The sequence below is a fragment of the Ixodes scapularis genome, unplaced genomic scaffold, assembly GCF_016920785.2.
Source record: "Ixodes scapularis isolate PalLabHiFi unplaced genomic scaffold, ASM1692078v2 PGA_scaffold0__279_contigs__length_252992795, whole genome shotgun sequence".
In the NCBI taxonomy this organism is placed as follows: Eukaryota; Metazoa; Arthropoda; class Arachnida; order Ixodida; family Ixodidae; genus Ixodes; species Ixodes scapularis.
Genome location: NW_024609835.1, coordinates 70,590,436 through 70,662,524, shown reverse-complemented (window position 1 = coordinate 70,662,524; position 72,089 = coordinate 70,590,436). Strand labels below are relative to the sequence as shown.

General features: G+C 45.8%; 1 protein-coding gene across 1 annotated transcript; it reads right to left on the bottom strand.

The window, feature by feature from the left end:
* Window positions 1-48,972: 48,972 nt before the first annotated feature.
* On the bottom strand, window positions 48,973-54,968 carry LOC120842007. Its single transcript, XM_040213004.2, has 2 exons — window positions 53,788-54,968; window positions 48,973-49,126 (listed from the first exon to the last, which is right to left on the bottom strand). Exons 1-2 carry the CDS (start codon window positions 54,861-54,863, stop codon window positions 48,973-48,975), a joined length of 1,230 nt encoding a protein of 409 aa, XP_040068938.1. The 5' UTR covers window positions 54,864-54,968.
* Between the last annotated feature and the right edge of the window lie 17,121 nt (window positions 54,969-72,089).

The window sequence follows — 72,089 nt, the reverse complement described above, 5'->3', positions numbered from 1 at the left end:
GTGCGCCGTGACGGCGCACTTTTAATGGTGCTTGATTGTACTTCGGATTGCAGCCTTGGCTGCGAACGGAAATAATGTTAAACGGAGTGTAAAAAATGGTTGAGACACTGTGCGTCGGATAGGAAGTCACTTATACATTAACGACGCCAGCGACTTTGCGGGGCGCGTTGTTTTAACCAGACTTGGGAACTAATTCGTTACAAGTAATACAGATCACTTCTATTCAGTTACTTTTTGGAAGTAATTTTGAAATTGTCACGTTACTTTTTTTTCGCGGAAGTAATTTTATTACGTAATTTCGTTAGAAAATATTGTAACGGATTACTTTAAGCACTCGTTACTTAAAAAAAGAATATGAGCGTAATACAAAGACTTGAGCAGGTAGGAGCATTACCTATTCATACTGCTCCAGTTTCTTTATTACGTTCATATTTCAGCAGCATAAAGATAGCAAAATCAAGCAAATAAAAAACATCGTAAAAAACACGTGATTTTATTTTTTTTTTTTTTTTTTTGTGACGGCTATTAGAATTTTTAGAACCATGCTTGAAATGCCCGTTTGAAAAGAAAGCTTTCGTAGATTGTTTCTTTACTTCCGAATCCCCTAGCGGAGGTAGAAGCGGCTACCGAGCATGCGCACCGCTAGTTTTTGTCTGCAGAATTCCAGGGATCATTTCGGGTCGCAGTAAGCTAGTGGGATGGCGGGTGTGGTCGCAGCTTTCGCTACATTGTCAGCTTACAGGAGAACGGAGAGTACCTATATTGTTTATCTCAAATACAATATTTTATTTTTACGAGGACTGTCATAATGCGGGCGCATGAGAACTGCAAAGTAGTGTTGTTGAACATTTTTGAAAACATCAAGATTGTTTCAATTGATTTCTTTGTAAACGTACGGGAAAAGTACCGTGAAATTTATTTGTAACTTAACGAGTAAAGCAATCAACTACTTTTCTGCGAAACTAATTTGTAGTGTTAATTCATTACGATTGAGGCTCTGTAATTCGTAATTGTAATCCATTACATTTTTCAAGTAACAGACAAAAAGCCTGGTTTTAACCAACTCAAAGGGTCGTGGTGTCGCACGGAAATGACCAGTCGAAAAAAGGCGGGTAGTGCTCGTCTCCTGATTGTTCTGACACAGGTGATACGGGACTACAGTTGGCGTCCTACTTCTGACCGCCCATGCATGGTCATCGTCACAACAGCGACAGCGTCCGCTGTCAACAAACACATCTAGACCGGCCTTCAGCCGACAAGATGGGGTCTCGAAAAACCTACTTCCATATCTCTGGACTCTGATATCGCGACGGCAGATTGGACCGGCGTTCAATTTCATCGGCAGTAGCGTTGAAACCGAGCACAGGGCGAAACTCGAGGCTTTGCGATCTCTATCTTGACACTGCAGGCGACGCCAAATCGTGATAGACACGCAGCTAACGGAAGGACCGCAGATGCCTCTCGCCCACCTCAACACGTGAGCTCGTATTACCGGATGTCGTGTAATCAGGTAAATTCCGCGCTGCCTCATACTTCGCGCTGCGTTGTCGTAGTGAGTCCCGTTGGTAGTATGGCACGCAGCGTGCGCTCATTTTGTTGTTTGGGGGAAGAAAAAGAGTGCACAGGCTTTAATACCTATAAATGCTACCGTCCGGGTTGTTCACGAAGCAGACGTGGACTGTATAGACCTACTCCACTCTGACGTCATACCAGTGCGGCGGCGCTGCTGTCGGCACTGCACATGCGCCGACGCTTCCCCTCTACCGTATCTGGTTTCTGCACACGCGCAATGCACCAACATTGTGTATGAAAACACGGCTTCATTTGTAAATAGTCTGTTGGTGTGCAGAACTTTCCCCCATAAACGTCACGGCGCGATTCATTGAGCGTCACAATTTTCATGAATGTAAATGGTCGCAAGAATATCCCTTAAATTTACGAACTGCACGGCCCACAAAAGAGCCAAAACAATTCCAAGAGTTTTTTTTTCGAGACGGCGAAAAAGAAAAAGACCTTAGCTGAAACTGTAACTAATAATATTTACGTGAAAACAAATCTTAAAATAAATACAATTTAAGGCGTTAAACAGAAACTTGAGTCCAATAACCGCTACATTCCGGTCCCTTTAATGCGAGTAAATAACTTCTAAAGAACGGAGTTACGTTATGTTACGTTAAAAATTCGTGTACATGCAGTTGACCCGGTCTGGCCTTAGCTAGCTGACGAGGTCAATGTGCTTGATTCCTGCCATGACTTGTAAATCTTCTCGGAAACCTTTTCACACTTATCTCAGCAGTAAAGCAAGTAAAAGCAGAAGCATTGACCTGCAATGAAAAAGTAAATACAAAAACCAAAATAAGTCAAACAATAATAGGCAGAATTAACGATATCCGTCTGAACGACATTTCCTGCTGCCACACAACATGTAACTAAGGATGTTTAGATTGATGAGAGATTCTTCACAGGCTTATTGAAAAGCAGTGTTTATACAGTTCTTTTTATGCTTATGAAAGGGAGGCTTCAAAGGGGGCATGAAACGATTTTTCTACTTTTGCTAAATACTACTCCCTAACGTCCATAACCGAATAAAGGTACATTCGTTTTTTTTTTTGTTTTTTTTCTTTTTTCTTTTTCTGAGCAATGGCAGTTGGCAAGTAAATTCGGAAATATATGAGCATCGTTCATCTCCTCAACTCGGAGCCAAAACACGCGGCCACGTGGCCTCATATCTATCCTATGGCATCAACGTTAATCATAGCCACGCGTTGGAGTCGGTAAAGTAGAAAACGCGTGCGTAGCTCTAGGCATTGTTATAGTTCGGCTGTTTTCATCATCGCAGTGGATGGACACGGGCTACTACCCCGAGTGTCCGCAGAGGCATTAATTGTTACGAGCCGAAGTCGAGTGCTCACGTAGTTCTCGTGTCCAATCCATGAACCGTGCTCCACTGTCGTCAGGCGGGTAATTTCTATCCTACAATTACGTCATCACGCTTTCCGAAGGCAAGACGAAGATATAGTCCCCTTTTATACTCGCAATTTCACCGCGATCATGAAGCTTCTGAATCAGTGGCGGTCCGTGCGGGTGTACTTAGGCCGGACTAGTACCAGTCCGCCTTTGTAAAACCAAAAACGTTCCAACCCGATACCGTTCGATGACCCCTCTAAGGAGGTGCTTTAAGAAAATCCAGTGAACCTACCTGCAGGAGATTTATTTCTACCCCGCGCCCAAGAGCAATTTATTAAGACAAAAGCCTTATATGTCTCATCGTTCAGTGGAGCTTCTAGGTAAGTACTGTACCAAAACGAAAGGTACCAATGAAACGGCGCCAAAAATGCTTAGTCAGAGACAGCGCTGTCTTAGGAGATTCGCTATATATCACCGGGACCACAGCCGACGCCACGATTCAAGTGAGCCAATGAAACTGCTTTAAAAGTGCGTCGTCAGAGAGCGCTGTCTTCAGAGGCTCGCTATCACCTTTACGTGACCACTCCGACTAATTAGAGACAATGAAATCAGGAAGGATGAAAATACGAATTAAAAGGAATCAAAGTGAATTAATTAAATCGTGTGTCTGTCTCTAATGCATTGACGCTTGGGCTTTTGACTGGTCTTAGGAATAATATAAGAGACCCAGTGTTTATATTTAAAAAAAAGCATACAGTGTTGACATTGCCGCACGCGAGCTGACCAAGCAACGTTCAATCACAAACTTCTAGAAAATTCATGATTATTCTTACTCGGCGCGTAACTTTTATCATTTCGTCCTTCTTTCTTGTTCCGTCCGGGTTTCTGCTGTCTCGAAGCTTGTTCTTTATTTTGTATGCGTGCAAAAGTTCGCTGATTTAACCGTTATTTTTAGTTTACAATTTTCGAACTCTTTTCCATCCGTGACTATTCTGGTGTAGGTGCCGGGTAACGGCAGCCCATGAAGCCTACCCCTCCGAGGTATCACAGCGCAAGCCCAGTCCCTGGCTCGAGAAGGCCATCCGTGGAGACTACTGAGACCCGGGGAAGCCACCGTGTTCAAGGTTTGCCACCGGAATTAACTCTGCTGTCGGAAGCGACCCACCAGTTGACGAAATCGACGATGAAAAACCGATCGTCGCAGACCCCTGCCGCCGCCCCCATCGTCTTCCTGCCCGTTTTCCTTCGCACAGCTGCTTCATTCCACGGCAAAACCTACGGATACATAAGGACTGGATCGATCAGTTCGAGCTCGTTTTCCAACAAAATGAATGAACACCTGAACACAGCCTTTAGAATGTCTACTTCCGCCTGGAAAGAACGGCCCGGCACTGGCACGAGAACCCTAAGGCCTCGATCAGTTCGTGGAAACAGTTCGAGGAAGAGCTCCGACGCTCGTTCGCAAGCCAGCATCAACGGGAACGTGCTTAAGAGCCTCTTCAGGCGAGGATTCAGGACCCGAATTAGAGCATCGTCAGGAAGTGCTTGGACACAACAGCCGAGCAGTTCCGAAAGTCTCTGAAGCCAAGAAACTGAAGATCCTTATGAGGGGGGTCAAAGAAAACATCTTTGGAGGCCTTGTGCGCAACCCACCTGCGATTGTCGAGGATTTCGTCACGGAGGCGTCGAACATCGAACGCACCCTCCTTGCGAGAGCCAGTCACTACCAGCGACTTCCGGACGTCGCTTGCTCCACGCCGTTTATCTGAGACACCGCCACCAGCATCCCGGGAAACCGCGAGATAATACGCGACGTCGTCCGGGAGAAGCTGAAGAAGGTGCTTCCTACTGCCGAGCGCCGGCCCTCGCTCTCGATCACGGAAGTCGCTTGAGAAGAAGTTAATAGAGCCCTGCAGCCGCAGGCTCCCGTTGACGTGCCAGCCCCGAGGAAGCGGCGCCGACCTACGCCGCAATAGCCTGCCGACCACCGCCCGCTGCTCGTCCGTGTGTGGCACCTCCACGGCATGAGTCTCGAGATGTGTTGTACGGCACGGCGTTCCTGTAACGCTTGCCTTTTAGGAGGAATGAAAGAACGCCGCCGTTCCATTTCGCATCGCTAGAACTGAAACGGGAACTTGTTACATTTTTACTGAAACGAAAAAGGAACGGCGTTCCTTTTTTCGTTCAGTGGGGTAAATGTAACTGTATTTATAAGCGGGAAATTCTAAAAGCATAAAAACATAACCTTTACGAAGAGCAGGATCTCGTTAGCTTTTTGGTCACTTATCTTAGGGTTTATTTTCTGTGGTCCTTGCTTGGTAACAGTCGGGTGCAGGGGAGCTGGTGGACATTAATTCCCTTTTCAGTGCCCGACTCTGCGGTACCAAAATTAAACCTATTAGTGGAGGTAAAGACACAAAAGGAAGGACGTGTTAAACTCAGCTACTTTCTTTGCCTTCACGAACTCTCGTACACCCAGAAATCTAAGGCCGATATCCGCCATCACTGAACTTTCACAAAGAGACATGCAGTTACAACAAAAGCACGTTACAAGATATCGAACGCACCCATGTATCCCGAACACTGGACACTTAAAAGATAACCAAAAATTACCCTTTATTGCTTTTCCCCTTGTCCCTTACCTTCAAGCTGAACAACGAATCAAACCTTCACGAAGAGGGAATTGTAGTTTTCAAGGCTGACTTTCTAAAAGCCCTACACTTTTCTTCACTTGGTCGTCTACCGGGCAACAGCATCGAGACGCAACTGTTGTTAAGTTTGAACAACAACTTTGTTAGTTTGAAACATGTGAGATTGTTGTAAAACCCTCGTGCAACGAGGGGTAACAGTACAATTGGCTTGTCTTAATCGCCCACCACAAACATAAATATGGTTAAAAGGTTAGAATTTTAAAGGTGAAGATATTAACAAATGAAACCCTGTTTCCGCTTGTTTTCTTCTTTTAGCGCTCTTGCATGACGGCATTTAAATTCGCATGTTGTCATTTGATGGTATAGATAGAAAAGCTTTACTTGACCGAACTAAACATGGTAATCATCAAAATAAAAATATAACGTGTATGTAATGATACGTTTCATTTTTTTTTAACTGCAACGAGAAAGAGTTCCTTTTTCACATATGGAACTTGTGACGGGAACGCGTTCCAAAAAAAATCAGAAGGAACAAGGAATGATTGTTCGTTCCTTTTTTTGAGGAACGTGCACACTGGCCTCGAACACCGCAGTACTGCCCACTTCACAAAGAACATGTGCAGTACGTCCGCCCGGAACAACCTGCACTGAGTAAGAACGACGTCGGGAGGACGGCCAACCGACGACCGCTATTATCACTGCGTGGAAGCACACAATGTGTACAGGCGATGCCCCTACCGGCAGCTTTTGCTTCGTGGATTCGCACCGAACGACCCCCGCCTTACACGCGGAGAACAACCGCTGGACATCGAGGAGTATCTACATCGTCCGCCGTCACGAGAACCCGCCTCTCCCCGGGGTTTACGTTCGCCGTCACCTTGACGTCCGGCGTCGCCCCCTTGTTAACTAACGCTGAGAGAGTCTCTCGCCTCTGCGTCGCCGGAAAAACTAGGCGCGGCAAACCCTTGACGTGGAGTTGCCGAAGACGGCCGTCGGAAACATCCTCCGAGAACGTCGGAGGGTCCCCACTCTAGCTACGACAAGCATCGGAATGACGATTCTGCACTGGTGCCCGACAACCTCAACGTTGTCATCAACGCACACGACGCGTTGGCACTCGTTGATACCGGAGCAGATTGCTCTGTTTTGAGGGTAAAGTTCTCTCGCCGTTTTCGGGAAGTCACGATGCCCTTGGACGGCCTGCAAATACCCACCGCCGGAGGACCCCTCATCACGCCTGCTGGGAGGTGCACTGCTCGCGTAGAAATTCACGAAAAGACCTGTCCAGTCAAGTTCGTTGTCTCTTTGGACTGTGCGAGAGACGTTATCCTAGGGCATGTATTTCCTGTGTGAATAAGGTGCCGTGATGGACCTTGGAGCAAACAGGTTGACGCTGCGAAAGCCCGTCCTACCTCCAAAGGGACTTAAAACGACGTCAGCCGCCGTCCAAGTTATTGCGGACCACGTGAACCTGACGCCGCGGTCAAGTGTTGTTGTGCCCGTCCTGACTGATGCAGTCGCCCGTGGGGAAGTTCTTCGGGAAGGCCAATTCCTTTGCCGAGAACCCGTTGGTTCTCGGCAAAGGAATCGGCGTCGCAAGGTGCGTAACAGAGCTGCAGCATGAACGCACTGAGCTCCTCGTGACTAACTTTCGACAGGAGGCGCAGCATCTTACAAATGGTGCCGCTGGAGGCCACGTCGAGGAACTCCGAAACGCTGCCGAAATTGCGGCGATCTCCGATGGGCCCTCGCCATCTCAACCATGCAGTGTGCCACCGCTGCATCTCGACGTTAACCCCAAGCTAAGTGCCACGGAACGACGACAGGTCAGAGACATTCTCGCCGAGTTCAGCGACTGCTTTGCGATGCCGTCGAAAGTGCGCAAACAACAGTTGCGAAACATCGCATCGTTACCAACGACGATTTGCACCCTGAGCATCGGCCGCCGTACCGGGTCTCCCCAAAGGAAAGAGGGGCCATTCATGAACCAGTACAAGAGATGCTCAATGACGACATTCTTCAGCATTCAAGCACCCCGCGGGCCTCCCCGGTCGTACTGCTAAAAAAAAAAAAAAAAAAAGAACGGAACACTTTGATTCTGAGTAGATTACCGGCGGCTCAACGTGGTGACGGAGAAAGAAACTCGTACATCCCCGCATCGACAAAGCACCAGACCGGCTGCGTCAGTCCAGCTATTTCTCGTCGATGGACCTGAAGGGTGGCTACTGACCGATCGAGGTCCACGAACGGAACCAAAAAAAGACTACCTTCGTCACGCCCGATGGGATGTACGAGTTCAAGGTAAGGCCCTTCGGTCTGTGCACGGCGCCAGCAACCTACCAGCGTGTCATGGACAACGTACTGGCAGGCCTCAAATGGTGGAGCTGTCTTGTTTCCGTCGACAACGTCGTGGTGTTTTCCGCCAACTTCGACGAGCACTTGCGACGCCTTCGGGTCGTTCTTCAGGTAATCAAAACCGCCGGATTCACCCTGAAGCCGACGAAGTGCCGGTTTGCCTGAGGCGAACTGCAGTTCTTAGGCCATGTTGTGAGCAACGAGGGTGTTCGCCCTGAACCCTCAGAAGACTCGCGCCGTAGCGGCATTTCCACCGCCCACCGACAAGAAGGCCGTCCGAATGTTCCCGGAATCTTACGTGTATCACAGGCGGTTCGTTCGGGATTTCACCATGCTTCCTGCGCCGCTCACGGACCTCACGAAAGACACCAAGAACTTCGAATGGGGAGAAAAACAACAGGCATTTGTCGAGCTAAAGCGGCGCCTACCTTTTCTTGGCCATTTCGACCAGTCAGCCGAAACAGAAGTTCACACGGACGCCAGCAATACAGAACTCGGCGCGGTACGGGTCCAACGACAAGAAAGTACAGAGCGCGTGATCGCCTACGCTAGCCGGGCGTTGTCGAACACGGACCGAAATTACTCGACGACCGAAAAGCAATGTGTTGTCGTCTGGGCCGTCACAAAATTCTGCTCGTATTTATACGGGAGCCCCTTTCGAGTGGTCACCGACCACCGCTTGCTATGCTGGTTAGCTAGCCTTTAGGACCCATCGGAACGCCTCGCTTGACGGAGCCTACGACTGCAAGACGACGACGTGACCGTGGGCCGAAAGCGCAGTTGCGCCGACTGCCTGTCCAGGGCCCCCATCGAGTCTGCTACCGGCTGCGCCAAAGACGACGATGACGACGATCACTTGGCGCAGTGAGTGTTAACGTCATGAAAGCGCTCCAGTGGGACAATCCTGAACTGCGCGCATTGATCGACCAGTTGGAGGGACAAGAAAGTACAATTCCCTGAGCCTCCTCCCGTGCCCTGCCAACATTTCCCGTTCGGAGAGGCATTGTTTTTTCAAAGAGAACTTTGCGGACAGCAACTCGACGTGGCTACTGGTAATCCCCACTAGTCTCCTAGAAGAGATCTTCCAAGCCTGGCACGACGACCCAACTACAACCTTGGCTGCAGCAGGACTCTCGTAAGGATTCGAGAGAAGTACTACTGGCCCAAGCTCCCGAAGACTGTCCACCTCTATTCCCGATCGCGCCACGAGTGCCAGCGAAAGAAGAGCCTCCCGCAGCTGATCGCGACCCCAACTGCGCCATTCCAGCAAGTTGGAATAGATCTACTTAGCCCTTTCCCGCCGTCGACACAGGAAAACCTTTGGATAATCGTGGCAATTGATTATCTCACCCGGTACGCCGAGACAAAAGCACTCCCGCCGGGAACCTCTGTGGAAATAGCCAAGTGCTTCGTCGATTCCATCGTTCTCCGACATCGCGCTCCCCAAGTCCTCATTACGGACGAGGCTCATCGTTCCTGGCGCAACTGACAGAAGTGATACTCCGCCTGAGCCACACAGACCACCGTCAAACCACAGCGAGATACCCGGAGACCAACGGGCTGACGAAGCAACTAAACAAGACTATCGCCGACATGATCGCGGTGGCACGTGAACGTGGAACACAAGACTTGGGATCAGGTGTTGCCCCACGTCAGGTTTGCGTACAACTCGATGGTTCAGGAGACTACTGAGATTACACCTTTTCAGCTGCTTCACGGCAGAGAGGTGACGACTAGAGCCACTAAATGAGCTGCGTAGCTTACTTAGTGGCACTAGTGACGACGATACTCGACGCCATGTTGCGCCACGACCCAACAAACGATGGCACCGACGTCACCCAGCTGGCCACCCAACGGACAGAGGAGGTACGCCAGCTAGCCCGCCTTCGGGTAAAGGACCAGCAACGTGCCGTCGCTGGCCGGTGCAATCTTAGTCTTCTCGACATGGAGTTCCAGCCCGGAGACATGGTGTGGGTGTGGATGCCCATTCGCCGCCGCGGCCTCGGCGAGAAACTATTAAAACGCTACTTCGGACCATAAAGTTATTATAATGTACGCTAGAGGTTCAACTGGCGCTAGTGTACTGCTGCAAATTGAAGCAGACAGCAACCAGTCGAAAATTGACTTCCGGTAATGAATTTCTATGGGAAAAAGAGAGTGCATTTTCTCGCTGCGCTCGATTATAAGAGCAAATATCACGAATATTTCGTACGTACTAGGCACATTGGGACATTTATCTGTCACGCAGACAAAATAATTGGGTCAGTTACGGCGTTTTTATTTGGTATTCGTGGCATGAAAAAAACGGTGCTAAAACCGCTTCGCACATGTATTTATTTGCACTGTCGGACACAGCGCGAACACAGCGTCGGCGCTTTCCCGCATGGGGGATATACGTGTCAAACGAACGAAGGACATGTGGAAAACCAAAAGAGACGAGCAGGAACTATGCAGTAACACTGGATAAGTAACTCCTTGTGCATGCAGGTGATCAAAATGAATTGAAAGCCACCTAATATAGTCCGATTTGCAATAAATAAGTACTGCTTTATTTTTTCTGCTTATGTGCGAAGATGCATGTTCTGGGTTCAAATCATCAACTGCACGCTCCAATTCTTTGCGAATAGGGAGAAGTCACTGAACAGGTGCCCGATAAAAACTGCCCGACATAGGAAATAATAAAAAGACCCACCTTTCGTAGCACAAACTCTTTATTTTTTTATATTCGAATGTTTTTTTAACCGATCGTAAATATATGCACGAGAAAGTCATTTCATATAGTGACAGGATGGGCATATTAGCAATATATAAGCGCAACCGGAATGCTAGCGAACCTTGAACACACTCTACATTGCTTCTGATTATTAGTTTGCTTAGAATGGTCACTCGTTTTTACATACCTGCCTTGGAACCAAGGTTTGGGCCTGAAATACAGCGAAGCTTAACATCGCTCAGTGGTAAAGAAAAATGCCGTAACTAAAGCAATTTCACTTTTTAAATGTTAATCAAGATGCATAATATTCGGTACAACCCAAATAACAAAAGTTATATATGTTATATTCGGGCGAAGAGACGAAATTCACGCGCTTTTTCCTATACGAATGCACAGGAGCATCGGAAAAGGAGACTGGTTGCTGTTTGCTTCAATTTTCCTCCCGGAAGTCGCATAAACACAAGCGCCAGTTTAACCTCTAGCGTACATTAAAATAACTCTATGCTTCGGACACGATAAGGCCCTTCGCTGCCTTGCGGACTTGAACTACGAGGTACTCCCCGACGGAACCCGAACATCAGGGCCCATTTGCTCGAAGCGCTAACCGCGGCTAAAGTTAGCCCAGTACCTAGGAAAGGGATTCTGAAATCACGTGACTGGCTCGGTAGGGATGCGGGGAAACATGGCAGTTGCCCGGTGAGTGAGCGCCGCTCGCTTTGGAACTAATATGTCGTTGTAGCTGCAATATCGGGCGCATTAGTCAGCAACGAATGGTGCAGGAGGCTTTGCTTTGGCCTTACCTCACTTAAATCGCAAAGCACGAGCAATGACCTCACCGCAATGTTTAGATAGTCTTTCGATTCTGGTCATTTCTAAATTAACCCGGTAATTGTCGGCTTGGCAACGTCTTTGGAAAGCGGATTGCATTGACTCAATCGGCCGGGTATTGATAGCACACAGAAGCAGACAGCGTCTCAATAGTCTCAATAGACCTTTTGTCTAAATTACCCAAGCATCGAGGAGAAAACTGGAAGTGTAAATCTACGGTCCGCGCGCGTTCGCCTTCCTCTTATAAAAGATTCGATGTAAATAATCATAAGGCTTTGACGAACGCGCGTGCAAGGCAAAACTTGTTTTATACCTCGTTTCACCTTATGTGCGAGCGAAGGCAAAGCTGGAAGCGCGAGCGCGAAAGTTCCGTGCGTTCAGGCTTTGCTCGAGCGAGCAAGCTGGGGAGAAACGCAAAAAGCGCTGGTCTCGCGCTTCTAGCTTTGGCTTCGCTCGGAGATAATGTGAAACGAAGTATAGACTTTTTGCTTTAGAACAATTACTGCTGCAGACGCCAGCATGTGCAACGAAGGTAACTACACTTGTAGCACGCACCTCGGTCCTTGGGAAATTTAGAAAAAGGTCTATGGGGACGGTGTCTGCTTTTGTGTGCTATCAATACCCGGCCGATTGAGTCAAGGCAATCCCCTTTCCAAAGACGTTGCCATCCCGACAATCATCGCGTTCATTCAGGCTTAGGAATGGCCAGAATCGAAAGTCTATCTAAAAACTTCGGCGAGGCAATTGCTCATGCTTTGCAATTTAAGCGAGGTAAGGCAAAGCGAAAGCCTCCTGCACCATTCGTTGCTGACTAACGCGCCTTATATTGCAGCTACAACGACATATTAGTTCCAAAGCGAGCGGCGCTCACTCACCGGGGCACCGCCATGTTTCCCCGCGTCCCTACCGAGCCATGCTTATTTCGTCTCACCGCCATTTTTGTATTAGCCATTTTGGTTTGCTTTTTGCTTAAAGGGGGGGATAATGCCGATGCCGCGCGTGGGGTCGAGCAAGCAACGCTCGGTCACGGATTTCAATAGATTATTCATGTTTATTTGTACTAGAAAAGTTACTTCTATTATTTCGTCCGACTTCCTTGTTTTCGAAAGTGCCGGTTCATTCTTACCCCGAATGCTCGACGCTCGTACCTTCTGGGCCAAATTTTCGACATACCGACGCCAACTAGATACCGAGCTTCTCATGATCTTGTCGAGTCACTCTTTCTCTCGCTTGCTGTTACGCCGCAAAAGCGCAGCTCGCTTTAATGCTGTTTTGACGCTCGGTCTTCATTTTGTTTTCTCGTTCAAGTTTGCAGATTGAACCTTTATTTTCAGTTTATATTTTTCAAGCTTTTTTCCATCCGTAAAAATATTAGATAAAAAGAAATCCCTATTTTTCTGTGCAATGTAACAATCTTCGCCCGTGACGTCGCATCCATTCGTATCACTAAATCCCTTACGTGAGGTTACATATCTAGCCGCCACCCCCATGCCACAGCTATAATTCTGCGCCTACTATCTGACCTGACAACTGCCAGTGACTCTACCGGTAGCGTTGAGAGAAGCAAGCATGTTAGTTCAACACTGGTTTCCCAATGCCGGACATCGAGTTGGGAGCGATCGGTAGCGCAAAACAAACGTTGTACTAGTAGCAGACATTATTTTCGTTTGCTCGTTGAAAGACTCGTAAGATTTACGAATAGGCTAAACCAAATTGGGTAACTTTGTTCTTGCGGAGGTGGTTAGACAAACGACCTTCGAGGGATAGAAAGCACCAGACACGTAAGCAAATGAAGAATTGCGTTACGCTCTAATGGAGCTTCGGTCTCATTCTAGAAAAGAAAAACCAAACCTAGCTACCGAAAAGTTCGGCCGCCACCTGCTTCTGAAAGCCCTCAATAGATCGTACTGTCACGAAAACAAAAAAACAAAAAAATATCCGAAGCTAACAGCAGTAAAAAAGAAAGACATTCAAAACGAGAATATTTTCTTTTATTTCCTATACTTGTACTTATTTGTTTCTGTTTGTTATTTCCTTTTTCTTACCCACATCTGCAAAACGTTCCGAAAAAAAAAAAAAAAAAAGAGCCGCAAAGACGTTGATTTTTTTCTTGCTGAATTACAGTTTATCATGTGCTCGTTTTCAATCTACTTTCATTAGACTAAGCAACTGCAACGCTTAAAAATGAAGTAAGCACATGAGAAAGTAATCAAATGCCAAGAAAAAAATATGAATCCAAAAAATAAAAGCGGAATGGCGCGCCAGAGTGCCACAACGCGAGAAAACAATCTTACGACGCCAGGGTTCTCGAATAAGCTCGCGTAGCTGCCGTCGAGGATGGGCCGACTATCGTCGCACAAGCGGCACAAGAAAGTGGTATCTACGTAAAAGTGAACAGTATGGAAGATCTGGTCACAAAAATATTGAACTTTAACACTAGAAAAACTCTAACCAAGAAATATTAAACAAAATTTCAAAAAATCCGACCTTTCGGAGACAGCTCAGCCCCTTGGTCACGGGTGACTGTGGAGGTATCATAGCTCTGCTACGACGCATGGTAATCGGGTCACGTAGGTACTGGGCAGTGGACCTGTAGACCGCTCGACGTTGTCTCGCGTTCTCGGTGTACTCCACGATTCCAACAAAAGGCGTATCCTCCAGTTTCTCTCTGTTCCAAGGACATTGCTATTTTCGAAGGCGATGGCGTGGCCGGTCTTCCCAACGTGCTCTGCCAGTGCGTTGTCCTCTACGTCCTTTTTCCACACGTCGTGACGATGGAGGCGTTAATTTTCCGGGTAGTTCTTGGTTTCCCCAATGTACGCAACGCTACTATCCTTGCAGAGGATTCTGTAGATCAGACCCTGTGCCTTTTCTTTTGGAAGATTTTCCCCGGAGGAAAAAGACACAGGGACTATGCCTTTTGTGCAGAAAGCACGTCCAAAAAGGACACTTTTTCTTCAGTTGACTCCATTTGCTGTCACGAAAGTGGAGGCTTTCTTATGGTTCCGGTCCGCTTTGACGTGTTTTTCTTTTCGCCGGAGGACATGCTGCCCTCCGCTACCTCTCTTGGACTGAGATTTGGAGCGTGCTCATTGCGTGGGTCCGGAGGGGTACACACACGCTCTGCTGGGTGTCGTCAGGTCTCAGCGGTTGTTGTCAGTCCGCAGCCTTTCGAAAACAAGACAAGAGCAGGGGGTGGGGGGTCAGCGAGGGGGAGAGGAGGAGAGCTATGCCATTTGCGTCGTCGAGTTCTGACTGAAAACGGGCCCGTGCGCCAGAACGCTAACTGCTTAAAAACCATGCACACGTTTCCTTTCCTTTTTTTTTTCTGTACACAGCATTATGTGTCTCCTGTCTGCAAAGTCATCAATCCAAAGTAGGGGGTGCGCGATTGAGCAAGGCAAACAAAGAAGATTAACGACCTAATTAAACCTCCTTGCCTCGCTTAATCTCCTCCCTTCCTCCTGCCCCCCCTCCCCCCTCCCCTCCTTGCATATTCGATGGCGGCGAACGGGTTTATGAACATCGATCGAACGTGGCCGAATCGTATTCCAGACTACGTCAGATTCAATGCGCACTGGATTTGATTAAAATGCATATTGGCTCAAAGGGGAAGCCGACTGGATTTAGCCGACAGATTATCACATTGATAGACGTGCTGCGCTGCGAAGTTCTACAGAACAAACGCGTGACTAAAAAATTAAAAATGAAAAGGATGAGTTTACATTGAGATGAGGAGAAACACAACGAACACAAATGGGCGCAGTTGCGCCCATTTGTGTTTGTTGTGTTTCTCCTCATCTCAGTGTAAACTCATCCTTTTCATTTTTAATTTTTTAGTCACGCGTTTGTTCTGAAGAACTTCGCAGCGCAGCACGTCTATCAATGTACAACCAACTAGCCCAAACCCAAGTCCAAGCTTCATTATTGATTATCACATCCACAATTTGATGGAGGTTAACGCACGTTGAATGTGCAGAGTCCGCTGGGCTTGTGAAATTTAATCAAAAAGTTCTTTCGTTTTTTGTGCATAGGCTTCTTTTTAATTTTTTTTTTATATTGACCTGTGATATTGAAAGAACAGATAATATGCAGGCAAGCTGGTGAAATTTCAACGTCTTAAACACGCGGGAGGGACTTAGGAACAAAAAAGTGGACAATACGCTCAGTTTAATTTTTATGTTTTCATTTCCTCGCGGAGATTTGAAAAAAAAAAGTCCAGCAAAATAGAAGTTGCTTTCTACCGACCCAAAAAAAAAAAAAAATTGGGGGGTTTTCAAAGGTACATTTAGAGGCACTTTTTTTTAGAAGTTTCTCGTTGAAGCTTTAAAGAGAGTTGAAATATTGGCAATAAAAGTTGAATTACCTTATCATATGTGTCAAATTTTTAACCCAATAAATGATAACGCGTGACACTAAAACATGTTACGCTGGATAAATGTTGTTGTGTAACAAATATAAAACGCAGTATCACTAGGTCATCTATCTAAGATCAACCCGATAATAAAGATGATGGTGCGGAATAACAACGAACCTTCGTCTTTCTACCGATAACCGACTCGTGCCTTGAAACTTTCAATAAACCGAGCTTCACTTTTATAGTCATGGACAACTTAAAAAGAAAACCGCAAGACGTGACTTATTGTGTCGTCGCATCCCGCTTCGTGATTGGATCTCCGCCGTTTAAATCGACTCAGGCCGCGACCTCATTGACCAAGAAGCGACAAGAAGCAGCCGCCCATGCATTTATTCTACTTTTTTCTCCTTATTCTCAGCCACTCCCGAATCTATCTATACATCAAAATGGCGGAATTTTAAAAATGAAGAAATAAAACACTTAACAGCTTCGCAGAATTACATTTTTCGATATTGCTCATCATTTTTTAACGTGGCCTCAAATTGCGAGAAATAAGTCCCGTTTTTTTTTTTTTTGTAGCTTTCCCTTTCAAGCGTCCTATGGGAATTAAATTTAAGGATAAATACAAATTTAGTGCCGCGTTCCAGTGTAAATTGTATTAATGAATCTGCGTCTGCTCTTTTATTTGCTCGGTGCATTGTCGTTACGAAGCAAATCGATGAAGTTTTGAAGCTTCGGTGAAACTGAAAATTTGTTCGCAAAACACCTTGTTTTGGGCTTTACGCAATGGCGCCATCCCGTGATCGTGCTCGCTGAACTCCACGTGGCAGCGATGATCGAGTACTTATTACTCCTCCGCGAGAAATTCACCGCATGCGGAGTGTGTTTCAATTATATTCATAAAACTATGATGTGCATTTCATTTTTTTTTTTTTTTTTTGACGTGACCTTTTCTGATTTGGGTTACAAGAAGTACTATACTTCGTTTCAGCTTGGGTCCGAGCGCGGCCGATGTTGTGTGCCGAAGGGCCAATCAAACAGAGCAAAGAGCGCAACGTCATGGCGTGCTCTCTGCGCTTGGTAGGACTACATTCTTAGAAAAAAGGGTATCGCAAGTACTCCCTAAGGGGAGGAACGGTCTTGTAACCTATGTTCCTTTAGAAAGGGAGAAACCTTCGTCGCTGAAGCAGGGGAGCAAATAGTTCCTCCGTCGCCTGCACCTCATTATGGCGGCCCTGAATCGAGCAACTCGAGCTCAGTGAGGCTTGACGAGGACACTACGTTTCTTGTACGGGAAAAGAGGAGCAGCAAATGAAAGCGTAGCACGAGTTTTCCGTGACCTGTGTTTATTTCTGAAGCCAGATTCCCCCCGCAGATACAGAAACTTCCGTTCCGAAAGAAGTTACTCAGTCTTCTTGTCGACAGCACTGCGATATTAAACGAAAACAACCGATACACAGTTACTTCGTGCACTTTGCGTCTTACCTTTGCTGTTCCTCGAGTCACGATTTCTTCGTCAACCGCACATCACGGAGAGATGGAAAACCAATCCGCGAAACCAAAAGCGGCTCTCAAAAGAACGAACTCGAAGTCGCTGTTGATCGCGTAGCGTGAAGGAAGGTTAAATCGCTTGCCACCAGATGGCTGTGTCAAGCAGAGTAATTGCAAGTAGCTAGGATAGGTGGCGCTATTTACCGCCCAATTCATGTTCGACCAAAAATATTTTTATTTCCTCGTGCCACCATTACGCAACGGGATCTTCGCGAACCTCTGCTACAGACACACATGTAGACACATTAGGCACGCTACAACATCAGGTGAACAGATATTGAGCGCATACACATACATGACACATGCAAACATCAACACTACGGCACACTAATCCGAACAATACACCCGAGCTCTGCGTTTCCGTCTTTTATACTGGTCGTTTTGAACGTACGGTATTTCTCGGTGACCCCCTAAGCAATAAAAAATATTCCCAGCATGTTAATTTTTTTCCAGCAATCTCACACCTCGGAGAGTATTTTGAAGGGCTCAGGGGGAAGAATCTCTCATTAAAAAGTGAACGCTCGATCATGCCGTAATTACACGAAAGCCAATAAATAAAGCCGCTCCAATGCGGCTTGAAGCCATTAGTTTGTTTCCTTACGTCATAACCTGTATTCCTGTTGTAGCGTTTGTTTTTCTATTTGGCTGCAATTTCCGTCTTGAATTAATCTCTGAAGAGCGGATATTCACTCAGCTGGAAGGGATATTTCACAGGCAAAGAAATCGCTTTTCGATCGACCTGAATGCAGTAAAAGCCGCGACTTGCGGCAGGTTTTGAGTGTACGGAGCTGCGTCGTGGCGAGCTCGAAAACTCCTAGCGCTCATCCCAGCGCGCCACCTAGAGCGCAGTTTCTCGAGGAACAGTAGTATATTCAAACAGCAAAATAAAGGGTAGCTTTTTTTTTTAGATTTTACTTACTACTCTTTTTTAATGCCAAAACTGCACACTGTAAATATACGTTTCCTCCGTCGTAATTGTGTACTGTTCAGTACTTTCCCCAGAGCGCAATAGCTCTCAACGAGGAGACAACTGACAGTCACATTGGCCACTGTGCGATAGGAGCTTACAGTTCAGACCAGCGTTCCAACATGACTATCCGCAAGTCGATAGACTGCACGTGCCTAATCCCTCAAGTGGTCTGAACCTTTTTTAATGTAAAGCGAAATGTCAACCTGCGATACCCCGCCGCCCCCCGCCGCCCCCCCCCCCCCCCCCCCCCCCGGCCCGACCAGCCGCATCAGTGCTCGACAGCTTACGCCATCTCATCTTGTTACACCACTGATACGCGAACACACGGTCACATCGGCGATAACTCCAGTCTTCTGTTCACAACCCACAACACTGCCATCACGATGTTGCTGCTATGTTGCTGACACGCAGAAATACAGAACCACGTTGAACGCCTGTTGGCACTCGGCATCGGAAAACAGAAGCGAACACAGCACGGCAGGCACCCAGGCAGCAGGCAGCAAAACCTGCCTGTCTTGGGCGCAGTTCCTGCGATTTCCATAACGTCGAAAACGTTGACGCAGTTGCGCGTGGTTCCGCTACTATTGTTCGGCGTGGGTCCCGCAATCCCGAGACGGCCATTTTACCCACCCGGAGAACGTAGCGCTGCTGGCACTGCTCCGGAACTTCGCGGTTTCTAGCGGCTTCGTTTGGTCGTTTGATGAAATTAGCGATAAAAACGTTAATGCAACCCAAATGTTCTGCACGTTTGGACTAGAAGACGGAATTACAGGCGGCCTTCGCTGCCGCTGAAGCTCGATCAACTCAGCACCATTTATAAAACAACGTGCGCGACGTGTTCGTAAACCGAAACCGAAAGAGGATGAGTCGGGAGGGCGAAAGCTTTCTCCCGTCTTCCTGAAGAAGGAGAAAAACGTTTCGTTTCACACCGTTTCTCGTGTCCGCTTGGGGGCGCGTCAATAGAAGGGAGGAAGACGCGCCGTTGCTACCTTTTTCCTCCGTTTTTTCTTAGAGTGTATAGACCTTTGTCCGGAAGTGCTCTTTTTAGCTCGACCGCAAGGAGCGAGAGCGAACAATAATCTTGAACCCAGACGCTCACGGGGAGGGGGGGGCTGCGTCGGCCTGCGCCGCCGGTTCACGTTGAGGGCTTCTTCGCTGGTGTGCCGACTGCCGTTTCGCCGGCATTGGCCCTGTTTACCGCGGTATGCGAGTATAGTGCCCGTAATGTGAGAGCCGTGTGTCCATACGCCACTTTGCCGTTGTTGGTTTTCATCTAGCCGAGCCAGCAAACATCTCGCGACGAGTTGACCGCGCCGCGAGTGACGAAGAAGAAGCAAACATGGCGACGGTTTGTGGGATTGCTTTGGTGGCTCCGGTGTTGAGTGTCTTCAACGTCCTTATAAGAAGGTTCCCCTGCCCTTCGAAGTTATTGCAAGCACCACGAAAGATGTGGAATCATCGTCTCAACTACAAATAAGCAGGCTTTCACGAGCAACAACGGTGCCGAGCAGGCGCTCGGCACATTTGTGTCAGGCTCACGCAGCCAGCGGCACAGTTGTGTTGGTTGTGTCGTGAGATGTTCAACAACGCCGAGGTATTTTCATTTATCATTTGGAATGGCTTCAAGAGTGGGAAATTAATCTATTTCGCGGATTGTTAACGCCGAGGCGAGTGCCCTCCGTTGCAGTGTCGTCGTCGCGCAAAGTGCAGAGAAAACCGGGTGGCGATGGCGGCGGTGCTCTTTGATCTTGCGCCGTCGGGTTCATGAAGTCCGGAGTAAACGTACGTACGTGCGTCTGCTGGATGGGTGTTTTGGACTTCCTCAAAACTCTTTCTCACGCGCATTTTCCTTGTGAAGCTTAGTAGCTCATTACACCTCATCGTCGACTGCGCTCATTTGACTACGACGGACGAGCCTGCGTGATGTGAATTTTACTGCCTAAGATCCTTGGTGTGCTGTAACGAGGGCTAATAAAATATCACCGCGAACTTCTGAACAGACGAGTCGAAGTTTCGTCTGCTATCATAACTGATCGCCTGTCACAATATTAATCAGTAGCGTTCCTAGACTCCGCCCCCACAGGCACCGTGCTTCGTTGCCCGATAGTAAGTGTCTCCTGGTACCTGGTAGAATTCCAGCTCCCACTTCAAGTAAGTACCATCCTTTAGAACTGGCAATTAATAGTTTCGAACCCAGACGCTCGCAGTGTGCGTTTGTGTGTGTGTGTGTGGGGGGGGGGGGGGGACGACGCGTGCTAATATACTCGGAGCCCTCGTTTACGCCGCTTCGCAGCGGCAGACAAGGCGCCACATTACAAAAGAAAGCTAATCCGAGCTGTCTATGTAACTAGACCCATTCGCTAGTCATTCGATGAAACGTCGTCTCGTTTTCATTCGCTAAAACTGCGTTCGATCAAGTGAACGCCTCGCACTTATTTCGGCTTGGCAGAGCCGCGCTGCCGCAGAAAGGCAAGCAGATCGCGAAAATCGGTTTCAAACGTGCCACGAGTGTAATGTCGTATACAAGAAGCCAACAATCAAGCATTTGAAAGCTACAAGAAAGCGGTAGCGAAATATTTACTACGCAATGAACCCGGACTGAAACGCGGATGTCAAGGGTCAGCAGACACCGAGAACATCTAAGACAAGAAAGGTTTTCCCTTATTTTCCTTGATCGAGATGGGTTCTCGAATGTTCACGACATCTTGCCTGTTCAAGAACGGGCCGCAGAGGCTTCTGGTGAAGACATCTTTCACGATGTGTCGGTGCATTCGGACAGCCTGCCGCATCCAGCTACCCAAAGCAACGCCGCCAACGCACCCCCCCCTCCCTGCCTGCCAGTTCTTTCCGCGTGGTGGCGCGAGCGTAGATAAACATGGCGGCGCCCCGGAATTGGCGCGGACACTGGTCTATAGCCGACGGAGGAGCACGCACAAAGAAATGACGAATACCGCCTGGTCCTATAAACTGCAGGGAGCAAGCCATGACGCTGTGCCTCTTTCGTTGTTTGATTGGCCCTTCGGCTGATAACATCAGCCGCGCACGGACCGAAGCTGAAACGAAGTATAGCTCTAGGATTTCTACTCCGTCTCACAAACATTTAAAATATTAAGGTGTGCTTCTTGGAAGGGCATTGCCCTCGCGCTATTTACTTGTAATTACAAACATCGGCAGTGCTGAAAAGGAAACGGGCGCCAGCGTAAGGCCTTGGAAAGGGACTTCTATACGCGAGTTCTTGTACAAACAAAATCTGCACTGTACATATTACCAAATACTTTACTAGGGGAAATACATTCCACTCCTCTCAAATACAATAGCCTCGGCGCGGACAGGTTTTCTAGGCTTGGCGAGAGCCATCTATCGTCAGGGAGGTCTCGGCTATCGATGATATTGATGTTCTACATACCAAATTCATTGTTGTGGAAATGCGCGATACAGGTGCCGCGCGCCACTTCTAAGAATAAAATGGCGTCTAAGCTCTAGCTCAGTGGTGTGCTAAATACTTTGCTGCGCTGTGCCGCCATGATCTTCCCAAGGGTCACACGTTCCACGTGCCTCGTGCATTGACGCACCTTTGCGCTACTTTTGAAACATGAAGGGGCTTTGTGAAATCGGAGACGACACCGCCGCGGCCGCCGCGAACATCCTTGTGCACTTGCGCGTGGACTGACGCGGACCTCCACTCCGTCACGGCTGGATTCGGCGCTGTAAGCGTTCTGTCTAATGCAAATGGGCAGAGTGGAATGTATACCCCCTAGTAAAGTATTTGATATTACTATGCTCCGTTTTATACTTAGTATGCAACGCTGCCAAAGCTACTGGCGCGAGCGCGTGGTTTTGTCTATGGTTTTGTTCGCGCCAGCACGCGTGCAAATGATCAACGAGATCAAGCCTCATGCTCGCGCCAGTAGCTTTGACAGCGTTGTACGCTAAGTGTAATACAGAGTATAGATATTACTATTGGCGACGTGCGCGACCGAAAGCGTAGCTGTGGTCGGCCTTCCACGATTGGCCGAACGCTGACCATGACGTCAGAAAAGGATTTATCATCGACGGAAATAAGGGGAATAAAAGAACTACAATTTCGACGGCGTTGGCACTGTTCCTTTGAGAGCGCAATGATTTCAAGCTTCCACCATGCTATTTACAAACACCATCGAACTTGTTGTTTGCAAGGAAATGACGTCACAAGGGGGAATCGTTGGAGGGCGCCACTAAAACATTTCGCCGCTAATAGCTTTTTCATTTTAGGGGGGGGGGGGGGGGGGAAGGGGGGAGCGAGGTCGAAACTACAAAGAGGAGCCCGTTGCGCTCGCTCAACGATGCATGCACTGCACGAGCGTCCGTGCTTGAGAGAGGCCCGGAGCTCGCTCTTGTTGCTTCGGCTTCACTATAGGCTACACTAATGGGTCACGGGCGGTCTGTTTATTATTAGTCTTTTTTTAGCTTAGTCTTTTTATTGCAGCGTGGAACGAGGATAGGGCGCACTAGAACTGGGAGGTGTGCCGATCGCGCCGGCCTTTCCATAGGAGGTGAGTGTCGTGTGGCTCAATTCTGCCGCGGGGGCTTGAGGTGCAGCCGTCAGTCACAGCGGGGCCAGGAGGACTGACTTGGGGCCTGTTGGTGTGACTATGTCTTCTTGTTTTGCGTTGTGAGTGAAACTACACAATATTGCGTGGTTGCTAGCTCTGCCAAAAAGAAAAGAGACTTGCAACGATGTCGAATACTGAGTAGAGAAAGACAGCGGTGGTGTTTTGTGCGGGGTGCGACGTGGGTTACAACATATGCAACGAAACACACTCCTCGTTTCGGACGCCGAGTGACGCCTCTCTGTTCGCGAAATGAGATCGTCTGGTTCAATGAAAGGAATATACTGCGACACGTGATTGTATTTCTTTCTGAAGGGAAAAAGCAAAACAGATGCAGAGAAAAAATAGAAGTCCGAGAAGGATGCGTGACCTGTCTGACATGTTAGAGAAAACAAATTTCTCTTGCTCTTCGATAAAGACAGCAGTTGAATTTGCTCATTTGTCTTGCCAGTCTTGGTGTTTATTTTAATATAATGCATGCCACTAAATGAAATAACTTTAGACGTTTCCAGGTGTGTCTGAGAATGCTCTGACCGAGAATGCAGAATTCAAGAAAACACATTTTTATTATTCCGTGTAACACACACGCACACATACAAAAAAAAATATGTTTGACACCAGAACAAAAACTAGGTATTTAAAGGTTTGCAATAAAAACAGCTGCAGGTAAACTAATTAAAGGAACTTTTACACTAAAGTGGAGAGGAAAGCGTCTCATATCATGTCATACTAAAATTTGCTTTCTTAATGCTGGCATGTAAGGTGAGATACACAATTAATCTTCTATAACAGCTAAACGAAAAAAAAAAAAGATTTAAGGGAAGCGATCGAGATTATGTAAGAAACTTACCGCTCCTAAACGGCATTTGCGCTTTGATTATAAGCTTCTGCCACTCGCACAACTCACGCTTTTTTACAGGAGTGTGTGATAAATCCCCTCGATTTGTCGGTGTTTCTCTTACAAGGAGCATCAAATACGCCAGAGCACGAGGTCCGTGTCTCGAGTGGCCCCTGGAAGCAAATATCGGCCCAGCACTGAAACGAGTCGCTCGGTGAAGCGAATAGCGGCGGAGCACCAACTCGGGGCATGTATCGTGCGCTCCTGTCTCCTCAACAATGGTTGGCGCTACTTGTAAGTGAACTTTATGAAGGGACCTCACGGGGGGGGGGGGGGGGGGGGGTAAAATAGGATGGAACTTAACATTTCTCGCAGCTGAGCAGTAACCCCCCCCCCCCCCCCCCCCCCCCCAAGAATACGCCAATTTTCGCGCCGAATAAAGCATATCTGCTGCGACCACTACAGGCCTCTGTCAGCCGCCGGATGGCCGAGCTCAAAAATTGTGCTAATTTGAGCGAATCCCAGCGTTAAGCTGTCTTTCTACTTTCCGCTTTGTTCCTCAGACACTTGGTGTTTCTGCAAGCATTACAAAACACAAAAGGAAGATAACAAAAAAACAACAACAAAAAAACAAGAAAGTTATGCGTTCATGCATTTATCCGCAAAATCGGAGAGGCGGGGACAAAGACAAAGGCAGAGACTGAGAGAGACGACCGAAATATACATCGCTTTAATTTTACGATGGCTAGTATAACCGTTTTGTCTTACATATTGGCTCACCTTTTGAAACCACTGCCTCGCGCACTATAAACTAGCCAGAACAAAATTTCAAGAGGCGACTTTCCAACTGTGTTCAAGTTCAAAGGACAGAATTTATTGTTTAAGCCTTTCTTTTGTTAGTTTGCAGTTCTGAAGCGGCCATGAGGCTGTTCACGTTTTGCCTGGAGTATTCGTCACAGACACCAGCCACAGTGGTGCAATGTGAAGGAAACTGGCAGAAATAATTTTGGCCAGGAGATTTTAAGAGAAAAGATGAAATATGGCTGGAGGTTGTTTGGCTCATGTCTAGGTTTTGTCATTGTTTTATAGCAAATAAACAACTTTTAGTAAGTAAACAAAAATTCTGCTTCTGTTCCAACATTACGTATGTCAGTGTTTACATAAGAATAGAAAGTTTTTTAATTAAACTGACGTACGCCCTATTTACATTGGCAATAAATTTCTTTTTCCACGCCTTCTTCAGTGACTCGAAGCATTTTAACAATTAACCTTTCAATATAAAAAAGCATAAATAACAAAAGGCTTTATTTTGTTGATTAATGAATAATTAAATATATTTTCAAACAAATCGGTTTAAAAAATTAACTTAAGTAAATAAGAGAAATTATTGATTGAACATGTTTTAGTTAAGTATTGGATATCTTATTTTAATTATCCTACGAATGCCACTCGTTACAGCACCGTGCGGTAAATAAGAAATTGTCGCGTCCATAACCGAGAAGGAACACTTCGCCGTTCTTCTAGAGGACTACTGTTTTCCCAAGTATAAAAAAAGACGTTTAGAGCACGCTGTAACGCCGAATTAGAGCGCAGCTCTTGAGCAGGAGGAGGGAAAGGTACTGAGGGGAGGGTATACCCTTCCTCCCTGCTGCTCCCACTCCCCTCCTCATCCTCCTCCTCGCCCTCCTCTTCCCTCCTCCTCTTTCTTCACCTCCACCTCCCCTCATTCAAGCTCCTCTCCTCCTCCTCATCCCTCCTCCCCTACTCCCTTCTCCTTCTCTTCCCCTCCCCCCTCCACCTCCTCCTCTCCGCGTGGTGCATTATGGAACATCTCCCATAATGTACCGCGCGGTTACGCCGCTCAAGCCGGAAACGGACGCCTAAGAGCTGCGCTCTAAAATAGGAGGGCAAACATGACCTTGACGAGTAGTCTCGTCCTAGCTCATTCTCGGACATTCTATGTCGAGTATTCGAGATGCAGGGTGTAGTAGATAATGAACCAATGCGGCCCTGCCGACTTAAGGCACGCCACGCGACGCTGGTTGCCGCGGACTGCTGACCGAAACCAGTTTTCGCATTCAGCGGCGCGCCTGACGGCGCCTCCAAGCCAACCGGTCCTTGCGTGGTTCAGAGCTTGCCGCTCCTCGCCGCAGAAGAAAGGAGCCAACGGCAGGTGACGTAGATAGTGACGTTGCGATACCATGGCAACACGTAAGCCGGTTCTCCGCGCGTCTTTCACGTTTCGAAGGAACGTAGCTTTGTCTCGTCTCGTCTGTTATCCCTGTTTCCCCCAATGCGTTTCCCAACGGAGCGGTCCTTCGAAACTATGCGACTGTTTTCCTTTTTATTTGACGAGACGTAGCCCTTAATAAGGACGCTAAGAACAACCGCTGGGAAATTATAGGAGAGGAATTCGGAATTACAAGTGAGTTTCTCCGTTGCACTTGTTGCATGTTGTCTGTGTTGTGACAGATGTCATGTAGATTTTGTGACACTCTCGAAAGTATCCTTCATCTCTAGCGCGCCGTCGGGACAGCAAAGCACTAACATTTCCTTCCGTGTTTCGGTAGAACCCACTCGGCCGAATCCAAAACCAGCTCCTCTTTCCCTTCAGAGCGCGGCGACGTCGCAAGATGAACGAGCAGGCAAGGATAATCACATTCACGCTGATCACCATGTTATCGTGGACACCTACCATGCAGGCAGTGAGTGTGGTTTCGATGCAGATACATGCCAAAGATGAGAGCCGAAACGGAAGAATCTAACGAAGAACAGACGACGAAAAAGCGGGAAATCCGATGGGAGGCGCGATCGCGTGAGCCAGTGCTGTCACGTGACGCCAGCAAACGGAGGCCAATGTAGACTCCTCGCGTTGGGACGCCGGATGGCAGTGCTGCCCAGCGGCGTGGACCGGCGGCGCCGTTCACGCTAGTGTGGTCAGGCCTTACCCTTTCCCGACGACGAGGCAAATTCTATCTCGCAGTCTCGCTCCAACCAGCTGTCACGCCGACGCCGCGACGTTCGCAGCTTATGCTTCGACGCTTATTCTTTCTTTTGGTCCTGGCACAAGTTCGACGGTTACATTGTTATTTTCTGTTTATGCTTCTCTAGTCTTTTCTATCCGCGACAATATCACAGTTTTTTCTGTGATATAACTGATTAGAAGTTCTTTGTTGCAGAGAACTCTTGTAGAGTGGTATCTTCGCGTCGTTTGGTAAAACGTGCACCAATGACCCTCTTTAGTCTCATGTTCACCGAGGGATCTCTCCACCCTGGCTTGTGTCAACTTTTGTTACGTGAGTAAAATTACTAAAAAACAGACATTCAATGCCATCCCTTCAGTTGTACCCACTGAGCAGCAGATGAAAAAATTAAGATGTTACAATAAGAGCATGTATCTACCTCAAAGTCATATACTAGGTACATAAGCCCTCAACGAGGTGACGAAACTGTGCCTTCCGCTACCCCGTCGCCCCCTTATTTTAAGTTACCTTGGCACCGGATGCCATAGTTAGTATTGTGTGCACCTAACCCAGTTTGTTCCCCAATTACCATATGATAAATTGTTTGAACGTCCGGCAAAACTTTGTGCGCTACCATCTTTGTTAGGTCGAGATTCCTTTGCTGTTAATCAATTTCGTAGCGTTGTCGGTAACAATCGAGGCTTACTGCTCACCCTCATCAATCCTCATCCCCACCTGAAAGGTAAGTGTTAGTATTGTTTTACGCTCGTCCTTGCGCATGTACGTGCTCGTCGCCCCGCCGGTCGCTGCTTTCTCGCTGTAACCAAAATGGCGGACGTACACTTCAGCACGAAAATTGACATTGAGTGCCAGCAAAGGCATGGGCGCGGGCCCCTGGTTTTCGATAGCACTTTCTCTGCACGAGAGCTTGTGCGAGCGAAGGATTCTTCGAAACTACGCTTTCGCACCCTGACCTTTGCCAGCGCCGAAGCCAACTGGTGAGACGGAGCATGTTCTTCGGCGCTCCATTAGATGGCGCTGTAAATTTCGCATATCATCAAAAAACAAACATGCTGTTAAACGGAAGCTCAAACGGCTTAGTATTTGAGGATAAAAACTTAAATTCTCTTCATTTGTCCTCCGGGATCACGAATATCGAGATTATTTTTCAATTTAAAGCACGGAGGCCGTAGAAACCAAATTTCAAATGTACCGCCGAAGCCCTTCTTTCCCGGAGCGTTACACCAAAGAAGGAGTTTCCAAAATCTCGTGTCTCGCGTATCTTAAGGGTCTATCAAAACTACTCACGCGCACTCTTGCTACCTTTAAAAAATAGTCAAGAAAAGACATCACGACTGGGGTTGGCGCGGAGGAAGATAAGTGGCAAGCTTGCGATTGCACGCGCTGCCCCTACACGAGCAACACGCGCTTGGCGGCCGAAATATCTTTTTATGACGTAATGACATGTCGGAGGTTTCTCGTGTTTTTTCGCGTTTAGATACATCTTCGTGGAAAACGAACGTGATATTCAAATTCACGTGATAAAAATACGGTACAACACACCTCTAACTCGTTTTTGTAAGAACCTTTTCAGCTTCTCTTTTATAGTTCCACACTGATGATACTCCAGTGCCCGTTCGGAGCACAGAAACCAACGAGCTTGAGGTTTCTAAAGCTGCTTACAATGTGTGCTCTTTCCAGAAGTGTGAACATCTTGCTTGGGTAATGACCAGAAGGAAGACAACTACGTGTTCGAAGCGATCCTTCATTTTTTCGCTCTGGAAACGTATAGTATTTCTGGATATATAATCATGAGTCCCGGCGGACATCCTTTGTTCATCAACTAGCTGCCGCCACCCGTGGTACCTGAAGCTGAGGCCCGTACCCACCCTTTGGGACATTAAGAAACATAAGCCGTCAGAACGCAGTGCAGCCATCAGACAGCGCCAATGAGCCTGCCGACACAGTAGTCCCTCCCAATGACGCTGACTTCATGTAAAGCTCAGAAGGCGAACTAGATTGGACCATTAGAGCTTACAAAAAAAATGCGCCATTGGTCCAATTCAAGCGAGGCCACTGTCATAAGCCAATCCTCTCGCACTTCACTGTCATCGTCAAACCGAGGGACCCCACTAAAATCATCAGTAAAGCGAACCCTTTAGTATCTGAAAAAAAACAACAAAAAAAACAGCTTCACAGCCTGGCTTTTGACGGTATTATCCAGATTCGCCCTAACTACCCTATGAACCTCCTGGCCCTCAATACCCGAAATTTGGAATAGGCAAAGGCCTTACTCCAACTGAAGAACCTCAGTTCCATCCAGGTTCATACCTATCAACCTGCTCCTGAGTATTCCTCTGCTGGAGTTATTTACGGAGCACCAGCAAAGATCAGGGATAGTGCCCTCTGGAACTTTCTAAAGGAGAGAATTTCAGTAACCATGATCAGAAGACTGGGCACGTTGGAGGCGGTTGTACTCGTCTTTACACAGAATCGTCGCCCGGGTATGTCTATAGGGGCCATACTAAATACAAAGTATTTCCCTATCCCGAGAAACCTAAAATCACTGGATCCTGGGAAAGTAGCACTATTGCATTCCCTGTCTGTTAGCCGAACACATACATATACTAACATACAGACGACCGAAACCTCGCAAGGTGATTGGATAATCTGTCTGCGTTACCATGGAAATCACTATCTCGGTCCATTCAAATCTTAGAAGCTTCCAGAGGGTCGTTCTAAACCAGTCGCGCCAAGATTACCATGGAGCATCATCGTACTAGAAGCGTTCCCCGCTAATATAAGTGCCTTTGGCACCGTGTATGCAATCAACTTATCAATAGACCATTTGCTGTATTAATAACCCAAGCATCAAGGAGAATGCAGGGATCGGTGTTCCACGCGCCACACGCGCACGCCTTCCCCGTACAAAAAAATCGAAGTAAATAACCAAAATAAAGCGTTGACGAACGCGCGTGCAAGATACAATTTGTTTTAGGTTTTTGCTTTGGAAAATTTACCACTGCTGAGGCCAGCACATGCGGCGCGTGGAACACCAATCCCTGCATTCTCTTTGATGCTTGGGTAATGTAGCAATAGGTCTATTATGCCCATCTCCATGGATGTCTTACAATGATATTGTTCTTAGAAAAAATCGTAAGGGTGCAGGCGAGCTGGTGGATATTAACCATGTTGAATTAACCTGAGACTGGGCTAGAGAAGAAACATCGAAACATAGAAGGGACAGAAAATAGACAGGACGACGTCTCAAACTCAGCTAACTTGTTTATTTAGTCCGCCTCCTTATATAGTCTCAATCTCAAGGTCATCTCCACCAACGTAAGAGGACGAAGTCTACACAATTCAAGCGCCACAGTCTCCATCACACAATCAAAAAACGTTAACAACCTTTACAGGTCACGCAATGCAAGATCGTTGACAACCTTTACAGGTCGACGCGATAAGGCAACATCCATCCACCATGAAACTGGTATAAAAGGATCTCTTCCTTTATTTAATTACAGTTCATACTTCAGAATCAAAACACACCCTTTCCACATAAAAAAAAAAACCTGAAACGGTGGTTGGGCCAACACACGTAGGAGAACCAAACAAAAGAAAATGTTTACAGTTTTTTGGAACATCACAAATATTGTCGCACTTCAAACAACTCAAATCGCGAAATAATAATAAAAAAAGAAATAACAGATTATGACATATTCAGAAGGCTTTTTGAATTGCTTCCAAACTATAGTGACTTATGCAGCTGCCTAGAGACTTTATCCGCACGGTCTGCTTGCTACTCTCTTTCCTCTCTCTGTCTGCTCTTTCCGACCCCTTACAAAGCGCCGTGCAGTTGTTATATTCATGAATATGTTTTGCGATTTCCGAGTTTTGTGCATTGCTCTTTACATTTCTTTTATGTTCGTTTAATCTATCATTGATGCAGCGTGACGTCTGTCCTACATACTTAAATCCACACTCCAATGGTATTTTTGTACACAAGACCAGTCGCCCAACATACCGTATTTTCACGATGAGCCTCTTTGTACTCACGCACGCCTGTTTGAAATTGCGTCAGTTTACTTAGCCTAATATCTCAACGAAAGACCGTGTCTACTCCAAACTGCCTCGCACATGGCTTGAGGTTGTGAGAGATGTCATGGAAATAAGGGATTACAGCAAAGAGGTTCCTTGATTTCTGTTCCGTTTTTCTCCTGCCATCAATACATAATTCTCATTGCCATTTTATAAAACTGTCGTCATATCCTACACTAATCAACCTTTTACACTGACTTTCTACAAATTCAGTAATATGATGGACACGTGAACTGACTATCGTCGACATTGCATTTTTTTATATGCTGTGTTATTTGAAACCTTTCTTACTCCTGTTCGGATAACGCGGCACCGTGAGGTACGTACAATATATGTTGTTCGATTGATGAGACTTGCTGAATTTCATGTTGTGAGAGGGGAATGCCCATGCAGTTCGGCTGTCCTGTGGTGTGGTCAAATATTTTAGGCAGTTAAGACCTTATTAGATTGACACGGCTGAGTGTATGGTGCCGTTAAAAAGATCAACATGAGGTGAAACAAACATTCCAGTTACATTTGTTCTGTCGCGCACAGACTCGCCAAAAAAAGCTTTCATTCGTTTTTTTTCCCCCAAAATAATGCAGTGCTTTCTTAAAAACTCAGAAAAATTCTCTGCGCCATAGAACACAAAAAAATAAATAGAAGGAGGCAATTTTGCCACCACCAGCGTCCGGAATGGCGCCTACGTAAGTTGCCACAGCCTACTGACGAGAAAACCCACAACCCAGCGCAGTCAGGCAACACCGACGTACACTCTCAAAACCAGGGACGCGCGCTGTGAATCGCTTCGTTCGAAACTGCCGCTGGAAATGTCTATAGACCTCGTCCTTTTGCGTTTGTGGAGATGACCTTGAGATTGAGACTATATAAGGAGGCGGACTAAATAAACGAGTTGGGTGAGGTAGAGACGTCGTCCTGTCTATTTTCTGTCGCTTCTTTGGTTTGATGTTTCTTCTCTACCGCAATCTCAGTTACTTAAACATGATTAATATTGCTCGTGTTGCGTATTTTAAAACTGTAAACTTATTTGTGAGTGCCTCCAAGCACCGACACAACATGTGGCGGTGGTACGAAGATCTACGCCCTTTTCGCCGGTAAGGATAGCAAAATCTCGGTATGCAAAAAACGTCTCCATAAAGCTACCTGTCACCAGCGAATTCAGATCGGATCACCAAAAACAGAGGGATCAAGAAGAAATTGCTGATTTCATGGACTAAAATTGCAACCATACGGGGAGCTTGGCGCTACTTTCCCGGGATTCAGTTACTTTTGAGAAACCGAGGCAGTGTCCGAACTGTAACCGCTTGGAACATGTAGCAAGCACATGCTCGAAAGCACAGAAATGCAGCTGATGTAGAGGCACTCGATGCCAATGCAGCCGATATGAAAACGAAAGCAATTGCGAAGATCAGGTACCCAAAATGCATAAACTGCAAGCAAAACCACGATGCCACGTCACGGGACTATCCGATATACAACACCGGAAAAGGGAATATTCATCTACAAAAAGAATACAACTATTATGGATTTATGTCAGCAAAATCATCCGTCTGAACAATCCAGAAACTCGAAATTCTGGACCACACCCAACTCCGCCCAAGCGCACGCAGAGACCGGAAGTACCTTCAGAACCTACTATCCAACTGGCGAGCGAATCCGAATTTCCTACTTTAAAACAATCAACCGCCTGCGCAATATCAAGCACAACAACCACAAGCACTAAGAATCTTCAAACAGTAACAGGACAACCGCTGATCGGACGGCTTCACACGAACTAAAAACCCTTCCCGAAAAGCATGTAAACGGCCACAAATAAAAAAAGAAAGAAAAACCGAAAGACTAGATGACAAGTCTAAACAACAAAGTCTAAGAAGTGCTGTGGGTACATTAGCTACTCTGCTACGCTCCTTCCTAACATCTCTCAAGAAACCCACAGCACACGCAGTGATCACAATCATCGACATGGTCATGCCACTAGCTGCTTCGTGGTGCAGCTAGTCTTTTGCCTTTATAAATTTTTTAGAGAACTATCCGCTGCCACCACCCAGAAACGCAGGGTCCTATCAAAACAAAACCTGTGCGATTTTCTCAGTCATTCCACGAAACATTAATGGGCATCGGAAAAAAATATATAATCTAAGACATTTTTTACAAATAAACCCAGTTGACATAGTAGCACTTCAAGAAACTAGCTTGAAAGAAGGCGAGGTTCGACTATCTCCCTATGTAATTTTTAACACTACCCTCCGACAACATTGTCATAAATAGATGCTCCGACAACATGTATGTTTGTGCATCGAAGATTGAATCAGGTACAAGTGAATCTCTCGGACCTTTTGTAACAATAATGCAGAATAGGTGGCCGCACAAATTATAAAAGGCAACTCAGACGTTACTGTTGTTTCTATTTACGTTCAGCCTAATTATAACTGGAACCCATCGGTCCTAAGAACGATAATTTCGATAAGCTCGCCAGTCATGCTGCTCCTCTGGGGCTACAGCACGCATAACAAGACATGGGAAGTTAAGCAAACTTCTTTCGGGGTCGATCGCTCGAGGATCTTACAACCGCCACTGGCCTCCGGTGTCTCAATGACGGCACATCAACATTTGTGAGGCCCTACATTGATCGCAGTGTGCTCGATCTAAGCTTCACAACTACGTCTATACGAGCGCTTTGTATTGCCGAACCCGACAGCTGAGCTAGTGATCGCCTCCCCCATGTGTATTACTTTCTTTGCTAACGGTCTTATCACTAAAAAAATCTTTAGTGACCAACTGGGATGCTTTCCGGGTATACTTTGAAAAGATAATATCTCAGCGCACCGTCGATCACACCACTGTAATCTCTCAGGCCCTCTCTAGAGTGACTCAAAGAGTGTCAGTACAAACTTATCGGCCAAACCCTGATATAACATATCTAAAGTTGTGTCCGCAGCGCCGCAAGGCACAAGGGCCGCTCTCTTGAAGAGGTACTCCGGCCGTTTTTCTAGCTACCTAAACAAATTGCATTTTCTGACTACCCTGACTTCAGTCGTCATGGTATGCTATTTATTTTTTTCAAAATTAAACATAGCAATTGAGAAAACCGTGAATGAAGATGATGTCGAAACCAGCATTCAAATTTTCACGCGCTCTTCAGTGGTGTGATGTCACACACGGTACAGACTTTCAGGTCCAGCATGTAGCCTCAAACAGAGTATGTCGAGTGTTTTTTGCGTGCTTCTCACTGAATCAGTTATCAAACATTCTTTTCCCACCATCAGACGTCTCGTAATCAGTTGGGAACATGGCTTACTGCCCACATTATACAATTTCTGTCGTCACGTTTCAATGTGGCCAGTAGTGGCTCCCGGTTTCAGAACAGCGATGAAAACAAAATTCGAAAATTCAATAACTTCGCGAATTTTTTTTCTTTTCACACAATACTTGGGGAACTCGTAGAGCTACGTCTACTAGTTTGTTGAGCCAATTTTTATTCAAATCAGCGACCATAAAAAAGTGGTCGGAGTACCCCTTTAAGACATCAAGACAAAAATACATGTAATGATACAAAATTGGAGACGCTGCTTTCCACAGACACACCCCCACCGCTTGCAACGAAGGCAGTAGCGACAACTATATCAATCACTCCATTCTCCTGGCAGTGGAAGGCGTACGTGGCGTATGGATTGTATAGTAGCCGGAGATGCCGTCCCCTGCTCACCCGCTCTTAAACTTGCCATAGTTCACAACGTCACCATGGCCCAAGTTGTGGAACTTCTGGCAAATACATTTACCTCCATCCCTGCTTTGCCCTCGGGCTCTGCCAGAACTAGCACCACCAGCACTCTACCAACAACGGTAAACGTCGCAGATTCGGACTTTATGATGGGCGAAATACACCACGTTCTTTGGCGCACTGCGCGACAACGCAGCGCACTAGGCTTGGACGGCATGACGTTTCAAGCTCTTCGCAATCTGCCTACAGCAACCCTGCCTGACATCCTAGATTAAATTAATGAAATTTGACTCTCGTCAGCTCTTCCTCCTGCGTGTCTACAATCCGTGATTGTTTTTATGCACAAGCCAAGCAAACCCATCGGAGACACCTGTTCCTGCAGACCCATCTAACTCACATGCTGTCTGGGCAAAGTGATGAAGCGTATGGTCCTGTGTCCCCTCGACTGGCAGCTTGAGACATCTTCAGCTCTTTCTAATAAACTGTCCGGTATTCGCAAACGCTGCTGCACGACAGATGCAATTGGAGACCTTGTATCTGGCATGGAAGAGTCGAAAGCCAAAAAGCAAGTTTTTAAAGCCATATTACTTGACCTCAAGAAGGCCTTTGATGCTATTCCCCACACTACAATCATTAGCCAGCTTATGAAGCTTGGCGTGAAAGGTCCATCACCTGCTTTTATACGTGCCTTCCTGACTGGTCGTACAATGCGCGTACGCCTAAGCGGTGTCGAGAGTTCAAGGCGAGTGGTACCGCAAGAAGTTCCTGAAGGTAGTGTAATAAGCCCTTTTTGTTTAATGCTGCCATGACGGCCTTACCAGAGGAAATATTGCGGATGAAAATTCGTGCAGCTTTGATCAACATTGCATGTATATGCTGACGACATGGCCCTGTGGGCGATCGCCCCCTCCAAGATTTATAGCATGATGAAAAACCACTACAAGATACATTAAGCATAGTCGCTGACAAAATTTCAACGCTTGGACTTACTCTCACCACATCAAAAACAGCTGCTCTTCAGTACCATCCAACAGGGAGAGCTCTAGTCAACAGTCTACAAAATCAACGGAACATATGTAACACGTGTTCGAACGTATTTCTACCTGGGTTTCCTGTTAAACGACCGCATCACCTGGCGTACTGCAGTCAAGACAACACTCATTTAAGTGTCGGTGACACCTCAACGCCATCCACATGATCATCGGCAGGAGGTGGGGGACAGCTCAGGTTATGATGATACAACTGTACAGAGAACTTACTTTCTCCAGACTAACCTATGCACTGCCACTTGTGTTCCTCAGTAACGCGTAGTGAACAGCCATTGAGACACTTCATAGAATCGCTATCGGATTATTTTTAGGCCTACCGCGATACTCGCCAAACATTCCCACGATTGTAGAGGGAAGGATGAACCTTGTCGAGAACGGCTGTACGACACGAGAGCGCACGACACGAGAGCGCCGACGGGAGAGCGCGCGAGAGAAGAGCGCCGCAACACGGGAGCGCACGACAGCAGAGCGCCGCAACACCAGAGCGCACGACGGGAGAGCGCCGCGACGCGAGAGCGCTTTCTTCATGTGCGCCTTGCTTAGGGTGGAGACATCTGCCCCGTTTTTTGTCCCACACTTCGATTTTGATTTTTTGTTCAGAAATGCGTGCACGCGCTTGTGGCACTGACTGTGCTATGGTGACATTTTGTTTTCGTCGATTTCTTTGTGATTTACACGTGAGCGCGTGCTGTCGGCATCGGGTACTACAAAGCGGCCATCACCATAAACAGAAGGACATTGAGGCACCCTAGAGTGGAGACATCTGGGCATTTTTTCCCACAAGTTTATTTTTGTTTTTTATTCAGAGGCTCGTCAAAGAGCGTGCCCCTGACGCGTTTGTGGCGCTGACTGTGCTAAGGCGACATTTTGTTTTCGTCGATTTATTTGTAATTTATCCGTGAGCGCGTCCTGTCGGCATCGAGTACTACAAAGGGTGGCATCACCCCAAACAGAAGGATTTTGAGGCACCCTAATAGGCCTTTGCGAAAATAGCTATCTGGCCGCCTCTGTTTTGCGACTCGATCGACCACTATCAGACAGTAAATTCTCCCAGCCGACTGGGCTGTGGAAACCCGGTCAGCGGGACTTTCCACCTACATTGTGCGATCGGAGTTCGCCGGCTTTTCTTGAAAGTTTTTACTTCCTTTGCCTGTTCAGGGTCCTTACCCTTTCTGTGTTATCTTACACTGTGAGAACCAGGAAATACCAGGGCTTCTAACCTGCTCGGCTTTCGCAGCAAACAAACGAAGAGAGCGAACGTCAAGCAGCCCTCGACGCGGGCCGTTCTACGTCCACCGAGGATTATTCCCGTCAAGATAATCTCTTAAAATTCTTTCCGGTAATATTCCCAGTCTCTGCTAAAAATAGCTGTTAGAATCCTGGGTTTGGGGATGAAATAGACACGTTCGTTCATTTGCGTTGATGTAGCGCAAAAAAGTAGCTCTCTTCAAAATGTGCCCAAAGACAAGCCGGATGCCGTTGGATCGTCGTGAAGTGACTCGTCAACACTGTATATAGGATATGGTGTGTTATTTGAGATCTTTCTCGTATAACTCCTGTTTGCTGCACCGTTGGTTACGTACAGTATATATCTTGTTCGATTGATGAGATTCGTTGAAGTTCATGTTGTGAGCTGGGAATGCCCATGCGGTGCGGCTATGGTGTGTAGCCAAATATTTTCGACAGTTAAGACCTTCGTAGATTGACACGGCTGAGTGAATAATGCCGTAAAACAATGAACATAAAGTTAAACAAACATTCTAGTTGCAATTGTTCTGTCGCGCATGCTCTCACCAAAAATAGCTTTCATATGTTCGTTTTTTCCCCAGAAAGAGCCCAAGGCTTTCTTAGAAATCCCGATAAATTATATTCGCAATAGAACAAAAAAGAAAAAAAGAAGACGCGACAATTAAGCCGCTACCAGCATCCAGAATTTCGCCTGCGTAGGCTGCCACAGCCCACTGACGAGAAAACCCACAGCCCAGTGCAGTCGGGCAACCCTTGAGTACACTTTCCAAACCAGGGGCGCGCGCTGTAAATCGCTTTGTTCAAGACTGCCGCTGGAAAGGTCTGTAGTTCATCCAAACTATCCTCATTCTCTCTCTCCGTTTCTACCCCTTCTTTTTTGTTTCCTTCGCTCAGCCCCATGTCCCTACCGCTTTTCTAACTCGAAAGAAATTCGCCTCCTACAGTAGGTTTGGCCACGGGGGAAGAAACCTTTAGGTGATGACTCTCTGCCGACGCGTGACCGCATTATGTTCGGCGCACCGAGCGCGCTTCTCTCGCACGGGGATAGATGGCGCCCAAGTATGGGATCCCTCCCAAACCGACCGTTCAAGCTGTTTCTCCCAGTGATGGTCCCGCATTCCCTCGCTCACCGCTTCTTGTTGTACCTCACCGCCGCCACGCCGCCACCAAGTCGCCAGAGTCTGGAAATCTGTGTTTTGTTCCTTCTTTTTCGGTTTGAGGCTCACCTTCGTGCACGATAATGGCTGCTGTGACAGACACAACACAAAAGCAAAACACGAGGCCAGCCACTGGCCGCACACCACCACCACACCAGCACACCGCGAAAAAGGCGAGCACGCTACGCCGCCGACACCGTGGACGCCGAGGATACCTCAGCGCCTTCCGGGGCGGCGCGGAAGTAACTACTCCTGATTCGAGGCTAGCTCTAAACACGATCTTGTCGCTTGGGAAGAGGGGCCAGAGTCATCACCTAAATGTGTTTTTTACACCGTGGGTGTGGCCAAGATGTTTTAAGCTTCTTTTTTCCTCTGAACACAACTACTGCTTGGTCATTGACCGCGCGGCAGTAGTCTTCGTTCTGAAATGCAATAAAAAAAAAAACGATTTGACACGCAAGTGGCAGATTAGTGCAGCAGAAGCTACAAGAGCGAGTTACGGGCTTCTGTGAAACACGCGCGCTCATGCAGAGCGTGCATCCTTCCGGGCAACATGATTGTACTTGCAGCTTCGACCTCGGCCCCATAAAATTCGAAAAGTAAAACAGAAGTAATATCTACAGGGCAAGGTGCAGGCGCCTGAGCCTAGATCTATCGAATGCTTTTGTTTGTACGAGATATCGAGCCGGAAAAAGGCACTCTGCAAGGCTACTCGCTGGCGGCCGTGCTTTTGTCAGCGCTGCAGAGGTTTGTGCAATGGAATACAGAAACCAGAGCTCGCGCTGCCCGTAACCGGAGGCAGAAAAAGACGTATCTAGAAAGTGCTCATCATAAATCCTTAGATATACACCTTTGCAAGTGGGATCCCGGCTTAACCTCGAACCGCGCGCCAAGGTGAGGCAGACCTACTCTCCAGCCAGGACGTTCGCTGGTTGTCGTACAATGTTGCCAAGCGTGTCTCGCCGAAGCGCACACCACTGAGCGCAGAAAGAAATTGAAAAAATAACTATAAAACGTACACGTGTCGTCTTCGACCGCGAAAGAGCACGGATAATTAAATAAAATGCCTAAAGCGGTAAGAAATCGAAAAATTTCAAAAAGATCCAGTCTTAAGGCGCTCTTTAGAATCCGCCACAAGTCGCATGGCCTTTGCATCAACGATGGCTGCGCTCGAGTCAGCTCTGGCTTCCACAACATGCAAGAACAGAGGCTGCGATCCTTATAGAGTCAGCTCCAACCCTTAAAGACGCCCCGTCCTACAATATGTGATGCTACGATTCTGTGTGGATACTTCCTCCTGCGTTCCGAGACAGTAAGTGTGCCGCTAACGTTAGCCATCGGCGATGCAGCAAACGGCACCATCTTGTCATCGCGCACCCCACTGACGTGCCCCTGGCGCACCCCAGCATGGCGGAAACGGTACGGGGCGCCAGCATCGCTCAAAATGGCAGCGCACAGAAGCCTTTCTTGCAAACGTGTATAAGTGGACTAGAGCCACTAAACTAGCTACGATTAGAGTATCGGCACTCTTTTCCCGATATTGTTGTGGGTACCGCCCTCTTAGTGCTTGCGCAGAGCAGACGCAATGGACCTTTTTCCAGTAAGGAGTGCCCCATGACGGTTTCGCCGCCTACTCCAAATGGAGGGCAACCGGTCTCGCCTTCTCCCATAGAAACAGATTAGTGTCGCAAGAAAACAGTGCCCCCAAAAATGGCGAAAGGGCGGTCAAGGTCAAGTGGAAAGGGTGTGCGCGTGCGCAGACGCTTACTAGAAAAAGGTCCATTGCCGATCGTCTTTATTAAAAAGTGCAACATGCTCAGCATTCGTTTCGATGTGAGGAAGATCATGCAATAATGCTTTGTTATGTCGCGAACTGTTTAAACATTTCTGGAGGACGGAAAGACGTTTCTTGGGATTTCAGAAAAAAACTTTAGATAACCGACAACCATTATTTTAAGCCACAAGATGGGCAAGTGGCGTCTGCTCTAAATTAATTAAATAAATAAATAAACCTCCTGTCTATTTGCAACGCAACTTGGCGTCTGTGCGGAGGCGTATACTTCTCTTTTTATTTGTCTAGTTCCTGCTAAACAAAAAAGTTTAAGCACTTACGCAACCCAAGGTGAAAAACTGCTGCAGCAGAGGTGTGACATCGGAGCCTCTAAGGTGTCATTTCGGAGCAGATGGACTCAATGGACGGTAGAGGTACGAGCACGCACAATGAAGTCCGCATAGGCGTTTCGTATTCAACCGGAATTATTCGTGCCGGAGTAATGCAGCGCTACACGGACCCATTAATCACAGCCACGTGGGCTTTAGCGAGCACGATAACAAAAATGGCGCATTTGCGTAGAGCCCCCCCCCCCCCCCTCCCCTCCCTCTCCCTCCCCCAAATGAAGAAAGATGTTTATCGGATGAATTTTCGGTTTAACCGGAGCGTAAACTTCCTCAAACCATTCCGTAGCGACAATGCATCGAGGAATACTATTAGCGGATATAGATTCACAAATACAATTTACACTGTAAAGCGGTACTACAACTTGTATTTACCATTTAAGATCTGAAACGCTTAAAAGTGAAAGCTAAAAAAGCGTTTTTTTCTCCTTAAATTTTGAGGCCCGGTAAAACAATAATAAACGCAAAATTAAAAAAAAAATGTAATTCTGTAAAGTTCTCAATTGTTTTTAAACTTAATATTTAGAATACAAGCACTTTGACGCCAAGAGGTTCAGTAGTTGTTGAGAATAAGAACCAAACAGTTGCCATAGAAAATGCATCGTCTCTTTTACTGGGATATCCTCTTAAAGTGATTATCTGGTAACATTTGCTGTTTCAGAAAACAATTAAATGGTATTGCCACTAGTTTTTGGAATATCATTTGTTCAATATCCAAATTTTAATCCCCCGCCGCACAAGTAATTCGATTTTAAACAGAGCCCAAATGCTCAGATGGCACCTGCAAAGCACGCAGCGTTTTCGTTGGAGGCAGCGGAAGCTCTCACGTAACATCAGGCAAAGAGAACCACCTCAGCTCTTGACTGCTGTCTCAGTAGAATAACTTCGCTTAAAGAACGACAATATTACAGTATTGAGAGACGCTCAATTCTTCGGCGATAATCTTTGTACGCACCACCCACCATGTTCAACAAAACCGGGAATAAGTCAACACCCAGGACTCTGACGTTATCATGCCTGATATATTGTCAGGACACGACCAGCCATGCATACTTGCGAAATTCGGCGTGAAGTTTCGTATTGATGTTCATAATTGATATAAAAAATATTGGAAAGTATTTTAATCAAAAAATATCAAATATGACTATATATGAGCCCTCTTCACGTGACCAGCGCAAAAAAACTTAGTAACTTCCGGATATCACCGGCCAATTCCTTTAGGCTCTCAGAGACTATAGGGACTACAGTTATTCAAACCTTTTGGAGTGCGAGTGTAACTGAGTCACTCCCTTGTCGACGTGGCATATTTGAAGCTCATGATAAAAGTAAAAAAAAAAAAAAGACGTGCCTTAACAAAACCATTGAATGAAACGCTTTCATGCGGGAGGCATCGTAAGGACAGATAACAGAACTGACAATGCCTCCCACTGGAAAACAAAAAGTTTGATTATACTTTTTTACTTTCCGTGTTATGTCAGCCAATTTTTTTTACTTCCTTTATGTGTTTACTTTGCTTCTGGGGCATATTTGCACCGTAAGCTCGGATGCCTTTGCACAATGTGCCTGTCGCAAACAATGTGGCCAGATTAATGGGGAAAAAATGTGTATAAGCCGGCGGCCAGACGCGCGACCTGTCACCGCGTTTACCATGAAGAGATAAATTGTGACGCATCACCAGCACCCTCCAGCCGAGTTCCATCTCCAGCCCGTCAAGCCGAAACGTCAGCGATATTATCAACTTCGCAGTTCCACGAAGCACGCACATGAAGCCGCAACAAGCCCGGAGGCGCTGACAAAGAGCAGTCGAGTGACACGTTGAAGGACACCTTCCGTCCAAACGCGAAAAAAAAAAAAGATGTATAACGTTGGTCGAAACTTAGAGGAAAAAGCCCTCAGTAACGTTCATAAATCTCTTTCCAGTCACGCTATTTGCCCGCACTGTCGTCGCGCCGTTCAAAAAGGAAACACCGCGCCACCTAAGGACAGAGGCAGTGGGCCTGGATCTTTGCGAGTGTTCCCAACAGCTCGGTTGGGGTCACGTGGTTTATGGGTCACGTGGTTTGCAATACGAGCTGCGAGGAGATAACGGAAGCGTCGATTGTCTGCTTTTCCGCCGCTTTCAACCTCGCCACGCGACAACGCGGCGCATGTGCACTTGCGAGTAATCTGCGCGGAAGGCGTCCGCCATTAAATTGCAAACGCCCAGCATGGTTTCAGTTGCTCCTTCTCTTAAAGCTGGGCTAGTTAGAAAAAGGACTCTTCGTGAGCGCCCCCAGGGAAGATGCCGAGCTGAGTTGCCATAGTAACACCACCCCTCTCTTTACCCATTTCCCCCTCGCAGAGGCTTCTACTTCACCGCGGCCTGACTGTCCTATTAAATTAAGACGACCAAATGAAGTGAGTCCCCCACTGCGTGTTTTACTTTTTATTTCTAAATAAACATCGTGTTCGCCAAAGCCAGGGTTCACGACTACGCACTCAAGTGTGAAACTGACGGAGAATGGCGAGCCAAAGTTTTTAAATGTCAAACTTTTTTGTCTTTTTCTTTTTTAGCGCCCTGTCAGGTTAGTTTTTTTCCAGCGTTTTTGGAATTCACGAAGGAAGTTCAGCGCTCCGAACCGAAGGTGTTTGTTATTTCCGTGGATGACATGTAGGATGCCTCCAGGGTTTACGACGCAGAGTTTGAGATGAGAGGGTGTTACGTATGGAAGTCGCCTTTTTATTCTCGACTGCTGAAGTCGTGAAAGTTAGCGTCGAGGAGCGGCTGGACTTAGTATTCAAGGGTTTTGTCGATGTCCTCTTTGTGCTTATATGCCAACAAAATTAAAAATACTTGTTATGCTTTTATCAGCTTTCAGTCGTTTTAGTGAGATCTGTTAAAAAAATAATAAATTTCAGAGCGACACAATTTTTGTTTTCATTTTTAGCTACCACCTTGCATCTTTACGAAACGATTGAAGCTCAATACTTCCGAGTGTAACTGGTTTTACACGCAATGGTAGTGCGCCTAAGCCTAAACCCTATTCTCAGCAAAAATGTATGATATTTCAAAACGCACAAAAATAAATAAAAAAATAATAAATTAATGACAGGAATATCTCTATGACGGACGACGGGGGTATGTACTTCACAGACAAGATCTGAACGTCCAGAGGTGGCTACTAAAGGCGCATCAGCATGATCGACTTTGGTCTGGAGTCGAAGCAGAGTGGAAGGCAGCAGCATCCTAGAAGCCTTGAGAATCATATAAAAATGGCAAAAACCTAAGAAACCTAATGACCGCTCATAACGTCGCACACTCTAAACACTTTTCTCGGGTCTACATCACTGCAGGTTATGCGACAGGCCAGTTATCAAAACCTCCGCTAAATGGTGAGGGAATCACAATCTCAAGCCCGGGTATAAGTCAGATATTAGATGTGCTCATGATTTCTGCACCGATAGTGCATTAAGCTACACACACACTCAAAACAAAGTGGCTCGATTAATTTGATAAACTCGGAAAGAATGGAATGGGTCCTGTGTGCTTTATCTGTGCGTTATAGTTTGTCATGTATGGTTACGGGGGTCTTTTGGTGGTTTCGGATGCCTTGTACGCTCGACGCACTTATATGCTTTCTGAATTTATAAGAGTGATCAAAATAATTTCATTGTGTAGTGGAGTGTGTGAAAGTATGCTTCAATAAGAAGTTTCTATGGGTTCTGCGCAGCAGGCGTATCCGAGGGCGCCACACGCAGCTTCCAATACACCCGCTGCGCTCTCCGGGGCCCTAATCTGGACAATTGGCGAAGAAGTCAGCGATAAATTCGGCGGCCGTGATTGGCCGACGCCAAACTTGACCTTGGCGTCGGTCAATCACAGCCGCTGTATTTCTCGCCGACTTTTTCGCCAAGTGTCCAGATTGGGGCCCCCGTTGGTACAGTGTAATGTGTCGCCGTGAGATTTCGCCGCGGCGGTCATCTACTACCGCAGGTTCCCATGAGTTCACAGTCAGTCCACCTGCTTGCGTTCCCGTTTGTCACTGCTTCGTCGCTTCGTGTCGCCGAGCAAAAGCTTCGAGCTGCGGACTCCACGGTCCGAGGTTTGGTACCCTCTGTGCCACTTGCTAAATCTTGCTAATTATGATTAATTATGCCGAAGTATGATGACGATCAATTATTACTAAGTACGGCTCATATATGAATTTTTTGTGCACGCATTGTGTATTGCGTGCTATATATGCTTTATATTAAATTGGACTGGTTTTAAGGGGTTTTCGTTAAACTTGAGCGCCAAGGGGCTTTTCGCACGAAATCATGTCCTTAAACATTCTACGTTTAAACGTTTTTCTTAAGCACTAAGCAAAATTAAGAAACCGGTTTTTAACGCGCTTTGTGTCTAAATGACCGTGCACACCGTTTTAGGTGGTTAAATATTTGTTTATGCTTTTAGCTTACGAACAAATGCAAAACCGATAAAAATCACGACAATTCAGGTTTTTCGGCAACAACGACATTAGGTAGCAAGCTACAGCGCTGTTGTCACCTAGCAAAGCTTCGTAAGAATTTCAAGACTGTAACTACGACTGACTCCTCCTGAGAATATATATTAAAATCTCTAAAATAACAAAAAAAAAAAAAAACGGACGCGAAACAGAAACAACAAAAAACGAGACATAACGGCGACTCGTTTCGAGTTTTGCCATCGGTGCTGTTCTGCCAGCGAGAAATAAACGCGAAGTGTACAAATAAGGGCCAACAAAGTGTCGTCTGCACAAGAAAAGTGTCCCAGAATCAATCTTAAGTTTCCTGTCTGGAAGGAGCGAGATAGCGAAGAGTGCGGCTTTTCCGCATTATGATTCAGTCCGCAGGAAAGCCCGACGGTTAGGATGACGCAATAGACGGGATATTTTGGGGAGGATGGGGAGGATGAGTTTTTTTCTTGCGTCCGTAGTGTTTTTTTTTTTTTGTTTTGTTTTTCTACTGCACCAGCAATTTGAAAGCGGAGCTGCGAAATTTGCTGGTCGTATAACGCGAGGCGAGTCATTTTATGCTGCGTCGGAACTAGACCGGGTGCGAATTAACAGGGACCTTTAGCAAACTGTTAGCGTGTTCCGTTCCGCGTACTGCACTACCGGAGCCTTTGAAGCATGCTTTTAAAAGCGCAGGCCAGGATGATAGTGTGTCTGCGGGGCGTGCGTTTCAAAGCACGCTTGAAAGCCACCGGTAGTGCGGTGAGCGGAACACGGTAATGGTTCGCTAAACGTCCCCAATGTCTGGCACCGTGAGGGCCGTAACCACGAGCAGTAATGTAACTCATATAGCTCAAAAAGCAAAGCTACTCGGAAATATACTGGCCACTGTAATTCCTAGCAACTTGTTTGTCAAGCAATCTAGGGTGCTTCAGAAAAACAAACAAACAACGAAAGTATAACTAAGCGTGAAATGGTTACTTGTAACCACAATATGACCATTGCAATTGTACTTAGTATATAAACCTTATTTAGAACGTGATTTCGTTCCCAAAGCATCATGATATAAAAAAAAAACAATAGCATGAAAATGACTATTGTTTAAAAAAAATTATTTAAGCAGTAGCGGTCGTCCTGTGTAAAAGTGGACTACTCCTGCGTTTCGTTTACTTGCACGAAGTTTTTTTTCTAATATTTTAAAATTACATTGCTACCTCGAGAAAAAAAACGAGGGCTTATTGGGAATCTGTAGCGCTTAAAAAATGACTCTTACAAAAAAAAAAAGAAACACGTGACAGGGCACGTGTTTCTCGAGCCCTACTTTGCGTTTATGGGCATTCAACCTACTTAGCTTGTTGCTACAGCAAACAAAAATCTTTTTAGCATTCCGGTGGCTTCTTCTTTGACGAATTAATCTTGAGGGAGATCACAAACAAGGTGGTGTTTCCATCGTTGGGGAAGACTCGCCTCTATGTTTGCCGATTGCTACGCGGCACATTGGCGATGTAAGAGTCCTGGTGTTATTTGAAGTCTAGCCAACAAAAAGCGAATTAAACGAAAAAGATATTGGGCGAATATTTAAAAAGGAAGGGGAATTATACATTTCAAACAAATAGCTAGCAACCAAATCGCTGGTAAAGTTTAGAACTATGACAAAAGACGAAGAACAAAACGATTCTCAAACATTAGACGCTTGCCTGCCCTTATTGTCTACTTCTTCTAAAAGAAGTTTTTCATTTATTTTGGTCTACTAATTTACATTTCCTGCGCTTCATTTACTTACCTGAATGTACGCGAGAGATTACCTCGTTAATTTACCAGAATCCAAAGGAACGTAGAAATATGGCTCATGCTCCACACCGTCCTATTAATTCATTTTCCCTTCCCCCGCCCCTCGGCAACGTCTGCCTCGAGTGCAAATCTATCCGTGCCTTTCAATTCCGCGCTTTGAGGCATAATTTAAAGCAGCAATCTAAAACGTCTCGATTCGTTTTTCCTTTATCTTTTCGCTTTTTGTGCATGGAGCACGTACGCAATTTCGGCAGGCAGTATAAGTCCACTGAACTAGGGTCAGCATCGACCAGAAAAACTAACAAATAATATATATATAATTGCAAGCAAGACGCGTTGTCAACTTTGGGTCTCATTTGAATGTACGTGCTTCTCCGTCACTAATGCAGGACTGTCCTCGTGTGTCGTTTTATAATATTACACTTTTTGAATTCTACTGAATTTGTATTACTTGCCACTCTGCCGGGCACCAGGTTTTGCTCCAGCCGAGGAACTCGTGAAGGTAATTGGCTATCTCGTCTTCTTGTAGTTCTTAGAGTGACATTTGAACGTTTTTCTTAAATTTACGTATAAGATGTTATCGCGTTAAAATTAAATTGATGGAGTGTACACGTGCCGCTCACTAATGGCGTTGCGCGGGACTCATACTACTCACCATTTTCTTTTGAAAAAAAAAACAAATATGCTAGTCACATATAAGTAGCCACTGAAAATGATATGACCCTCTTGTGTATTATGCTGAGAAGGATTAATTTACACATTATTTTGTGCTCTCAAATGCCCGTGGTATATTTGAGAATTGACGGAAGCATTGATTTTGATTAATATTTGTTAAAGCATGCAGGTATTTGTTAGCTGTTTATGCATCATTAAGGTATAGTTTGAATCAAATTATGGGTTTATGAATCATTGAGGTATTGTTTGAATCAAATAAAACAAAAGTGAACCTTTATTACATATACTACGATTGACTTTAATTGTTTCATTTATTGTGAGACAGTTTATTTTATGTTTAAAATAGTAGAAGGCGGCAGCAAGTTAGCTTAAAAACTATAGTGACTTGCTCTGTTCGACCAAAAATGTAAATAAAATTATTTTTACATTATAAAAGAAAGTGCGAACTACTCTAAGTAGGTGAAGGTGTTGCACACCCTATTTCACAAGTTTAAATTATGTGCTGAAACTTGTATGTGTTCAGATGGGCAAAATTTAGTGGAAAGCGTGCACATTGTGTGAATTGTGTGGTTTTATTTTGAAAGTAGATATCTATTACTTAATTAAATGGGCACTTGAGTGAATCTTGAAATCGTCTATTTATGGTGATAAATCAATCTACGGGCTCTAAGCATCCGGAAAAACCCAAATGACACTCATGGGTGTCCGATTTTGCTTTTAAAAATCTTACCAAAGATCTTGACACGCCCATCTTTCTACGCCTTGGAGCAGGCACCAGTGGCCGCCGACAGATAGCGTTTTCAAGCAATACTTTTGCATTACGTCTCCTACACCTAATGGTTTGACGAATTGTCAAATACAAAGCACAGTGTACCTAACACGAGCGACATTTGTAGCGTTCAGAATCTTCACACAATTAACTAGTCTTCATCGGTCAACTTTTATAGGGGTGGTTGGTACAGGGGGACGGCAGCCCAAGAGAAAATAGTGTTCGTGTATTTATAGCGCTATAAGTTTAGTACGACGTGTTTCCGTCTAGAAGTGATCTTTTCTATTGACTAAAGCCCAATAAACATTATGCCCTCAAAAATTGGTTTCTACAAAAAGCATTTTATTGCACCTTTTAGCTTTCTTTGAAGGAGCGGCTTGGTACAATTCCAAATATTGGAGCTTTTAAAACACCCAAGTAGCCAATTTAACTGAGAATGATTTAGTTCTGTAAATAAATTTTACTTTCGTTTGAGCATTAATATTAATAATATTAAGGATGCACGTACACTGCACACTTTGAGCGCGAACCCGGCTTAGGTGCTTTCTAGCGTTTGATTTCAAAAGGGTACTCGCGGGCACCAAAAAGTGCCACTTAGGTTAGTAGTTCAACTGAGCACTTTCCACCGCGATAATAGCTTTTAGGACAGTCTTTAAATACCAAAAAAAAAGAAAAGAAAACTGGCGATAGCGTGTTGGCGCTAACAGTGGCGCGAGTCGATACACGTACAACTTTGGAGTGCTTAACTTGTACACCGTAGAGGCGAACGTCTACCAATAACATGTATATGTATAGGCATTGCACCACCCCTGGCATATAGATTTACATCCAAGGCTATTTGTCGTAACGCATTGAAACTCCTCTACGAAATCCCTTCCCAGGAAAGACGTGTAGTAGCAAGTACTAAGATTATAACTCTTGCCCGAAGAAAACAAATAATTGAACATGTCACGGAAAAATTTCTTGAAGTCCTCCGCTCGGCACGTGAGCTGGTAAACAGCAGGCACGACCTTCACATATATACGGAACAAACAACCTGTCACACTTATTCTAACGCGCCAGCCTCGTCCGCGAAACTGAAGCCATGGCATACACTAAGAAAGCACTCCGGAGAAATCAATATAGATTCGCACAAAGAGAATAAATGAATAAGAAAAGCTGAAATTGAGAACCGAACATTTTCTTTGGCGCGATCGATGAAATGTAAGGGCTGAACTGTTGCTTCCCGAGAGCCTGTGCCTCATACCGATACATGGTCACCGCATCGCCTCTGGAAGGAAAAGGGTAGCAATACAAAACCGCGTGACTCTTTTTTGTCATCCCCTCCCCCTTCTACTCGGAGTCTCCACCAGGAACGCCCGTTTTTCTGGCGCTCATGACTATTGACGCTGGGGCGAGGCCAAGCAACACATTTCTAACAAAGAAAAGAAGCTAGCGCGAACCCCACGGCCGGCGCCATAGCTGACTCAATTCATGCGTTGCCCTCCTTTTAGAGACGAACGACAAGCCGACGCGAACCATCCCCTGCGCTGTTGCTCGCACCACGTGACTCTTAGGCGCAGAAGCATACGCCTACCCTTCCCCAAATCTTTCCCTCTCTCTCATACCAGCGTCCTCCTTCCCTATTTCCCCAATCTACTCGCGCGTTTCCTCGCAGCTGCTTTCTACGCATGCGCCGCTGGCGAAAACTAGAGGAGCAGTGGCGCCCAACGTGGGGAAACACGCCGGTGACGGAAAGAGAGGGGAACGAAGGGAAGAGACAGAGAGAAGGAGAATGAAAAATAGGGAGAGCGCTGGAAGCTCGGGCGCTGGGGCAGCTCTCGAGCGAGACTCCTTCGGTGAAGGTTGCTGGCCGACTGAAGACGCCGGCCGCGCTCTAGCTGGAGCACGTGGCTTCGTCTCGAACGCAGCACGCCACAGCGGCTGTCCAGCGCATTCGTCTCTCCTCAGGTCACTGCGGCTGCGTAAGATACGTATTCCTTGCGCTGTAGTGGTGATGGTCGTCCCTTGTAGCTAGCGGGGGCCCTTAGTGAAAGAAGATCTGAAGAGAACTACAGGATTACGCCAACGTCCGAGCGGTGGTCCAGTGGATACGAGCTGGTGGAGAACGCCGTGGACTGCCAAAGAAAGAAGTGTTTTATTCTTCGTCAGGATGGGTTGCAACCTAGGTAAGGGCTCTCAGCCGGACGACTCTGAAGTCAGGGAGGACGGCAAGCGTGTGGCATCAGGAGCGACGTCGCCTCAGACACCGCCTCCCGGGGCGTTGGCCGATAGGATGGCTGACGGACACGTTCCCAATAAGGATAGCAACGCTCTCATGAGCCTGGATACCCACACCGAGGATCAAGGTTTGTGCTTTCTTGGCGTCTACTGCCACGTTTTGTACGCTCGCTTTTTTTCGGAAGAATTAAGAATAGTGACTTTCTTATTTTTTTTTGTCATTGCTGAAACACGGCTGAAACAACGTGCAGTCATGTTGAGGGTGTCGTAAACATCGTGTCTAGGATATCGATGCTTATAGAAAAAAAAAAACGTAGCGATCAGCGACAACATTTGCAAGAATTATATCCAGTGTTATAAGAGTTGCAGCTGCTATGTCTTTCGGTGCTCGTGCATGAGGAGCATTCTACCGAGCTAAGCTGTGGCCCGGTGTTTTTGATCGTGTTGCATGGGAGTTATTAAATGCATATCCTCACTGTCGTCGAATAGTTCTTAGATCAGCTGAAATAATGGCTTTAAATATTTGTTAGAGAACATGTTCTAACTCTTGAAATCATATCGTAAATGAATATCTAAAACAGTTATTTCTAAAGAATCAATAATACAAATTTCATAATATACCAGTACAATAAAAATATGAAATTGATGATAACATGTAGTAGTGTTAGCGCTGAATTCCGAAAACAAAAAAGAAATAAACCATTCCCAATTTTAGCATCACTTTCTTTTTGTGTAATAGATCCTTCAGACAGCGCGGTGGGAACAGAACAACAGTTTATTTCCGTATGAGCGTTTATATACACTGCGCAGGTTATGATAAGCGAACGCGGCTTGCGTTGGTGATAGGCGCTGACAACGATAACAACAAATATACCTTGTCACTACATGACACTCCTTTCTCCTACGATTAGATGCACAAAACAATAAAGAACGCTTGGTTAATCATTAATGCCATAGCGTACAACAGGATGTCGATTGCGTGTTGATCTTCGTGGTGGAGCCGGAGCTTGCGTTGCTGACTCCGTGCTCGCCTCCGGCCGCTGCGACGTTCCCGCTGTAGGTGGGAGCCTGAAGTGATAGTCCACCCTTGTGCTGGCATCCCCTTGAGGCGCCGTCCAGGCTCGTCTCAGCTGGTTCCGGTGTCTGTGATGGCGCTCCCCGTTGTCCAGTTGGACCGCGTACGACACCGGGCCTCGCACTTCCACCACGGTAACTGCTTTCCACCGGGGCCCTGGATTGAAACTCTTTGCGTAGACTGCGTCACCCACAGCAAAACACTTTGTTGGCGACGCCTGAACCTCAGGTTCACGCTGACGATCTGGGTGAAGTCTGTCCAAGGCTGTCCTCAACCTCCGCCCCATCATCAATTCTGCCGGTGACTTCCCCGTGACAGAATGCTGCATGGTGTGTTGTTTAAACAAGAACCGCGCAATCTTGCACTGAGTCGTGCCTTCCTGTTGTTTCTTCAAAGCTTCCTTGACTTCTCTTACCATCCGTTCGGCCCTGCCATTACTGGCGGGATGATAAGGTGCTGCGAACACTGTACGAACACCGTTCAATTTCAAGAACGCTTGCAATTCAGCACCAATGAACGCTGTGCCATTATCAGAGACGATTACGTCTGGTACCCCGTGAGTCGCAAATATTTTCCTTAAGCTGGTGACGACAGCTGAAGATTTCATTGATGGCATGATTTCTACCTCTGCCCAGTTGCTGTACGCATCAACTACAATTAGAAACACTTCTCCCTTGACTGGCCCCGCGAAGTCTATGTGTAGACGACTCCATGGTTGATCTGGCTTGACCCAGAAATGCACTGGAGCCTTGGGGTCGCTTTGGCGGTTACTTTGACACGGCTGACAGTACCGCACAAATTCTTCAATCTGGCTGTCCATCTTTGGCCACCACATAAGCCCTCTTGCTGAAGCTTTCATGGCACTCATTCCCGGGTGGTTTGCATGCAGCAACTGAAGTACCCTCTCTCTTGCCACTTGCGGGATGACCACACGGTTTCCCCACAGTATGCAATCACGATGCAACGACAACTCGGACTTCCTTACCTCGTAAGGCGCGAACGTATTGTCCGGTTGCCTCGACGGCCAGCCACTGAGGATCCAATCCTTGACCTTGGATAAGATGCAGTCTTCCTTGGTCATCCTTGCGATGTCTGCCGCCTGGAGTGGAGCATACTCGACAGCTTCAAGCAGGAGCACGTCCCCCGGTGGCTGTGGTTCGTCTTCGTCTCCCACGATTGGCAGACGACTAAGCGCATCAGCGTTGGAGTTGTCTTCGCCCCGCCTGTACTGAATGCGATAATTATACGCCCCTAACAACAAAATCCAGCGAAGCATCCTGGGCGACAGCACTTCTGGCACCCGCTTCTCTGTGTTGAACAACCCCAACAGCGGCTTATGATCCGTTACTACGGTAAAGTCTCTTCCGGCCAGGTACTGGTGAAATCTTTTCACTCCAAAGACGACTGCTAAACCTTCTTTGTCAATCTGGGCATAGTTGCGTTCACTAGCACCGAGAGTTCGTGAGGCGTATGCTATAGGTTGCTCTTTCCCGTCATCAGCCCTATGCGCCAGCACGGCCCCTACCCCGACAGGCGACGCGTCGCAGCACAAAACCAACGGCCGCTTGGGGTCATAGGGAACAAGTACTGCATCCGAGCTAAGCAACTTCTTCAGCTTTTCAAACGCCCGCTGGTGCTCACCTGTCCATTTCCATTCTTGCTCGTGGTCCAAAAGCCGATGAAGGGGTTCCGCCACTTCTGTCTTCCCCTTGAGGAAACTGGCGTAGAAATTTAACAACCCCAAGAAAGCTTGAAGCTGCTTCCTGCTTGTCGGCGGTGGCGCTTGCTGAATGGCGTCCGTCTTGGTCTGGCTCGGGTGGATACCTGCGGCATCGATTCTATGTCCCAGGAATTCAATGCTTGCTTGACTGAATTCACACTTTTCTTTGTTTACTCTTAGCTGCGCTCTTTGCAGACGCGCCAGCACGGCTGCAAGCCTTTCCGAGTGTTCGTCTGCGTTGCTTCCCGATATCAAGATATCATCGAGATAAGCCTTCACCCCCGGAATCCCTGCCAATAACGTGTCGATGACTCGCTGAAACACCCACGGAGCCACCGAGATTCCAAACGGCAGCCGCCGGACCTTGCATAGCCCTTTAATCGTGTTGACGGTCAGCATTTCTGCTGATTCATCATCTAGGCTGAGCTGTTGATACGCCTGAGTTAAGTCGAGCTTGGTAAAAATTTTACTCGACCCCAAGGTCGCTAGCATTTCCGCGGTCGTGGGCAAAGGATACCCGCTGCTTTTAATAGCCTTGTTTACGGTACTACGGTAATCCCCACATAAACGCAAGGTTCCGTTTTTTTTCCTCACCACTACCAGCGGTGTCGCCCAGTTTGAGTACTCAACCGGCTCCCAGACGCCTTGTTGCACCAGGCGATCCACTTCCTTGGCCACGTCGTCCTTGAGGGCCAGCGGGACAGGACGACTCTTGAGAAACACCGGGCGGGCGTCCTCTTGAAGCTCTATGTGAACTGGCGGTCCGTTGAATCCAGGCAGGTCACTGCCGAAAACCTCAGCAAAACGCAATGTCACGTCCTCCACCTTGATCCGCTGAATTCCACTCAAACGGATGCCCAGCGACTCAAACCAGCTACGTCCGAGTAAACTGTTACCACACTTCTTTATTACTAACAAAGGTAGCTCTGCTCTACAGCCTTTGAATTTCACTTCCACGTTTGCCCGACCCACCACGGACAATGATTCATTCGACCAGGTTACAAGCTTTGTGCCGGCTTCTTGCAGCGGTATCTGGCCTCGATTCTTCTCGATCAACCGAAACGTCTCTTCACTCACAATCGAGCAAGATGCTCCTGAATCGACTTCCATCGGAACTTTCTCTCCTTGAATGTGCACTTCTACCATGAACTTTTCAGCCTGTTCACGCACTTCGCATACAGAAAACAATGCGCTCATTTCATAGACGCCCTTGTTTTTTTCCTCCCGCTTGCGCAGGTCAGTTGGCTTCCGCGGCGTCCGATTCTCGTCTTTTGAACGACAAGCTTTTGCCACGTGTCCAACCTTTTTGCATTTGAAACAAGCAGCCTTTCTAAAACGGCATACATGCGGAGCGTGCTTACCGTTGCAGCGGAAGCAGCTGACGTCGTCCGCCTTGGTGTCCAGTTTCATGCGTGTCGCTTGAACCAGACCCTCGCTTTCTTTGGTTCCGTCTTGAGCTTGCTTGCGTATATCGCGCTGCTGCTTCTCCGTTGCCTCCGCCGTCAGCGTCATGTCGTACGCCACCTCGAACGTCAGGTCGCGTTCTGCGAGCAGCCGCTGTTGAACCGCTTCATTCTTGATTCCGCATACGATCCGGTCCCTCATCATGACGTCCAGTGGAAGCTGTTTGTCACCGAAACCGCAGTCTTCAGCCAGCTTACGGAGTGCCGTAACATACTCCGACGCCGCCTCACCCTGAGCTTGGTTTCTTCGGTAGAATAAGAATCTTGCGTACAGCTCCGAAGGCCTTGGATGCATGTGCTTCCGCACCGCCCCCTTGATGTCGTCGTAGCTCGCCGCCGTCGGTCTTGCTGGCTTGACCAAGGTCACGATCAGCCCGTAAGTGTCCTCGCCGCAACAACTCAGCAGAACCGCTCGTTTTTGCTCGTCCGTGGTTATCTTGTTTGCAGCGCAGATCTCTAGCCGTTCGACGTATTCATCCCAGGACGCATTCGTGCCGAGACGATATTCGCCGATCCTGCCGACCGACATCTTGCCTTACTCGACCGGGACTCGCCCGTCCGTCGATTCGCCTCGTCGCCAATGTAATAGATCCTTCAGACAGCGCGGTGGGAACAGAACAACAGTTTATTTCCGTATGAGCGTTTAGATACACTGCGCAGGTTATGATAAGCGAACGCGGCTTGCGTTGGTGATAGGCGCTGACAACGATAACAACAAATATACCTTGTCACTACATGACATTTTGTATTTCGTATTTCGAGAAAAACATGAATTTTTTTTGTTAGCAATTTATAAGCGCGTGATTTATAAAAAGTTCCCTTCAGAAAAATGAATCTCTGTGTAGCTAGAGTTTAGTTTAATGCATTATGGATCATGGATAATTATGAGCTTATTTCGCTTTACAAACCCTTGATGAAAAGCGACAGATCCTAAAAAGGCACGCTTACTCGAGCTCTGAAGAGCCGTAGTTCCTACTTGTTTTCAATGATTACAACCAGTTCTGTTTCAATTAGATGCACAGTGCCACTTCTCAGTTGTGACTTAAAAAGGAATGCCTTCCGTTATGTCTTTGACCTATGTGGAAGTCAAAGAAATAGACAATAAAACTAAAAATATTTGAATGAACATTTACACTTTTGTTGATGCAATATTAATTTTATTCCTGCACTGGTGAGTGTTACTGTGGAACCGAACATTACATAATAAATAACCGACTCCATGTCGAAGGTCAATAAAAATATTTTTCCAGCATAACTGGAAAAAAATATCAGCACGAGACAAGAAACGAACGTCACTCGATTTGTTCGTTCTTTATGATTCTGTGTTTTCCCTTGGAGCTCTTATCTATCCAAATTACACCACACAAATTAGTTCGAGTGTAGACTCTTATCTATGCGAGACAAAAGTAAACGAGAAACAGAGCGAGTTCCTCGCCCACAGATTTCGTTGAACCATACATTAGATAATTAGGAGTGTGCTCAGATACAACCTTAGTTAAACAACACACACATCCAGCGCGCATTTTCTTAAAACGCTAGCCAGAAGTTTCGCGTAAATACCATGAATTACACAAAATTAATATCGACACCGTATTATTCATCGCCACGCTGTTTACTCGTTTGTCGCGGAGCGCGTTCGTTAATTAGAACGTAAAAGGGTAGGATTAGGTCCGCATAATTAACTTTTTTAATTGACTAATATAGACCTTAAGTTCCCACCGAAAAACCTGCTCGACATTATCGAAAACCGCTAAATAATTCAATTTTAGAACGATATAGAGTGCGCGTTTTGTTTTGCTGGGGGCCGAAAACGCGTTCAGCGACGACACGTCCCCGCGGTTTCTCCGTCTCGTATTATCCGCATATGTTTCTCCGCCAGCCTCGCACCTGCAGCCGGTGGCTTCCTACGCACTCAAACATTTCCAAAGCTGACTTATTCAATTGGTTTCTTCGAATTTCCAACGAGCTCCTAGTTAAAAAAAAAAAAAAAAACACGTTGACTGTGACTAACCCAGAAAGGCGTGCAAATATATTTGAGTGACTCGTTATCCTAAACACAATGTACCTGCGTAATCTAAACAGGCACCTTGGCGGCGACCGATAATTTGGTCATCAATGCTTATCTTGTGAGATTTATGCGGTGAGCAAGTCGTCTGCTCCTTTCCCCGCGAGTTGCGGCGACGTCAGAACGCCGACCTCCGACTGGCTTTCATTGAAAGAAGAGTGGGTAGACCTCAATGCTAGATGCCTCGAGGAGGTCTACCCGCTATTTGACTTAGAGCGCAGCTTTTAGGAGCCCGTTTCCGTGTCTCGCGGCGTCGGCATAACCGTGCTAAATTTAGCAAGAAAACTTACGTGACGTGATATCAACATCAATGTAATTCATTCATTCATTCATTTATTGAACCTTAAGGGCCCGTGAGGGCGTTACATAAGGGGGATCATTCATATTATACATTGGAAAAACAGACACACAAAAAAATACATTCAGGAAAAGGTTGGTAAACAGTTAACAACATAAGAAGTGCGATTGAAGACTTGATTTAAAGACGTTTGGTTCTACGATGGATACGATGGAGGATGGGAGGCTGTTCCACACATTGATATATTGTGGGAGGAAAGATCGGTTGAAAGCGTTTGTTGAGGCAGAGATCCTTTTGATGGCACAGGCATTGTTTAGGTGAGATGATGTTCGGTCGGGAGGTGATAGTAATGCTATTTTAAGGTCAAGACAGTCATAATAAATTTTGTGAAAGAGGCAGAGGGGAGAGACGTTCCTACGAAGCTGCATAGAAGAAAGGGTGAGTTGACTTTTTAGGGAAGAGACAGCGATGGAGTTATCGTACGTGGAGAGGATGAAACGAGTGGCCCTGTTTTGAATTGCTTCCATGTGATTGATAAGGTAGCCTTGATGGGGGTTCCAGATGGAGGCAGCATATTCTAATTTAGGTCGGATAAGTGTGTCGTAGGCCAGTTCGCGGCCTACAACCGCAAACTGGCAAACAGCAAAATTCCCCGCTAAATTTAGCGAGAAAATTCAGTTTCTTAGCTATATTTACGGGACAAATTCAGTTTCTCTACTAGATTTAGCGAGAGAATCGACGTCAATTAACTCAACACAAGTGCAGTTCCCCGCTAAATGCAGCGGGGAATTGAATTGGCGTTGAGGTTACGTGACATCAATTTTTCTGCTATAGCTAGCGGAGAAGCTGAATTTGTTCAGTTTACAGGTGACGTGACACCAGGTAATGTGACGTCATCTTCCCCGCTAAATTTAGAGGAGAAACTGAATTGAAGGAGGAGGGAAAGGAGGAAGAGGAGAGAGTACAAAAGAGGAAAAGGGGCATACCCTCCCTTTCGTGCCCACCCCTCCTCCTCCTCAAGAGCTGCGCTCTAATTTCACATTACAGAGAGGTGTGAACGTCTTTTATGTTTTCAGTCAACCAGAGATAGCTCGGTGTTTTGACATCATCGCAACCTTTGTGCAAGAAGCAGACGAACTTGCGCTACAAATGGCTAATACTTCGGAGGGTGGTTCTCTCGTGAAACACCCTGTATGCGCGCGATGGTCGTAGCACAACTTTGTTTTACGCTCCGCTGCACGGCGGTCTGTGCGCTCACGCTAGTCACTGACAGCCCTAGAAGCACGGGGCGTGGCGAGTTCCTGACATCCTGTCGTCGGTCCACAGCGAATGAGATGGTCGCATCAGTCGATGAGATCACCGAAGAACCAATGAAGAAGCGATATGCTTGAATATTAACCGCGCCCTATGTTTCTTATTCTGTTAATGGCGGAGCCAACACGGGATAATGAATGCGGACGTCATCCAAATGGTATGTGTGTGTGCGTGTGTGCGCGTGCGCACGCTTGTGTGTGTGTGTGTGCGTGAGTGTTTCTCTGCGTTTCTGTGTGCGTACGGGTAACTGTGCGCGTGTGTATGGTTGTGTGTGTGTTTTCACGACTCATCTGTCACCTCCCCCCCTGCACCCCCCCCCCCCCCCCGCCAGGTTGATTAGCACGAAAGTATGTGCTTCGCTTCAATATAAAGCTAATGCAGAACGTTGCAATTCGCTCCAAAATGCCTACGCTGGAAAAGACCCCCTCCCAGTGAGTAAAAATTCAAGCTCCTCCGAGCTCGCGTTGGGCAATAGCACTCTGCAAAAGCAGAGCCCATCCAGCGGATGAGTTTTGTGTGCCAACGACGTAGTTAAACGAGCCGTGCAAGTAATTACTCCTAACTGCAGCCACGCTTCCAGGGGACACGTCGGTCGCACTCCCAGCGTGGCCAAGCCGTTTATTGGGGGCACCGTGCATTCACATCTCAGTGCCGCTATTTACCCTGTAGCTGCTGCAGACATCCCCAATCGCTTTTTCATTTTGCCTTACGAAAAACTAGCCTTTATATAACCTGGCAATCGTTGCTTAATCTAAAAAAACAACTGGGTCCTTTCGGGGAAAAAAACCAAAGCACTAAGAGTATTATATATCCGCGCTTTTAGGCAACACTTCGGAGAGTATCCTTAAAATAGTGTCTTCTTTGCTTATTTAAAATTTAAAATATACCTTCAGTACAGTATGTATACGTGACTTGCTAGACTAGACTGTCACACGGGGCGCACCGCTAGAATACGAAGCACGATGAAGTTATATAAAACATGTGCTTCAAGTAGTGAAAGTATTCGAAGTACGAGCAAATATTTTTTCTCCCCACAAAAGTACGACATTAGAATATTTGAGTTCATGGCTCAAAAGTTTAATTTTTTTCCCTAATTGTAAATGACGAGCTTGAGGACGCAATTTTATGTTCCAAATAATTAAATGAAGTATTTGAGTGTATTTGATAATATACTAAATAATATGAATTTATGTCTGCTGGATTTAGCGTTGATGTAGCGTAAGTTAGTAGATAGTTTTAGTGAACCGTACACTATAGCTTTGCGTACGCAAGGAGATTGCGGGTCGTGAGTGCGCATGCGCAGAACGCAAAAGAAGGGCTAGCGTATTGCGTACGCACGCAACGCTGGGGATTTTGCGTTGCTGGCTAGCGGGCCTTGCGGGACGCTCTCGAGAGATCTCGGACCCAACGAGAGCGCCAGTTTCAAGATGGCGGTTGCCTCGACTGGCGCTTTACACACGCGGAAGTCTACGGCTGTAGTAAATTCAACCAAGATCATGCGCGGTGTTCACTCGAAAACGTAACGCACAACTAAATTCGGTCCGAGCAGGTCACTTTTAGCGTACGCTATACTATTGCGTATTGCGTACGTAAGATCCAGCAACGCTATACTAAAACTGTCTAATAACATGGCTAATTGGTCTACGCACCATGGTCTATGTTGGGCATAACATTTTCTAAGCGAAGTTCCTCTGAGAAAATGTCTTGCATAAAGCTTCGAGAATAATCTCACACTAAAAAAAAAAAAAAAAATAGAAAACACGTCAACAATTACCTTTTTTTAGGCACTCAAATTTACATGTACCGTCGGCGTAAGTATCAAATGGGGATATATGAAAACTTGATTTTATTTACTGTTTCCATAAATTCAAAATATGCACTCTTGTGATACATAAAATGACCGCTGATTTTACGGCACATATACAGTAACTTTAAAACAGCGATAACAAAACCTCAACCAGATATATATGCTAATACAGTTTTTTTGGTGAAAGTACCGAACGCGAGCTAAGTGTCGGGGGATCGGTGGACGAGTAAGCTATCGCACACCAGCTCGAAGCACGTGGAGCGAAAGTTAATCCTGTAGAAACCAGGAATCCTAGGTTCAATCCTCGCCCCTGTCCGTTCCCATTTGGATGTGCATCGTACCGGCGTGCGGTCGTGTATCGCTACTGCGTCGTGCACGTACAAGACCCCAGGCTAGCGATTGTTTTGCACTGTCTAAATTAATTGCTCATCTACAGCTGAGACACCAGATGCCCATGGGGTTCGACTAACTTCCAGCTGTATAAATATACATACGATTCAATTATGAGATAAGTATTGAAGGCGTGCCCTTACGTTAGCAATAAACCACGTTGTTTTTATTCCGACATTCCGGCGGACATGACACTCTAATAAGATTTACGACAAACGAATCTACAAAAAATCGGAGTTGACATAAAAAATGGTTCCGAGCGCAGAATATCAATTGCGCACAGCAAGAGCTGGCGTCTGAAAAAATAAAATATTTCTTACAAAATAAATGTTATTTTCGACCAGTTTTTTGTTTGTTTTCTTTGTTTACAAAAGCAGAAAAATAGTGTGATTCAAAAACCTCAAACACAAACATCGGTAACCGAAAGCGGTAAAAAATACATTAAAAAACAAAAGGTTGAAACCACATTAGGACTGCCATGAATCATCCGTCGTAATTTTCGCTAGAGATTCGCCTTTCTTTAAGACTCGTACGACAATGTCGCGTCTCTATCATCTAGCATATTATGAAAGGACGCCACCATACTGGGTTTAAAGATGACGGAACGTCTTTCAGACTGTTTTATACAACTAAAATCAAAAAAAGCTAGATTGAAAAAAAAAGCTCTAACCTATTTTTATTCGTTTACTCGCATAAAAAGGAATATTGCTATCTCATCTCTTTTTCGGAACAATGTTTCTCCCGTTTACCGTTTTCTTTGTTGTCCAGACTGTTTTGGTACAAAAGACGTGAAAAAGGTCCAGGAGCTTCATCATATTAAACATGTATTTCTTCCGCAATCTCTTTTATTTTTTTTTTTCTATCCTTTTTACCTCCGTCCCCCGCTGATAGGTAAACTTCGTTTGTCATGCACTACGCTTTCCTGATCCTAGATGTTTTTTTGTTTGTTTTTTTTCTTTTTTCTTGTGAAATGTACGCGAACGTGGAATGCAATCATCAGGGGCCAAACACCCACATAAATATGTGTGGTCCAAACACCCACATAAATAAGCGCGAGGTAGTACGATCGGCAGTCCTAACGGTATCTCGCTGTCGCCCCGTTCGTATGCTATTTTTATGTATTATACTTTATATGTAGTTTTACAGGGGTGACTGACAAACTCCATTTATTTTCGAAAGCCTGCCGCAAGTTGCCCAAAAGACGAGTAGCCTGCCAAAACAGCTCCAGTGAAAGTGCATTCCGCAAATATGCCCAATATCTTTCCTTCGTCATTTTTTGTTTTTGTTTGGAGAGACTGTGCAGTGAGCTTACTCTACCGCTGGTAAACGCGATCGGGAACCACAAAGAATAGCTGTCTTTATAGGATGCCAAGAACGCGGTTTCCGACGCCAAAGCTTGTCTTCCTCTTAAAATTATGGCATCGTTCTCAATTTTTGCTTGGGAGTGGGAACGCAGGTGGTTTTGCGCAAGGGGATGAGAACAAAAGGTTCAGTATGAAAGATACACGCGTCTTTGAAAACGTTGCCCGAGCGTGTCGTGCATCCCAAACGCAAAAACTTGTTTCTTTTTTCTTCTTTTTTCGGGGAAGAAACGTGTAGTTGGTTTTGGGGCTCAGAAAGAACAGGCATGCTATTGAGTACGAACACAACGCTCGGTTCAATGCAACCCAATGAAGGCATCTAAAAAGGGTTTCACCACGCAACTAGGTTCGTTGTATTCGTAGGAGCCTTGATTCAAAGTAAAACATCAATAAAAGAACTTCTTAGAGAAATTGAAAATGTGAATTTTAGGTCGTTTGTTTGCTGAAAGCAAGGTATGAGAATGTCATACTATTTTTTACATGCTCACACACTTCACTGTTAGAGTTGGTTGACCGCTGGATTACCCTAGGCGGAGCGCAAGTTCGTCTGCGTCTTGCACATTGGTTGCAATCATGTTAGAATTCCAAACTCTTATTTGCTGATTGGAAAAAAGAAATAGTGGGTAGACCTCAAGGCATCTAAAATTGAGCTCTACCCACTATCCTTCCAATCAAAGCCAATCAGAACTCGGTGTCGTTCTGACATCACTACAACCCCTGCGCATGAAGCAGACGACTACTTGCTCTCCGAATTATACCGTTGAAAGTATAGTTGTGCTGAAAGTAATATATTGTTTCCTTAAAACATGAATCCCTTCATCGTAAAAGTTCCGAGAGAGCTGAAGCACGAATCAAATAAAAATGTTACCTCCATCACCATTTTCAAGCATAGTAACTCCACAATTTACTTCTAAGAAACACTTGCTATCCACACAGGGTAGGTGATAAACACGATAACATCATAGGAACACCTATCCATATAAGAATGTCCAAGCACTGCATGAGTATTCTGCCTTAAAATTCGTAGAAGTAACCAGTGATCAAAGCCATTCTGTTCTTTTTTTCTTTTTTTTTTATATTGCATCGTATTATTTCGCTATCAAATTATCTGATAAGAACTACGCAAGTAAAAATGCGACACAAAAAGATATCTCTAATTTGAATCGTCTCTTCTTGTAAAAGAAATAAGAAAATTTAGGCCTATTTAATAAAATTAATCCTGATACTTAACTGTTTAGGAGTTTTTCACAATATATGTTTTCTATGCATCATACTGTCGTTTACCTACTTGTTCGAGGGTGGTGAAAGCTGCTAAATATTAGTTCTGCACGTCGTTGTGCAGCGGTCATTTGGATCTTAATTTTAATAAACTGTTTAGAAGCATTGTATTCAGACGTAAGATGTCATAGTAAGAAGTGGGAACACTACACGTGTAAATAAAGTTAATTTGAAGGTTTGTTATTTTTTAAACATCGGCTTGGAAGCCCTTGAGCCGGAAATAAACGTTTCTTCTTTTCTTCTTTGTACGTAAAAAGGAAGTTTTTTTTAATGAACATAATAGAATAATGTATTTCACGGTAAAAGGAAAACTACGTAGAAAGAGAGAGAGAGAAAAATAGAGAAATAAATTATGTGTTTAGTGGAGAGTAGTCGTATTTGATTCACCCACAGGATGGGTAAGGGAATTGGCCAGGTTAAAAACCACTAGCTAAGCATTTTTTATGAGACTGACGAGTTTTTGTTGTTGAAAGTTATCCAGACAAGAAGTGGAGGTGTTCATTTTATAATAAAATTACCTAACAATTCGTGTTTTTTTTGTGTTTTGTTCTTGCAAATCGTGTCTTGTAACAGCGTTTCCCCACATTAATATAGCGTGTAAGGTAAAGAAAGATTCTGAAAAGGCAGCGTCGCTAGAAGTCATTTGTCAGAATATATTTAGCTCACAAAGTACATTCGTTAGAACAGAGAAAAATATTAAGGGTACTAACAGCGGGGCTATTAAAAAAAAAAAAGATGAAAGGGAGATAGTGCATAAATCAAATAACGAACGAGTGATAAACTACAAACGGAGGCTCGTGACAGTTCCCAGACAAAGAAAATTATTGTTCATGGGAACTGAAATAAAAGGATGGTGATGATTATGATAATGATGTCACTCACAATGACAATCGTGTGATACTGAAGCAACGCAGCGAACACCGATTTTCGTCCGTCCATAAAACAAGATAAGCTTTTGACGGTACAATATGTATTCTGTTATACCAAACACACGCATACACACAGGCACAAACAAACACATATACAGATATACAGACACATAAACACAGATGCACACTCTCGCACACGCACGCACATACATGCCCACAGGATGCACATACACTTTTAGTTTGTTCCCACTTGGCGCAGCTTAAACATAAAAAAGTGCTAAGAAGTTGTATTCGAAAGTCCGATATGTTCTTGTGTTCAGTCTTTTTAGCGAGCCGAGGTTGTAAGAGGCACATGCATACATATGTATAAACTATATACAAGTGTAGAAGACGCGGCTTCCTCCGAAACACCCATGTTTACTTAGGGTTTCAATTTCAGAAACCCCCCGGATGTTTACGCTTTTCACGTCAACCAACCTTCTATAAAAACAAGGAACAGCAAATAAAACAGAAAACGGTCGTTAACATGGTCCACTCATTGTATGATATGCTGTTTTTTTCGTAGCGATCAGCTGCTAAGTTTACCCTAGAACCTAACCATAAATACAACGAATATAGTGAAATTGTTAAGCATGTATCGATTAATGGATGCTGTTTTTATATCGGGTAACCTCGTTTCTGGTAACGAAGACCATTGGCAGAGCATTCTATTTTGTCGTGTTATATCACTTAAATAATGGTTTTATAATTAACGAGAATAAAGTTTTAGTTGAGCTATATTGCCTATGAAAAATGCTGGATCTGGCGCTTTCGTCATATAATCATCATTGCTACTTTTTGTTTTAATGAAAGCTATAAGGTGGCTCTGGAGTATTTTACCTATGCTGTGTTTAGTGCATTTTGTGTGTTAACAAGTCTCGCAAGAAAATAAAGAAATACTTAAATTTTCATGGTTATAAAGTTATCAAAAGAAAGCAAAGTCAAGGATTTGTCACGGACATTCGGTCTCAGACGGCAACCGTATTTGTTTTCTTGTGTTATAGATTTTTTAGGTGAGAAAAACGCACACACACAAAATGTATAACTCTTCTGAATGGGAATCCAGCTCCCTTAAATTGATTTCTCCCTTGAGTTATAGCTCAAGTTTTATTAAATCTTACCAAAGCTTTTCCTCTTATTTATTTATTTATATATATATATTTTTTTTTGTGAGAAAAGGGGGAGGGGGAGGGCTGCGGGCGGACAGAATATATCACTGCCAACGCAGACATATTCTTAAAAAATAAATGAAAATATTCAAATTACGCTTGCGTTTATCCCAGACACATTGCCTACTGCGTCGGTGCGCCTGTGGTTTGAGAGGAAATAAATAAACAAAGGGATAAAACCAGCAGTACAACTTGCCTAAAAAAAAGAGGGAAAAATATATCAGTCACGTAGACAACCTTTTACTGCGAAGAATATTTCAGTCTGCTCACTGGTTTTATTCAAAAAGGTGCTGAAAAAGAAAACTCTTTTGCGCAGCAAACTGTGTGCAGATCGTCTTACATTTCGGTAATGATACTCAACCTGCGTACCGTTTACGACGTCTATCACACGCCAAACACACACACACACACACACACACACATATATATATATATATATATATATCTGTGTGTGAAGGGGGGAGGGGGAGCGCAGACTAAGCGGCTGTACGATGAGAAGAAACTGGAAAGTTTAGTAAACTGCTGAAACCAGTAGATTGTACTAATAATGAGTGACAACAATTTGAAACACAAGGAAAGTAAATATAGAGAAAGAAAAGTATACAATTCTGGTGGGCTGGCGTCAACGTTTCGGCAGTGGCCCTGCCTTGGATTTGTCGTATATGTATATCACAGGAAACGTCTTTAGAACCTTGCAGGGTGTGTCATCTGGAAAAGTCCTCCTATCCGTCGCTTCAACTGCCAGTTCGCTCCTAACGGTTTCGTCGTTACGCTTGGTGCAGTGGGAACGCGGAGTCGCGTTTAAAACAAACCGAAGTAGAAACTTTGTCAAACCTAGCCAGAGCGTCCATGGCCCCGGTCAGGCCAAGAAGGCCACTCTCCCAGCTATACGAGTTGGTTTTATGAGCCCATAAAAGCCTCCAGCCGTTTTTTTTCTTCCTTTGTTTCTTTTTTTTTCTTCTAACCGCCGGCAGACAACGGCCGTCCGGTTACCGAACGTGCGATCCGTGAGCCACTGACCGCTCGGGCGTGACACCGTCGGGCAAAAAGGCCAGAGCAAACAAGCATCCCCTCGTTGACCACGGACGGCTGGCGTGCGGAGTCGCGTGACAAATGGGTGCACAGGGACGCCCATTCGAACGAGTGGTCGTGTGATTCTCTTGTTTTCTAATAAAGATTTGTCAATTCACTGAGAAAGCAAGACTCTATAAACATGCTTACATCAAGTGGCTTATCCCAGTTGGCAAACAGACATCGGGGAGTTTTAGGAAACCGTTACCGTGTTCAGGGTTTCGCACTACTGGAGCCGTAAAAGCATGCTTCGCACTCAAAGGCTCCAGCAGTGCGGTCCACGGAACACGGTAATGGTTTGCTAAAAGTCCATAATGAGCATATTTCATCGACGTAGTAAAAACTTCGGCAGGACAACTCATTAAAAAAAAAAGAAAAAACTTGTTTAACCGTTACCCGTTGAAGAAATTCAAAGATATGAAATATCTATAGACGTTTAGAAGCTGACGGAGAGGAGGAAATGAGATCGCGTGGGGACATTAGAGGACCGGGATAGTTGGAATAATTAGTGGGTTGATGCAAAGCTAGCTGTCTTTGTCTCTTTTCACTGCTCAAACGCGTTGGAATACTGACTAGATACAACGGCGACTAGCTTTTTTCCCATCCACGAATAATTACGGCCAGAGCTCGGTGCTCTGACGTCCAGAGAAGCTCTCGTCTACTCGTCTCCCTCAGTTTCTACCCGTATATTACTTGCTGCAAAACAAGGACTAGTTTCGTACATTCGTGCAACATAACACGCTGCGCCACTATATCCGTACAGACACTCGCAGTTCAAGGAACACAGCGCGTTCTAAGTGAAGCGAAAAATAGGGACTCTAACTAAAAATGTGTCCCTATTTTTCGCTTCATGTCTACTCCTAACCAGGCAGAGGGCTGCCGAACGTTTACCTTCACGTTCTAAGTCACCAGCACCTTATCAATGCTCCGCAGCCATCAAAGTTGAAGTGATGTTTGATAAAGACACGGAAGAACGATTTAGGGAGCAAGAAGCGTCAAGATAATGAACTCGCCCTGCCTTTCTTAAACTATAAAGACAATAAAGAGAAGGGACGTCTCCACGCCGCTGGGACTGAACAACGCATATTTCTGGCGTAATGAAAGGAAAGGAGCGTCCGCTGTCGTCTCTCGCGCAGACGTTGTGTCGCAACGGAATATAAGTAAATTAATTTTGGATGTAAGCTCGCAGAGTCAGAGCCGCCTATATAGGGAGGTTTTCCGCTGCCTCTGGAAGATGCAACGGTCTAGCGACAGCGGCAGACAGTCTGGCAACCGGGACATATGATTCTTTCCGCCGTTTCGTGTTTTTCACAAATAAAACACCCTGGTCGCGCCTCTCTCGATACGATAACCTACTGTTTTCTTTTATAGTCAAGTATACGCTGGCTCTGGCGGGCGGCGTGTTCCTGCCATTGATCAAACTTACTTACTAGAAATGGCTCTGAGCAGAAGCAGTTGCTTGCCCACGTAGTTGGATACTTTCCATTATTCTATTGCATATAACACACACATACAAACACACACAAACACACAAACACACACACAGACACACACAAAGTAAATGCTCCGAGAAACCTAGGAAGAGGAGGAGTCGAGAACGCACGGCAATGTCAGGACACCGAGCTCTGGTTCGTATAATTAGTGGGTGCACCTAAAGCTAGCTGCCTTCGCCTCCACTGCATTTGACAAACGCGCTCGAATGCGAAAGCCAAACGCCGGACGCCGGCGTTTGGCCGGTCCGCCTCAATTTGCTATCAAACTGCATAGACGCATTCATCAACGTCTATAACCTTATTACCATAGCCTCTAGCACGATTTATGTTCAATTAGATTGGTGAGACTGCTTTCAGGTGCTAGAGCTACACTTGAATATCGCGAATTGGCGGGCAGGCGGCAATTGAAGTCCGGTGAATTTTCACTGAAAGGATTACCATTTTTCGCGAGGGATCGGAAGGTCAGCGACCCCTGCAATGAGCGGAGCCACATCTCCCCCTGAAAGTTTGTGCGCCTGGGCAGCACCTGTCTCCGTCAATATGGGCGAGTATGGGCGACTCCGCTCTTGGCAATACCCTTTCCAAGATTTGTCGTAAATTTTTAATGCGCATTGATCGAAATAATCTGCAAGAGGACAGACCTTTTGTGGCGTCTCTGCGTGCATGGGTCTATGACTTTATTCTATTTAAATGACTCTGCGCCGCGCTAGAGAGGTTGCAAACGCCGGTGCGCCTAACTAAAAAAAAAAAAAAAATATAGTGTTGCTTTTTTTTTTTTTTTTAAATGAACGGATTTGTTTATACAAAACCATGAAAGTTACACTTATGCGGTTTGTGCAGGTGAGTTATACGGCCATGAGGACATAGTTTAAGTGGCTAATCGTAACGATCTATCGGCTACTAAATTAAAATTTGTTAATTAACTTTTTAGTTAGTGAAAATGGACATATGATTCTAAATAGAAACTTAGAGAGCGTCATCGAAAGCCACTAAACCAACTCTTTTTAGAAGGATATAAAACCGGGGCAGCAGTTTTCGGCGTTCCGTAAAAACGCTCAATTTGGACGCGCTTCTAGGTTTCGATTTCTTATCGGAGCGCATCTGTACGCCCGCTGTCCTGCTCCCCAGTGGCTGAGACGTGCAACGTACGTGCGCCCTACTTCCCTCCATGCTTCGAGGCAGGCGAAGGCATGGCTTCACTCCGCGACCACAGGGAGGCAGTACTGTGGGCGCAGAGATGCACTCCGATAAGAAAGCGAAACCTAAAAACTCGTCAAAATTGAGCGTTTTTACGGAACGCCGTAAAACACTGCCCCTGCGTTATATCCTTCTAAAGATAGTTAATATAGTGGTTTTCGATAAAGCTCTCTAAGTTTCTAATTGGAATAATGTGCAGATTTTTATTAATTAAATAGTTAATTAACCCATTTTAATTAATTAGCCTACTGATCTTTACGATCTGCCCCCTATACTATGTTTTCCTGGTCGCATAACTCACCTGTACAAACTGCATAAGTGTAACTTTCACTGCTTTTTTAAAAACGAATCTGGGAATTAAAAAAAAAAAAAAAACAGTATATATATTCCTTTGCACGTGTGCTTGTGCAAAGAACGTATTTTGCTGAGTTATACAGTCACGGTTGTGAATTTGACAGCGCTGCATGGAACTCAGGAAAGGGAGCAGCCATAGCATATTGCAGGGGTGCCCAGGCTAACCAGGCCTAAGAGCCGCAAACAAAACCACGAAACTTTCAAGAGCCGCGGGGGGGGGGGGGGGGGGGGGGGACTTTTGCTTAGAGCGATAAAGGAAACTTGAACTACTTTCAATCTACCCGAGCCAAAAGTAGTCTTTCTGTACGTATACAGTAACACAAGACTACCAAACCGCAACCTGTTTTTCGACTTAAAACGCGTTCCATTTCTTTTTTGGGGGAAGTACTCATGTGACCGGGAGGGTGTCGGGAGGGTAGGGGCAGGGAAGAGAGCCGCGAGCCGCACGCGAAGAGCGGCAGTTTGGCCACCCCTGGCATATTGTATCAAAACAAATATCTGGAACTTCCAATGTAATACAAAAGATAAAAGGGCTGAAGAAAGAAGCCTTTCTGCCGGATAAATAATAATAACCTAAAAGAGATTAATTACGCTTCTTAAAACATATCTCGTCTGGTTCACCTCATGAAAGCGCTAAAACTTTTCAGTGATTACTGGCTGTCCTTCGTTTTTTTTTGTTTTTTTTTCATTGCTACTAAGTGATTGTTCACTGGAAAAGAAACTTTCCTGCCGGTTAATTAATATTTACTTGACAAAGATGAATTAAGCTCCTTAAAACATATCTAGTCTGGTTCACCTCGTAAGAGCGATTAAAAGTTTAAGTAATTACTGCCTGCCATTTGTGCTTTTTTTTCATTGCTACTTAATGATTTCTTTCTGCAGTATACATTAGAACAGCTAGCAATGACCACCAGCACAAAAAAACGATGGTGTCAGGTGCAAACATTGTATCTTCTGTTGTAACGTAAGAACTGCAAGAGTGAATTTTGGCAGCCCCCCCCCCCCCCCTTCTTTAATTGTCCGTGCAAATTTCCTAATCTATAGAAGATTTCGTAATTTTACTGAACATAAAAGTGCGTCGAAAAACGCCTTTGAGCAAAGAAAAAAAAAACAGCAGGTGTAATTTTGTCGTAAAAAAAGAAAAAAGTATCAATAAAATTCACCCAAAAATAATTTTGATGTTTCATTAAAAAAAGTAGATGAAACCCCAATCGATTGCTATTTGTTTAAGGTACGTTTCATACGAAACTTTCATCCTCCTAATAATAAATAATATCAGACGGCTGCAGCTTGTAGAGGGCAGTACCTTATGCCATGTTTACACGCTGGCATAAAGAACTCCGTTCCTGCGTGCAGTGACCCAAACTGCAGACGCACGCGATCTTCGAGACACGAACAGACTCTGCCTAATCTCCCTAGCGTGGCAGGCAATCCGTCACGCTATGGGAGGGCTTTACCCCGAGATTAAAATGTCCAACGGAGATGCGCTGCTAAAGCTCCTAAACAGCCGGCTATTGGAAAGGCTCCAGTTTCGTACGCAGGATGAAGTCTTCATCGCTAACGGAGTTATTATATACCGCTGGAATGCATGAAATCCGCCGCCCCCGTTGTCGCTGGATAGTAGAAACAAGAGCTTGACGCTCTGTCCGGTGCCCCATGTGTGAAAACATGTGTGGAATGAACGTGGCGGTAATTTCGGCAAGTTTGCTAATGCACCTGCTCGCTCGAATGCGCAAAATATTTGCGACGTTCAGGTACAGCAGTCGACGACAGGCTAATAATGCAGTCGAAGCTTTGCCCCCCCCCCCCCCCCCCAATTGTGCTTGTTGCCTTTCGCCATGCTTCGACTGCACGTGCGCCGACGTGCTATCGAGGATAAGGAAAACTCGGGCTGAAGACTGAGCCTCCACTGTATTCTGAATTCGTCACCGACTTTTGACTTTTTTTCTGAGGCTCCGCCAAATAATGTCCCGAAAAAACGTGGTGAACTAACCGGTGACTCCGGCAGCCTGTAAACGAGGAGAAAAATAACAGAGGTTCCATTAGGGCAAAAACGCAGCACTTGGTTTGCAGCATCTCCATGGCTACAGTTCGGTACTTAGCGTAAAACAATTTATGCTGTGGTCTTACCTTAAACTATTTCTCGCGAGTCAATTTCGGTCATGAGTTTGATCAGAACCTGGGCTGCGTAGAAGATTGCACATAAGCAGGCTTTTCAGCCCGAATAGATGTCCGGTGACAAAATAGAGTCAGGGTTCTTATCCCTACACCTCGCTGCTGTATATTTCCTTAAGAACACTTACAAAGGTAAAGAGAAGAATACATCTAGTATTTTTATTTAATTACTGGGTACGAAGTCGTAATAAAATGCTCGGACACGCCACGCCATGTACTTCTTCAGGTCAAAATGACTCTAGCCAACCTGTCCGGACTCCAACTGCACACCAACTCAACCCTCTAACGTCACGCCGCTGTGGTGGCGCTGCTGTCGGTACTGCGCATGCGCAAACGGTTCCTATGACGCGCAAATAATTTATGCGCAGGCGCAGTGCCCACACTTCCCTTAAGCAGCATATAATCACGCCTATGGAGTGGTCATACGGAGCACCTAGTGTGGGCACACGAGGGCTTGTTTCTAAACAACGTATTGGTCTATATCAGGATGTATGATCCCTAACAATAGGAATATTGATATAATAATGAAAAAAAGCATTACTATAACCGAACTTTTACAATAGCCGGAACGACTTTGTAGGGGAATTTCACTGTGTACGAATGATTTTACGAATCAGGAAGACAAAAAGAGTAAGCTGTACCGCTGCGCAATCTTTTATCTAATCCTCCGCAGCAATTGGACAGGCAGTCTCTCTAATCCCTACCGGTGCTTTTCCGGTGCACCGAGCTGGGAGCAACGACCGACTTTCTAAAAGCAACCCCACGTTATTATGGTTGCACGAAAACACATCCAGGCGCGTTATATCATCCCTTGGAGGTGGCTGCCCACCGGCAATATTCTCGTGAAGCACTAACATTTGCAATGCATGAAAAGG

Bases quoted from the DNA above. Each gene is read 5' to 3' on its own strand.
- LOC120842007 (XM_040213004.2), bottom strand. From the start codon at position 54,863: ATGTCGGTCGGCAGGATCGGCGAATATCGTCTCGGCACGAATGCGTCC. The intron at 49,127-53,787 runs GTTAGTAATAAA...TTTTCCTTCCAG, and splicing joins TGTAGAGCAGAGCTACCTTT to AGGCGATGCGGTGACCATGT.